At 43.7% G+C, this 72,089-nt stretch overlaps 1 protein-coding gene, 1 long non-coding RNA gene and 1 pseudogene across 2 annotated transcripts; 1 reads left to right on the top strand and 2 right to left on the bottom strand.

Moving 5' to 3' along the window:
• Positions 1-21,605: 21,605 nt before the first annotated feature.
• On the bottom strand, positions 21,606-24,318 carry LOC103650055 (pentatricopeptide repeat-containing protein At2g13600). Its single transcript, XM_008675722.2, has 2 exons — positions 22,239-24,318; positions 21,606-22,082 (listed from the first exon to the last, which is right to left on the bottom strand). Exon 1 carries the CDS (start codon positions 24,254-24,256, stop codon positions 22,562-22,564), a length of 1,695 nt encoding a protein of 564 aa, XP_008673944.1. The 5' UTR covers positions 24,257-24,318; the 3' UTR covers positions 21,606-22,082; positions 22,239-22,561.
• An 11,662-nt stretch (positions 24,319-35,980) lies between these two features.
• LOC103651927 (uncharacterized) lies at positions 35,981-37,044 on the bottom strand (annotated as a pseudogene).
• Positions 37,045-51,254: 14,210 nt separating this feature from the next.
• LOC118476656 (uncharacterized) lies at positions 51,255-52,423 on the top strand. Its single transcript, XR_004857130.1, has 3 exons — positions 51,255-51,479; positions 51,724-51,833; positions 52,323-52,423. It is a non-coding gene; the product is annotated as an uncharacterized lncRNA (long non-coding RNA).
• The last annotated feature ends 19,666 nt before the right edge of the window (positions 52,424-72,089 follow it).

Raw genomic sequence — 72,089 nt, forward strand, 5'->3', positions numbered from 1 at the left:
CCAGCGGCTCGAGCAGCAGTGGTGTAGACAGCCAACCAGCCTCCTGTAACACCCTGAATTTGGGGGTATAAAATTTCTTTTCTAATATCCACCAAATTCAGGTGTTACTCTCCTTTTCTCTTCCCGTTTCGCTCCTTCCTCCTACTTTCAAAGCAATAGAGAGACTGATGTTCGTATCGCGTGTAACCAAAATCTAAGTCGAAATTGTTGTTGCATCATGTTGGAATGCACTTACCCCTATGTGGTGTATTGCCTTGGTATGCATCTACTTTTCTTTTGGTACCTCTTCCTCGCATATAAAGCTGATTTGGAAATAATAGAAAAGAGCAAGAAAAATAAGAAAAAATGGAAAAGAAAGGAAGGAGCCCAAACCCTCTAGCCAGCCCACCCTCCCCCTCTTCCCCTTCCTGGACCCGCGCTCGCGTGGCCCAGCCGTGGCGGCCTCTCTTCCCCCCATCCCACGTGCCCTCACCTTCCCCCTCGGCCTGCCCGCGGCCCTTCGCGCTCGCGCGACCCAGCCGTGGCCTCCCTGGCCAACCTGTGCGGGCGGCCCACCTCCTCGCCAACCCCCATAGCAGTGCGCGCTTCCTCGGCCCAGCTCAGCGCGTCGCGCGCTCGCAGCCCAGGCAGATGCGCCGTGCGCCCAGGCAACCCACTCGCGTAGGTGGGCAGCGCCCAGCGCTCGCTCTTGCTTGGCCCACTAGGCCGCACGCGGCACCCTGACTTGCGCTCAGCTCGCGATGCGCGCCAGCACGCCCTGGCAAGGAGCACCAGCGCCCAGCCGCCGCCAGGCCCTCTGGTCAGGCCTCTTCTTCCTCGTAACCACTTCCTCACGCAACGCACGCCCACGATCTCGCCCTATTCGCTACCGCGTCCTCTTCCTTTCTTTCCCCCATGCATAATCGCCTAAACCGCTCGCGTCCCTGGTGCTCGGCGCGCGACTAGCCGGCGGCTCGCGTCCCCGACGTGCGGCCTGCCTGCGCGGCGGCCCGGCACGGCCAGCCGTCACGGCCCTGGCCGAGTTCCCCCTCTGTGCGCAGCCTGCGCGGCGGCCGGCGTGGCTCGCCTGCGCGGCGGCCCGACGCTCGGCGCGGCATGCGCCCGGCGAGGCCAGTTGTGCCCCCAGCGCGGATGCGTGCGCCCGCCATGGTGCATCACACGCGCTCGTCATCACCGCTGTTCGCCAGAGCAGCGTCTCGCCGCGAGTTTCGTCGTCGCGCTATTGTCGTCGCCGTGCAGCAGGGTCTACGTCGCTCTCGTCGTCGCCGAGGTGAGCTTCATCTACCCCGGTTTACTCTCCGTCTACTTCATGTGCAAGTCGCCGAACCTAGTCCCAAACCGCGTCATCGTAGCTCCGCGCTTGTTGTCGCGCTCGTGTCACGGACGTACCCACATCCGTATGTGCACAACATGTTGTCGGGGTTTAGATGACGTCCGTCTACCCCTAGACGACGTTTGTCTACCCCCCGCGTGTCAGTGGTTTTGTCGTAAGCATGTTTTAATTAATTAACTAATTATTTGTTAGTCTGATGGTTATTAAAATGGTATTTTAATTAAAAACTAACCCATAACTTTAATTTATACTTTTATAAATAAATGTTAGCATGATTAATATCAGCTCAAATGTTTCTGAACTCATACTTGTTTATTATAAACAGGTTATTTGTAAGTGATTATCGTGTGTCGCGCGCTTCGTCACGTTATCCGCGTGTTGTTCGTACGCGTTGTCACACATCGTTCGCGCGTGTCACGCGTGCTGTTCCGCACGTGGTGGCGTGCTGGTTCGCGCGTTGTTCTCGCTGGACGCGCGCTCTATTTTGTGTGTCGTCTGCGCGCTATGTCACGCGTGTCCGTGCGTCGTTCGCACGCTGTCGTGCTGTTACGCGCGTCGTAAATTTGTCTCGCTTAGACTCTCTCATTCTAATTAAATTGCTTACTTAACAGACACTTGTTAGTATAGTGAATTAATCAAACTAAATGGTAGATATTATTTATATTTAATAATGTCGAATTAAATGTGATAGTTAATATTTGTTTAGCCTAAACCCATTAACTTCTCGACCGTAGCTTCGACTATCGCATTTCTTTTTCCTCGCGTGACTGTAGTAACGCGCTCTATTTCGTTTTGTATATTTTATTATGTTTTTATTTGAATGGTGTAATGTTCTTATGCATATACATATGTCTGTTTGTTTGTGCATATTGGTATTCGCTGTGTGACTCGAATAGACTGCGATCTATTTCCAAGCTTCAAGGAATCGACGGTCAAGCTTCGGCGACCAAGTGATCTAGCTCTTCGAGTTCCACGAAGTTGAAGACCCTGAGCATCTGTTTGGTGAAGGCAAGTGTCCTCTGACCTATTATGTCCCATTTACTGTATAATTCATCAACCCGCATACCATGATCAACCTAAGGATTGACTAGCTTTGTATTTACCTTGTCCTTGATTACCTTTTGGGTATTATGGTTAGCTTTATGCTATTGATCAACTCTAATCAATGAACATGATGAGAATTATCAATGATACACTGTTTCCCTTCTTTATTATGATGTTGTACTTGTGGTATTCAAGGGGGCTCGAGCGGTTTCTCGAGTGCCTCTCCGTAAGGACCTATTCGTTGGATGACCGCCCGAGAAAACAGTGCAACCATGAGGGTGGAATGGGATGCCCTTAGCTGACTAATTAGAGGAACTGAGGTGTAGTTCGCTTCGCCGTCGTGCCGTTAATGGGGCTCGGTGTATGCGGCTCGCTCTGCCAAGGTTGGTTCGCCCCTTGGGGAGGAGTGCGGTGCATTTAGGAAAATTAACGGGCGGCTATAGCCTCAGGGAATCTTTGTAAAGGCTTCGTAGTGAATCCCTGGTCATTCACCTTGGGAGCGAATAAGGGTCTTGCAAGCCCGGGCTAGAGAGGGAATCACGACTTCTGGGTAAAGTGCGCAACCTCTGCAGAGTGTTATGAAACTGATATATCAGCCGTGCTCGCGGTTATGAGCGGCCAAGGGAGCTCCATTGATTAGAGATACCTTGATCAGAGATGGTTGGTTTACAGGTGGTGACAAGGATGATGTTTATGACTATGGTAATGGTAAGTGGTATTCTTTCCGTTTGGAAATGGTACTTTTGGGTTGACAACTTGGTTTAATGCTAAAACCTGGCTCTCTACTAGTAATAATTACCTGACCAACTAAAAGCAACTGCTTTACCTTAACCCCACATAAAGCTAGTCCACTTCAGCCAAACGGGACATTTGCTGAGTACGTTGATGTGTACTCACCTAGGGATGGCAATTTTACCCGCGGGTTCGGATATCCGTTGGATATCCGACCCGTCGGGCACGGGTTTGGGCATGAAATTTGACCCACGGGTCTTACCCGTTCCCGACCCGATTTTGTTACGGGTCGGGTACGGATTTGATTTCTTACCCGTGGGTACCCGACGGATATCCGAAAATAGTGATTTTAGATTTTCAACCTACCAGTACGCTAGCTAGCCGTCCATCCTCTATAGCTCATCCTATTGCCATCCCTCCCTGTCTGCTGATGCTTCTGATCTAGTTCTAGTACTTGTGCCAGTACGTTTGATAAATTGCTAGTACGTAGTACCAGTGCTATCTAGTATAAGTACTTGAGCTAGGAGAGTGTTAATACACCAAATGACTGTGCTAGCTACTCTCCGATCTTGACAAGTTGGAAGTTTATTAACAAAAAAACATTAGCAACACATGTCCAGGGCTACATCTGCATGACTGCACTGTGCAACAACATTATGTGCCTCCAGTGATCATGGCGATGTGCGACGCTCAGAACTGCACCAGACTTCATTTAGGGAGAATGCACCAAACTGTTATACCCGATATGTACCCGATATCCACCCGATACCCGATAGGTACGGGCACGGGTACAAAATTTTACCCGTGGGTATAGTCATGGGCGGATATGGATAATCCCCGCGAGTATGGTCGCGGGCGGGTATTTACTTTACCCGATCCGAACCCGACCCGTTGCCATCCCTATACTCACCCTTGCTTTCACAAAACACCAGGTTGCCTTTGGTGCAATCTATGCTCAGGTAAAGAAGAAGGCGTCGAGGCAGATCTCCAGGAGTTCCAGGACTTCGGCGAGTTCGAGGATTAGGCTAGCGACCTCCCCCAGTCAGCTGCCTGTGGTGGGTTGTTTACGTTGGCTACGTTTCAATTCTGTGTACTTTGATTTATATTATGTAAATGGCTCTAGTCTGTAATATTATTACTTACTCTTTATTGTAATTCGAAGCATTGTGCTATGATGAGTCATTTATGTAATCACTGTGTACGTGAATTTCAGATCCTAGCACGTACATGGTTCGCATTCGGTTTACCTTCAAAACCGGGTGTGACATAAGTGGTATCAAAGCCGTGCTGACTGTAGGACCGCTGACCTAGAGTAGCATTGGCCGTTTTAAGGACTTCTTGACTGTTACTTCACCTCATCCTTGATTCTGCTTCAAAATTTCAGTCATATCGACTAATTCTATGTTGTGCTCTTATATGCCCCTTGCCAAAAGTATTTTATTCTAGTTTGGTATATACTTCTCTCAATCTATTAGACCTGATCTCACTCTTGTGCTTGCGACATTTTTGTAGATGCCCCCTGACCATAACCTTTTTGTCTATTGGGATTCTTCCCTCTTCCGCCATTAAATTGCTACCCTTTGACTATCTTTGTTCTCTTAATATTAACATGCTCGTACCCATAGATTCTTCAATACTCTTGTTTCAAATACTTACATCTGAATTTCTACTGCCTACTTAGACATTTCAGTTTATATGTCCGTGAACTTCTTGTCTCTTGAGACCCCTTTCTATTCCGTTGTGAAACTGTTATCGTTTAGCTTTTCCTATTCCCTTGGTCATGGTACGCTCGTACCATTGGAATTTTGCATACTACTATTTTTATATATGCTTACCTTCATATCCCAATGATTGTTCAAAACCTTTCGGTTAATATGCCCTTGATCACCCTTGCTTCTTGATGGTCCATGAGCGACCATTCTATTTCACACATCCTTGATGATCTCACCGTTTCCTCATAACTTCCCTCGATAATAATTTCTGTTACTTCAACCCTTCTGTTGGAACCTTACCTATCTTACCCTTGATTGTTTTCTCCATCTTGTCGTTTCGCGAGTCTTGCCTTAACTATATCCTTTGTCATGCTTTTAATTATTATCATATGCACCCTTGACACCTCTATATCCTACATTGATGTTTGTCTCATACCTACCCTTTAAAATCGCCCCTCTTCCGCCTCATACCTTCCTTCTCTTGGTCGTATCCTCTTCTTTGGCTCGCAAGTTTGTAACCTCATCCTTTGTTGTGATTTTGTTTCTTATTGCCTTTACCCTTCTCATCTCTCAATCTTACCTTGGCGATTACGCTATGTTCGTTATCTAAAACCTCCAATCTCCCACCTTAGTTCAAGCGTGGTCTCTTACTTATCTCACCCGTGGATATATCCTATACTTTACCACTTGCAAGACTTATCTTAACTCTATTCTTGGTTGTACCTAGATTCCTGGTTTTTTATGCACATTTACCTCTTCCTTTATATCCTTGCCTATCATCACCTTTGACCCTTGACCTCTCTCCATATTACCATGATGTTTACCTATTTTTCTTAGCCTCACTTATTCCATTTCAATCAGAGAGTGTTGTTTTCCCTATCCCGCTCTTGTTCGTTTCCTTTCCCTTTGTCGCTTTGCAATCTTGCCTCACCTTAACTTCATCCTTTGTTGAGCTTTTGTTTGATATCATCCTTACCTTTGTAATCTGTAGATCTTGCCTTGATATTTATCTTAGGTCTGCTTGTTGAAATCCCCTCTTTTTGATCTCAATTCGAGAGCTATGTTTTACTTATCTCGCCCTTGGCTATATCCTCTTCTTTACCGCGTAAGCCTTAAGATACCTCCATTCTTTGTTATACTTATACCACGGGCTCTTCTGTGCTTTCGTCTTTTCCCTTATGCCCTTGTCTATTATCGCCTTTGACCCTTGTGATATTGAGGCCTTCCACCTAAATGTTTACTTTGAACTTATCCTTTAAAAGTCTCCCCTTTCTTTCAACCCAGTTTGAGAGCTGTGAGTTACCCATCTCTCCCTTGATTTCTTTTCAATTCTTGTCGCCTTACAAGTCTTGTCTTAATTCCATCCTTTGTTGTGTGTTTTATTTGCTATCACCATTACCTTGTCATCCATCAGTCTTGCCTTGATACTTATCTTTATTCTTATTCTTTTAAAAAAAATCTCTTCTCTTCCACCTCAATTTAAGAGTGGCAGTTTACCTATCTGGCCCTTGGACGTACCCTCTCCTTTTCCATTTGCAGGTCTTGTCTTAACTCCATCCTTTGTGGTATTTATATTCTTGGTTCTTATGCACATTTACCTCCTCTCCTACATCCTTGTCCGTTATCACCTTTAAACCCTCGTGATACCTATGCCCTTGCCCACATGCTTACATTGAACCTACCCCTTTGAAGCCTCCTCTTTTCCATCCCTGTTCAGGGATAATGCCTCATCTATTTCATCATTGACTACTCCCCCTTCTTTTGACACCTTGCCAGTTCTGTCAAAAAATCCTTTGTTGTGTGTTCGACCATTATCACCTTAACCCTTGTCGTCCCTCGATCTTTACCTTGATGCTTGCCCGCATTTTAAAGCCACCTCTCCCATTTCATTCCAAGAGTGATGTCTTACCCATCCCGCTCTTGGTCGTTCCCTTTTCCTCTGCCGCATTATAGTTCTTAGCTTTTGTTTGATATCACTCTTACCTTTGTAATCACTAGATCTTGCCTTGATGCTTACCGTAAGTCTGCTTTTTGGAATCTCCCCTTATCCATCTCAACTCGAGAGTGGTGTTCTACCCATTATGCCCTTGGTCGTATCCTTTTTCTGGTCGCTTACAATGCTTTCTTTAACTCCATCCTTTATTGTGCTTATGCCCCTATCATGCACATCTTGTTCTTCTCCTCTTCTTTCAACAACCTTAGAGAGTAGTTATTCTCTTTTCAAGAAAGACCACCATTTAATTAGAAGGAACGTGTAGCAACAAAATGTTTGTTGTTGTATGCTTGTACTGTTTGTCTTTGTGTGATGACTGATTTGCTTCTTTGTGATGAGTGTTGATGTGTTGTGGCCCTTGGTCCGCAATGACATCTGTTTACTAGGTGAGTGCCATAGAGTTAAGTAGTTGGGTTCTCCCCCTGCTCTCTCTATTTCGTCTATACTTACCTTTTCTCGCTATTCTTTCCTCTTGTACCTGTCCATTTGGCAACCTCCAACTCCTCCAAATCAGTCAAGATCAGAGTCGGCTGCATCTTCACCAAGTGCATATCAATGCTCTTGTTAAGGGGGTTAATCGCTAACCCCAATGAAGACAATGTGATCAACATCAACCAACAAGATCAGAGTGGCGCAGCAAAAGCGTGTGTGGGTCCTAACCCATAGGTCCAGGAGATCCTCAAGAATTTCACCAATCGGTCTCAAGCATCTGAAGGTCAAAGCAACTAGTACGCAAGTTAAGCTTAAAGAATGAAAGGCAACTCAAGAAAGCCATGATCAACCAATGGACCCATCTCATTTTCTTGCTAGCCTCTCCTTGAATCTCGAGGGCGTGATTCTGTTAAGGGGGTTAGATTTGTAACACCCTGAATTAGGATGACGTACCCACATCCGTATGTGCACAACATGTCGTCGGGGTTTAGATGACGTCCGTCTACCCCTAGACGACGTTCGTCTACCCCCCACGTGTCAGTAGTTTTGTCGTAAGCATGTTTTAATTAATTAACTAATTATTTGTTAGTCTGATGGTTATTAAAATGGTATTTTAATTAAAAACTAACCCATAGCTTTAATTTATACTTTTATAAATAAATGTTAGCGTGATTAATATCAGCTCAAATGTTTCTGAACTCATACTTGTTTATTATAAACAGGTTATTTGTTAGCGATTATCGCGTATCGCGCACTTCGTCACGTTATCCGCGTGTTGTTCGTACGCGTCGTCACGCATCATTCGCGTGTGCCACGCGTGCTGTTCCGCACGTGGTGGCGTGCTGGTTCGCGCGTTGTTCTCGCTGGACGCGTGCTCTATTTTGTGTGTCGTCCGCGCGCTATGGCACGCGTGTCCGTGCGTCGTTCGCACGCTGTCGTGCTGTTACGCGCGTCGTAAATTTGTCTCGCTTAGACTCTCTCATTTTAATTAAATTGCTTACTTAACAGACACTTGTTTGTATAGTGGATTAATCGAACTAAATGGTAGATATTATTTATATTTGATAATGTCGAATTAAATGTGATAGTTAATATTTGTTTAGCCTAAAACCGTTAACTTCTCGACCGTAGCTTCGACTATCGCATTTCTTTTTCCTCGCGTGATTGTAGTAACGCGCTCTATTTCGTTTTGTATATTTTATTATGTTTTTATTTGAATGGTGTAATGTTCTTATGCATATACATATGTCTGTTTGTTTGTGCCTATTGGTATTCGCTGTGTGACTCGAATAGACTACGATCTATTTTAGAGCTTCGAGGAATCGACGGTCAAGCTTCGGCGACCAAGTGATCTAGCTCTTCGAGTTCCACGAAGTTGAAGACCCTGAGCATCTGTTTGGTGAAGGCAAGTGTCCTCTAACCTATTATGTCCCATTTACTGTATAATTCATCAACCCGCATACCATGATCAACCTAAGGATTGACTAGTTTTGTATTTACCTTGTCCTTGATTACCTTTTGGGTATTATGGTTAGCTTTATGCTATTGCTCAACTCTAATCAATGAACATGATGAGAATTATCAATGATACGTTGTTTCCCTTCTTTATTATGATGTTGTACTTGTGGTATTCAAGGGGGCTCGAGCGGTTTCTCGAGTGCCTCTCCGTAAGGACCTGTACGTTGGATGACCGCCCAGGAAAACAGTGCAACCATGAGGGTGGAATGGGATGCCCTTAGCTGACTAATTAGAGAAACTGAGGTGTAGTTCGCTTCGCCGTCGTGCCGTTAATGGGGCTCGGTGTATGCGGCTCGCTCTGCCAAGGTTGGTTCGCCCCTTGGGGAGGAGTGCGATGCATTTAGGAAACCTAACGGGCGGCTACAGCCTCAAAGAATCTTTGTAAAGGCTTCATAGTGAATCCCTGGCCATTCACCTTGGGAGTGAATAAGGGTCTTGCAAGCCCGGGCTAGAGAGGGAATCACGACTTGTGAGTAAAGTGCACAACCTCTGCAGAATGTTATGAAACTGATATATCAGCCGTGCTCGTGATTATGAGCGGCCAAGGGAGCTCCATTGATTAGAGATACCTTGATCAGAGATGGTTGGTTTACAGGTGGTGACAAGGATGATGTTTATGACTATGGTAATGGTAAGTGGTATTCTTTCCGTTTGGAAAGGGTACTTTTGGGTTAACAGCTTGGGTTAATGCTAAAACCTGGCTCTCTACTAGTAATAATTACCTGACCAACTAAAAGCAACGGCTTTACCTTAACCCCACATAAAGCTAGTCCACTTCAGCCAAACGGGACATTTGCTGAGTACGTTGATGTGTACTCACCCTTGCTTTCACAAAACACCAGGTTGCCTTTGGTGCAATCTATGCTCAGGTAAAGAAGAAGGCGTCGAGGCGGATCTCCAGGAGTTCCAGGACTTCGGCGAGTTCGAGGATTAGGCTAGCAACCTCCCCCAGTCAGCTGCCTGTGGTGGGTTGTTTACGTTGGTTACGTTTCGATTCTGTGTACTTTGATTTATATTATGTAAATGGCTCTAGTCTGTAATATTATTACTTACTCTTTATTGTAATTCGAAGCATTGTGCTACGATGAGTCATTTATGTAATCACTGTGTACGTGAATTTCTGATCCTGACACGTACGTGGTTCGCATTCGGTTTACCTTCAAAACCGGGTGTGACACCTCCCGGGTCCTGCTTAGGCTCGTACTTGTCGACATTGGAGACTTTGAAGTTAGGGGGCCACTGAATGGCCCTGAGACGTAGAGTGAGTGCCGATACTCCACATGTGTCCTTCTGTCGACGATGATGATGTCGGTCCCGGGGAGGGGAGTTGTCGACATGGTGCCTCGACCGTCCCCGTGTCATGCCGCCGGTTGAAGCTGTTGCCGACTCAACTCTGGTGGCCTGACTTCGTGCAGGGATGCCGTGATCCCGATCATATTCTTCTCGGTGCCGAATCTCGTTCTCGTGTCGTCGTTCACATGAAGCATTGATGGAGCTCCGTGCGTCCCGCCTACTGTTGATGGCGTGTCGTAGATCGCTCGGAGGATGAGCGAGAGGCAGAAGATGATTAGCTGCCCGAGTGAGCAGACGCCGATAGCCCTCGGCGTCCGGAGTCCGGGGGAGGCCATCGGCTATCCGAGCCAACACTCCACCGACCTCGCTCGGTGTGTTCATGGCTCGAGCAAAGTCGGGGTTCAGGTTCCGTTCGAGAAGAGGGTTCTCTCGACGTTGTCTTGCCTCCTGTTCGGCTTGCTCTTGAGCTTGCCGACGATCACGTCGTCGAGAATTCCTTCTTTCCCTGAAGACCCGTTCTTCTGGTGTTTCTCCCACCTCCGAGATCTCATCTCGTGACACAGGCTACCGGGTCCCGCTCTTCGGCTTCATGACGTCGCCGGATATTTCGGCGTCGGTTCCTTCATTGGCGAGATTCCCGCTGAAGAGGTTCCTCTCCCAGCGCGGTTGGTTCATCGTCGGAGACGGGGGACGATTCCACTTTCCCCCCGATGAAGAGGACGTCGGGGTAGAACAGAGCTGTCGTGGAGACAAGCTTCTTTCTGTTCTCCTTTGAGGGCGGAGGTACCAGAAGAGCAGCTTGACGAGCCTTCACCTCGTTTGTTTCCTTTTTCCTTGTGATCCGTGTCCATTTTTCCGTAGATGAGGTGGATAGCGGGGTTCTCCGGGTAGACGGATCCTCTGCTCCTGGCTTGCAGGAGGTAGTCTTCGCTCGGATCGTTGGAGGTTGCGCTTTTTCCTGCTTCGCTCCGACTTTCCCGAAGATTGTCGAGGAAGGTTTTCTCTCCGGTGGATCCGCGATGTGATGTAGAGTTCCTTCTTCGTCTGCCACGGATGAGATGGTTCCGAAGCAGAACACGGATCCAGGGTGGAGGATGATCTTGTGCTAGAAAGTGATGGCCATTGAGCTAGCTTGGATCGGTGACACACCCCATACCTGGCGTGCCAGCTGTCGATGTTTTGGGTTCGACCGCGCACCCAGGGTTGCCCCTCGAGGTGCTTTTTGGAGTAGGACGGTGTTACCGACTGTAGCTCGACGGTTCATGCCAGATGCACAAGAAACAGTAGACAATCTTGTACATGTTCGGGCCGCTTTGAGATGCGTAACACCCTACGTCCTAGTGTGGATCTTTTATGTGGCGGATTACAGGGGATTTCTCTAGTACGAGGGATGCTAGAGAGATGAGCAGATGGCTGATGAGTGAGATATTTTTGAGGGGGTGCCCCCTAGGCCTTATATACTCGACCGTGGGGCGCTACATGCGGATATGATAACAGCGTGTGCCTAAGTAATAGTGAACTGACTGAGCCTATCTTCCTATAATTCTGCCGACTTATCGTCATTCAGTTCCGACGCCTGAGGACGCAGCGCGGGAAAGTCGGGTCACTGCTGTGGATAACGCTTAAATCCATTGGGCCGTCTAGGCTCGAGTTGATCCAATCTTGCATCGATCCACTTCGCCAGACGATCCTCCCCAGGCCCATGAAGGGATGGCCTTGTGAAATAATGGGCCCAAAGCCTTTCGTGAGGTCTTCTAGCCTTCTAGTGGACCCAGGGGATATCTGTCCCCCACACAAACACAAGAGCTCCAAAACTTGTGTTTGGGTACCCAAGGTGCTTGTTTCTAACGTCAAAGGACCCAAGACTGTTTGGGTACCTAATAACAAGGCCTAAAATTATTTTGTAGATTTATGCATTCGGTGGTTCAAGTTGGATAATCGATAGCGGGTGCACAAACCACATGACAGGGGAGAAGAAAATGTTCTCCTCCTATGAGAAAAACGAAGATCCCCAACGAGCTGTCACATTCGAGGATGAAAATCAAGGTTTGGTCAAAGGATTGGGTAAAATTGCTATATCACCTGACCATTCTATTTCCAATGTTTTTCTTGTAGATTCTTTAGATTACAATTTGCTTTCTGTTTCTCAATTGTGTAAAATGGGCTACAACTGTCTTTTTACTAATGTGGGTGTTACTGTCTTTCGAAGAAGTGATGATTCAATAGCATTTAAAGGAGTGTTAGAGGGTCAGCTATATTTAGTTGATTTTAATAATAACAAAGCTGAACTTGACACCTGCTTAATTGCTAAGACTAACATGGGTTGGCTCTGGCATCGCCGACTTTCCCATGTTGGGATGAAGAATCTCCACAAACTTCTAAAGGGAGAACACATTTTAGGACTAACCAATGTTCATTTTGAGAAAGACAGGGTTTGTAGCGCATGTCAAGCAAGAAAGCAAGTTGTAGTCCATCATCCACACAAGAACATCATGATGACTGACAGGCCGCTTGAGCTACTCCACATGGATCTATTCGGCCGATCACTTACATAAGCATTGACGGGAGTAAGTACTATCTTGTTATTGTGGATGATTATTCTCGCTTCACTTGGGTGTTCTTTTTGCAGGAAAAATCACAAACCCAAGAGACCTTAAAAGGATTCTTAAGACGTGCTCAAAACGAGTTCGGGTTAAGGATCAAAAAGATAAGAAGCGATAATGGGACGGAGTTCAAGAATTCTCAAATTGAAGGATTTCTTAAGGAGGAGGGCATCAAGCATGAGTTCTCTTCTCCCTACACACCTCAACATAATGGTGTAGTGCAGAGCAAGAATAGAACCCTACTGGATATGGCAAGGACCATGCTTGATGAGTACAAGACACCAGACCAATTTTGGGCGGAAGCAATCAACACTGCTTGCTACTCCATCAACCGGTTATATCTTCACTGAATCCTCAAGAAGACATCATATGAACTCCTCACTGGTAAAAAGCCCAATGTTTTATATTTTAGAGTCTTTGGGAGTAAATGCTTTATTCTTGTTAAAAGAGGTAGAAAATCTAAATTTGCTCCTAAAGCTGTAGAAGGCTTTTTACTTGGTTATGACTCAAACACAAGGACATATAGAGTTTCAACAATCCACTGGATTGGTTGAGGTTTCTTGTGACATTGTGTTTGATGAGACTAATGGCTCCCAAGTGGAGCAAGTTGATCTTGATGAATTAGATGATGAAGAGGCTCCATGCGTCGCGCTAAGGAACATGTCCATTGGGGATGTGTTTCCTAAGGAATCCGAAGAGCCTCCACAAACACAAGATCAACCGTCATCTTCCATACAAGCATCTCCACCAACTCAAGATGAGGATCAGGCACAAGATGTTGAAGATGAAGATCAAGAGGATGAGCCACCTCAAGAGGAGGACATGGATCAAGGGGGAGATGAAGACAATCAAGACAAGGAAGATGATCAAGAAATAAGAGATCAAAGGCCGCCACACCTAAGAGTCCACCAAGCAATTCAACGAGATCACCCCGTCAACTCCATCCTTGGTGACGTTCATAAGGGGGTAACCACTAGATCTCAAGTTGCTCATTTATGTGAACATTACTATTTTGTGTCCTCTATTGAGCCATACAGGGTGGAGGATGCACTAAGAGATCCGGATTGGGTGCTGGCTATGCAAGAGGAGCTCAACAACTTCACGAGTAATTAAGTATGGCATTTAGTTCCACGTCCTAATCAAAATGTTGTAGGTACCAAATGGGTATTCCGCAACAAGCAAGATGAGCATGGTGTGGTGACAAGAAACAAAGCCCGACTTGTGGCCAAAGGTTATTCACAAGTCGAAGGTTTGGACTTTGATGAAACTTATGCACCCATAGCTAGGCTTGAGTCAATTCATATATTACTTGCCTATGCTACTTACCATGGCTTTAAGCTTTATCAAATGGATGTGAAAAGTGCCTTCCTCAATGGACCTATCAAGGAAGAGGACTATGTTGAGCAACCTCCCAGCTTTGAAGATAGTGAGTACCCTAACCATGTGTATAAACTCTCAAAGGCGCTTTATGGGCTCAAGCAAGCCCCAAGATCATGGTATTAATGCCTACGAGATTTTCTAATCACTAATGGCTTCAAAGTCGGAAAAGCCGATCCTACTCTCTTTACTAAAATTGTTGCAAAAGACTTGTTTGTATGCCAAATTTATGTCGATGATATTATATTTGGGTCTACTAACAAGTCAACTTGTGAAGAGTTTAGTAGGATCATGATTCAAAAATTCGAGATGTCTATGATGGGGGAGTTGAAGTATTTCCTAGGATTTCAAATCAAGCAACTCCAATATGGCCCCTTCATCAGCCAAACAAAGTACATTCAAGACATACTTAAGAAGTTCGGGATGAAGGATGGCAAACCCATCAAGACACCCATGGGAACCAATGGGCATCTCGACCTCGACACGAGAGGTAAATTCGTAGATCAAAAGGTATACCGGTCGATAATAGGATCTTTACTATATTTATGTGCATCTTGACCGGATATTATGCTTTCCGTATGCATGTGTGCAAGATTTCAGGCAAATCCTAAGGAAGTTCACCTTAGGGTCGTGAAGAGAATCATGAGGTATTTGGTTTACACTCCTAAGTTTGGGCTTTGGTACCCCAAGGGATCCACTTTTGATTTAATAGGATATTTCGATGCTGATTGGGCAGGGTGTAAAAATGATAGGAAGAGCACATCAGGGACTTGTCAGTTTCTGGGGAGATCCCTGGTGTCATGGGCTCCAAAGAAACAAAACTTCGTAGCTCTTTCCACCGCCGAAGCCGAGTACATTGTCGCATGTCATTGTTGTGCGCAATTATTTTGGATGAGGCAAACCCTTAGGGACTATGGATACAAATTGAGCAAAGTCCCTCTCCTATGTGATAATGAGAGTGCAATCCGCATGGCGGATAATCCCGTTGACCACAGCCGCACTAAGCACATAGATATTCGGTATCACTTTCTGAGGGATCACCAACAAAAGGGAGATATCGAAATTGCTTATGTGAGCACCCAAAACCAATTAGCTGATATCTTTACCAAGCCACTAGATGAGAAAACCTTTAGCAAACTTAGGAATGAGCTAAATATACTTTATTCTCGAAACTTTGATTGAAACATTGCACACATAGCTCATTTATATACCTTTGATCATGTCTCTTTCATTTGGTACAAATACATATTTCTTATTTTCTTGTGCCAAGACTATGACTAATGTGTTTCCAAGTGTATTTCTATACTAAGTCGTAGATTGAAAGGGAAATGGAGTATTCGACAAAGACAAGGCTTCCACTCCAACTCTAACGGTATCATTTACCCTTTGTCGTTACTCCCACAAATTCTCAATGGTACGACCCTTAACTCATATTTAATTACCATTTGGGAGAAAGTATTAGGCCCCAAAGGGGGAGAAAGAATCAAAAGGGCTCTCAAAGTCTCTGTTTTTGGCGATTCATGCCAAAGGGGAGAAAGTATTAAGCCCAAAGCAAAAGGACTGCACCACCACCATTTCAAAGTTTTTCGAAATGAAATTTTAATTGGTATTTTTCAACTAGGTATCTATTTCAATTGATGTATTCCCAAAATAGTATTTGATATCAATTGTTATCTATGTTTCACTTAATACCATTTCAAAGTTTTTCGAAATGAAGTTTTAATTGGTATTTTTCAACTAGGTATCTATTTCAATTGATGTATTCTCAAAATAGTATTTGATATCAATTGGTATCTATGTTTCACTTAATTTGTGAAAGTAAAATTTCAAATTGATATCTACCTCAAAACCCTCTTGAAAGCTAAGAGGAGAATTTTATTCAGGGGGAGTTTATATTTAGTCAAAGGAAAAGCATTTGAAACAGGGGAAGAAATTTCAAATCTTGAAAATGCTTCTTGCAATCTTATTTCTATACCTTTGACTATTTGCAAAAAGACTTTGAAAAGATTTTCCAAAAGGATTTGCAAAAACAAAACATGTGGTGCAAAAGTGGTCCAAAATGTTAAATAAAAGAAAAAGCAATCCATTCATATCTAGTGAGATTTTCAATTGGTCTAACTCCAAGTAACCTATGCACATTCTAAATGCAAACTAGTTACATTTCTGCACTTTATATTTGCTTTGGTTTATGTTGGGGACTTGTTCTCAAATGCTATGAATTAAGAACAAGGCAACATAAAATGTTAAATATTAATGCCCTTCGTCCGCGGAAGCATTATCTCCCCAAGGATTTAATGAGCTTCGGACGAAGGCCATAAACAAAATATCACGAAGGTCTTACCTTCATGATCAGATTTGGAAAACAATATGAAGTAAAATGTCAAATATAAGGCATTATAGAAAGACATGCCGAAAATGAATAACAATATTGACACATATTTTATTACATGAACCTAAATATTGAAACATAATATTTAAGCATATTTATACCTTCGTTTTAGCAGAAAGCAATAATTCCAGCGTAATGTGCCAGTGATTACAAGATTGCGTGCCTAGTACAGGGGTACTGTTCACCTATTTATAGACATAAAGCGTAGCCTGTGAGGAATTACAATTATGCCCCTCATAAGGGATTACAACGGTGACTCAAACATTTATGGACTAAAAGGTCATTCTACTTTTATGTCGGTTTGTAAATTCCGAAGCTTCATGAAGAGGAACCTTCGGCCATCTCATACGAACAGCTTCAGCCGAAAACTGCTTCTTCCTACAAGACCTTCGGCGACGAAGCATAGTCCCAACAGTTTGTGTTGGCATCAATCACCAAAAAGGGGGAGATTGAAAGGGAAATTGGGTTAACCATTTCCTATAATTAATTTTGGTGGTTGATGATCAACACAAACACATGGTCTAACTAGTTTTTCAAGAATACTTGTATTACATGTGCACAAGGTTCAACACAAACCAAGAAAGAAATGAAGTTAGGGACTCAATTTGAAACGAAGCAAATAACTTGAGTGTGCTGAACATTGGCGCACCAGACAGTGTCCGGTGCACCAGGGCCATACACTACGAACTAGCCACTCTCGGGAATTCCAGGGCGCCCTCCGCTATAATTCACCGGACTGTCCGATGAGCCAACGGAGCAACGGCTATCTGCGCCAACGGTCGACTCTTCAAAGTGCTACAGTGGGCTACAGTGCCACGGCAGAAGTCAGAGCTGCGAAGTCAGAGGGCACCGAACTGTCCGGTGCCGCAAGAGGACAAAGCCTCCAACGGTCGACCAGCCCCGAACCCTAACGGTTGGGTGACGTGGCAGCGCACCAGACAAGGAACAATGCCTATCCGGTGGCGCACCGGACTGTCCGTTGCGCCCATCGCCAGCAGCCTCCCCAACGGCTACCAAAGTGGTTGGGGGCTATAAATACCCCCAACCACCACAACCTTTGGCATCCAATTTTTTTAGAGATCACATTCAATACAAGAGCTAGTGCATTCACTCCAAGACACATTTCCAAAGATCAAACCCTCTCCAAGCCTAGAATTCAACTCAAACATTTAGTGACTTGTGAGAGAGTGTGTTCGTGTTCTTTTGTGCTCTTGTTTCTTGGATTGCCTTTCTTCTTTCTCATTCTTGCTCTCAAGTGACTTGTAATCAATGCAAGAGACACCTAAGTGTGTGGTGGTCCTTGCGGGGTCTTAGTGACCCGATTGATTAAGGAGAAGGCTCACTCGGTCTAAGTAACCGTTTGAGAGAGGGAAAGGGTTGAAATAGACCCGGTCTTTGTGACCTCCTCAACGGGGACTAGGTTCTTTAGAACCGAACCTCGGTAAAACAAATCATCATGTTCACTCGCCTAGATTATTGGTTGATTTGTTTTCCCTCTTTCAGACTTGAATTTAATTCTAACGCTAACCCCCGACCTTGGTGCTTGTTTAAGTTTATAAATTTCAAGTTTCGCCTATTCACCCCCCCCTCTAGGCGACTTTCACTATTACTAGCTAATTTCTCTATTGTTTGGGTACTGCTAGCCGAAGTATCTAACACTTCCTCCATCCATGTAATGCATGAATTCGGATCTGAACTTTTGGCTTTTCTATTATGCTTCTTTACTACATAAACTTGCTTGACCATTCAATTCTTATTTTGAGCTCTAGATCGATTCTTATAAATAAAACGATCTTTGTCATATGACTGTTTCTCTAAATTAGAATTGAAATAAGATGAATATTCTATGTTATGTGGACTAAAATATGAAGAAGAATAAGCATTTGAATCATACCAGCCCCAAGATGGATAAGGATGAAAGTACAAAGGAGCTGAACCGTATTGCATTGGTATTGGTGGCCCCAAAGGAGGATATGTTGTTGATGCATGAAACTCTTCTCCTCGCCAATCCTGATCTCTAGATTTACGATTCGGAGGTGATTTTGATGGCTTCAAATATGATCTAGATGACTTAGCATTGTTAGTTTGATCAACATCCTTTGCCTTGCTTTTCTTGTGATATTTAGCCAGAAGTTGCTCAAAAGTAACATTTGGCTTTTTACCCTTTTGTTTATCACGACCTTCACCTCCAAAACATTTACATTTGGGCATACCTGGTGCACCATGCCCCCTGATGCCTCCGGTCTTATTAGCCTTTCTTCTATCCGGAGCCTTCCGAGTAACCTCCCCACGTGATAGATTTGGCACGCGATGGTCACCAATGATAATATTTTTCCTTTAGCTTCACCGAATATGGCTGAACCAAGACTTTCTTGTCTACCAGTCCTAATGTGCTGACAGGGACATGTTGCCTGTCAATCTTCATTTCTTGATATCTTAATCGGCCTTCATCTACAGCCGATTGTATTTGTCGACGGAAGATATTACAATAATTGGTGTTATGAATAAAGGAACCATGCCATTTACAATATACACACTTTTCAGTTCCCCTATCGAAAGAATTGTGTGCGACAATTTAATGTTTTCATTCTTAAGTAGCTCATCAAATATTTTATCACACTTAGAAATATTAAATGTGAACTTAACTTTCCATTTTTGTGTCGAATGCAGGGGAGAGCGAGCAGCAGATTTGGCCTTAGCAGGCCAAACAAGCTCAGCGACTTGTATTTCTTTCGGTTTTGCAGGGGCTGAAAGGCATTCAGCCTCATGCACGAGTGATGGCATGCTGCGACTATGGTGCGCTACAGATGGGGTGAAGCATGAAGTTGTGTCTGACGCGCAGTGCCTTAGTCTGCGTATGCACACCCGGACAGTCCGATCTTGATGATCAGACGGTCCGCAGAGGGACCGGACGGTCTGGTATTGTATCCGGACCGTCTGGTCGTGCAGGGCTTTGCCTGCGAGACTTGTGGCAGGCTCGGTGTGGCTCAGGACTGCCCAGCGTAAGGTGCCGGACAGTCCGTGATCGTGCGCGGATTGTCCGGCCATGCCTAGAACCGATCCAACATGTAGTGGGGATGGTGACAGCATTTTCCCCAGATATGAGTTCATCGACACACCATAATATGGCTGGGACTGAGAAGCCCCATCTATTGCCGATGTTTTTGACACAGTTATTTTAGTGCCCAATTTATGTGAAAAAAATCAGGTGTATGAGAATACACGCGTCATATTATCTATATCCTCCATTATAATTTTAATCTGATTATCAAAAGAATTTTTAACAGATTGAATATCAGCTAATGACGTGGTGTTACTTATAATGGGGAGCTGATGCAGTAAGGCTATAGTGAATTGTACTTTACTTCCCTCTCCTTGACGACCTTCTGGTGGCGAACTACCTTAAAGTGCGAGAGGTACCACTTTTTCGCCACCTTGATTATCTGAGCCTCTTGTCGTTGGAATTCCTCGCCAAGCCTTTTTATGTGGTCTTCTAATTTCTTATCCTCAACGGCCAACGAGTTAGTCAGCCTTGTGTTAATGCCTAGGACAATGTTGTTGTGGTCTTTGTGATTGGTCATTGCGACCGATCTGATAAGTATGATTTAATAGATCTAATCTAATGGATCGGATTTAACAGATCCGATTTTCTTCCCCAGCGGAGTTGCCAAAAAGTGTGTTGACGTCGATCTGGGCAGCGCCAATCACTAGGGGTGTACCGCCTGGTGGTGCCCTCTGCGGCGGCGCGAACGGTCCGCGGTTCTAGGCCGAACGGTCCGCGACATGGGCAGAGGAGCGACGGCTTCCCTGTGTCGCACCGGACGGTCCGCGCACAGGGTCGTCTTCCTCCTCCTCGCTGGAACCTAGATCTCGCCCCCTTAGGAAGAGATCTTAGGGCGTCCTGAGTCGACAGGTCACTCGTGGCGTCCCCAGACGACATGGAGCCGCCTAGAAATTAAGAGATCAATTCGAGGAAGAGGCCTTGGGTAGACAACTAGATCTTGCCTCCCGAGAGGGGTAAGATCCTAGTGTCATCTTGGGGTCGGCAGGCCACCCAAGACGGATCTAAACGACGTAGAGTTGAATAGGGGTGAAGTTGGATATGTAGAAAGCTATAACTAGAACTACGCTATATCTACTCCTAGGCAGGAATGATAAAAAAAGTAATTGTTCGATTGGAATGTGTTCGGGGGTTCTCAATCGGCCGCACCCTTTATATTTATAGAGGAGGATGTCTGTACCTGTTCCTCAGCAATAGCCAACAACTCCCACGTGATTAGATGGATAACCACGCATGAGATAAAGATAATCACCCAAGTTAATCTAACCGCGAGAGGCGTGGACTGTCTCCGCCACTTTTGCGCTCAACATCACTTTTTCAGGCTCTGGCTCCTGACCTCTAATTGGCTCCTGCTCTTAGGGTGAAACTGCTTTTTGGCACGTTATTTGGGAGGGCTCCGGCAAGGAGCTAGAGCTGAAGCTGCTTGAAAGCCCTGCCAAGCGGGCTCAAAGTGTTATAAGGATTTCAGAAGACTAATCTGTAGTAATATCTTAGTGCAGCGCAGCTAGTGAAAAAGAGAGAGATTTTCCCTTTTTCCTGAAATCACGTAGCACTCATTTTGTATTTATCCTTTAATAAAATGTGCGGAGCAAGATTGTACGGCCATTTTGAGCTTGGGTTTGGGGATAGCTTGATCTATGCATTTTTAACTGTTTGAGACGAAACAAGATATCATACATTCACTACTCTAATACTCCCTCCGTTTCGTTTTAGTTGTCGCTGGATAGTGCAAAATTGAACTATCCAGCGACAACTAAAAAGAAACGGGGTATTTGATAAAATCTATTATACTAAAACTTGAGATGGCAGATATAAATATAGTTGCTCAAAAAAGTAGTGGAAGAACAGACATATATATAGGGTATTTGGCTTGAGGAATAAACAAGTCCATTATCTTCTCACTCCTCACTATTTTTGTTTGGTTTGTGGAATGGAATGAGTTGATCCATCACCACCTCATTCCTCATAGTTAGTTAGTACTAATATGAGGAATGAGGTCATCCCACCAAATTTGAGGAACGAACCCATGATGCACTACCTCGATTTGGATGTAGTGATTCCTTAAACCAAACACACTCATAGTCTCTGTGCTCTTGTATATTCATGTCTCCAAGTCCATTGGCCAAGGCATGGGCCTGCTCCCTGTTTGGTATTAAAATCCAGAACTAGGTAATTTCACCTTAGTAAAAACTAGAAACATGGAGACACAAAGCTTAAATAAACATCTACACACTATGTCACGTTTCATATTCCTTTATCTCTACCACAGATACAACTCTGAGTAGCCACGGATAAAAGAAGAGGAAGCTCAAACAGGAATATTGCCAAGGGATAAACATCTACACACTTAGATACACTTTTTCTACCTCGATCCATGTGTGTTGGAGTGTTGGAGTGGATTGGTTTATAATTTAAACTTGAATTGAGTTTGATACAAGTGCATCGAAACAAGGTCTCATGTGGAAGAAAACAAACTTGGAACCTTAACCTGACCCTGAGGCTCTCATCTGACTGCCAAAAAAATGTGATCCAACATGATGGCACCACAGTAGAAGTTCTTGCAAGAGATGCTGTACTGCTCTATTTCCTCATTTTCTGTATAGTTCAGCATGTAGCAGTGGTTACTACGAGGAATACATGTATATTGACCACCAGTGCTGAAAAGGCGACTAGGCTTCCAAGCAAGTGCTAAGTCTGCCTGGACGCCTAGGAAACAAGGAATCACTGTTTCCCAAGGCGAGCTGGAGATACCTGGAGACGGCTGGACGTGCGTAGGCAACACCTTTGAAACACTATACAACTGTTCTGCATTTTCTGTCTTCTGCTCTCACTAATAAGGAAGTAAACTTCTTCGTATATGGTTCGAATGAACCATACCTTGCAGATTCCACTGCTGGGAGCCTTGGATGCCCATGAACCCTTGAGTATGCAGAAACTCCAGTAGGCCTTATTGCCTTAATTGTGTCTAGATAAAATAGGTAGCGAGCTTTTATGTTTGACAAGTGCAGGTACCATCCTTGAGACAATAGAAACCTCACCTTTGCTGAAGTATTCATAAGGTACAGATTTGGTTCTCAATTGTTGATTAAACTGCATCCCTTTTCCTTCCTTAACTCCTGAAACATCATCCACCTCCGCACCTCCTTTGCCTCCTCCAATCTTCCATGTGACGTATAGATATTAGCAAGCAGGACATAGTTCCCGGTATTACCTGGCTCAATCACAAAAAGCTTCTTGGCAACCTCCTTACCCATCTCAAGGTCCCTGCAGTTCATGCAAGCCCAAAGGAGTGCCCCAAGGACTGATGCATCTTGCTTAGGTCCCATCTGGTGAATGAATCGCTTTGCCTCAGTTAGAAGGCCTGCTCGCCCAAACATGTCAACCATGCACGCATAGTGCTCATTCTGTGGTGTGATCTTATGAACTCGAGTCATCGAATCGAAGTACCTGCGTCCTTGCTCAACAAGTCCGCTGTGGCTACAGGAAGAGAGAACACTCACAAATGTGATGTGGTCAGGAGGAATGCCATTCTCTAGCATATTCTCAAATACATCAATTGCCTGCATGCCATGTCCATGCTGCTGCAGTGCAGTTATCATGGCCGTCCAGGACATTATATGCAGATGATCTTTTGCCCCCACAAATGCTCGGTGTGCATCGTCCAAGCAGCCACATTTGGAATACATGGTGATTAGCGAGCTAGTGACGCCATCACTGTATAAGAACCCTGTCTTCACGACGGAGGCATGCATGCTTGCTCCTATAGCCCATGCCGACATACACGCTGATGCCTGCAACACAGTAGCAAAGGCTACATCATCCGGCAAGGTACCGTTCCTGACCATGGACCGGAACAGCACACAAGCTTCCTTGAACCGATTGTCATGAATGCAGCTACGAATGATGATGTTCCAGGTGACAACATCCCTGCAACCCACAGCATTTAGCAGAGCGGAAGATTCTCGTGAGCATCCACACCTGGTGTACATGTCAAGAAGAGCGTTGCTGACACAAACCGCGCTGAGCTCCAGCCCTACCTTGGTAGCGCACGCGTGTACCTGGCGACCATAGTTCAGGGCCCCTGCCACAGCGCAAGCGCTGAGCACACTCGACACGCTCACCTGATCGAGAGACACCTCCCGCCCCTGCGCGGCCAACTCCCTGAACACCGACAGGGCTTCGAGGCACATCTTGTTCCTGGCGTAACCAACGAGGAGCGCGTTCCACGACGCCGCGCCCCGGTTCAGCATTTCATCGAACACCTTTCTGGACGACTCCATGTCCCCGCCCTTGGCGTACACGTCGACCATCCCGGTGTAGACGAACACATCGCCGGGCGGTACGACCTTGGCCGCGCACGTGTGGACCTGGCGTCCGCAGAGAGGCTGGAGGCCGGCGCATGCGGCGAGCACGGCGGAGATGACATGGGGGCTGGGGCGGAGCTGGCGGCGCGAGCCCGAGAAGAGGGAGAACGCGAGGTCCGGGTACGGCCGCGCGAAGGCGGAGACGAGGACGGCATAGGTGTGCAGGTTGGCGCTGGGTAGATGGGCGCGGAAGGCGCGGAGCGCGTCGGCGAGGCGGCCCGCGGCGGCGTAGAGGGAGACGAGCTGCGTGAGGAGGACCGGGTGCGGGTGAGGACGCGCGCCAGCAGAGATGAGGAGGCGGGCGTGGAGCTGCGCAGCGTGAGCGGGGTGTTGGAGTCGCGCGCGGCGCAGCGTGGAGAGGAGGGCCGTCAGCTCGCGCAAGGTGGTGCCGCCTCCCGTGCTCATGCGGCTCGGCGACGGAGCGGCAGTGTGGTGTGCAGCGAACCGCAATGCTGTAGCCTGTAGGTTTGTCACGGGACCGTTGGTGAGCCTGGAGCCCAGGACATCAGAAGGCGTATCTGGAGGCCCAATACCATCGTCTGTAGGCTGGATTGGATTGGACAGTGTGAGCTGCTTCCTGTCGTCGTGGTCGTCGTCGTCGTCATCATATCTCTACTACTATTATGTTACTAGTGTAGGCGTCCACATTTGAGGACGGTGCACGGTTCTGCCGTCTTCCCTATGCGTTGTGCGCCTGCCATCCCTCCGCGCTCCATCCTGGAATCCAGCGCTCCCTCCGCGCTCCATCCGTCCTCCACGCTCTCTCCATTGAAGGTGACATCCTCCGCCCCAGATCCCGCGTCTGCGACATCCTCCACCCCGGATCGTGGGATCCAGCTCTCTCCGCGTCCGCGCTCTCCATGGACGGCGAAGAGGGTTTTGCTGCTCCGTACACCATGCGCAGCGGCGACGCGACTGCAGCTGGTCGCCGCCCCGGATCGAGGAGGGGGAAGAGCCGGCGGAGGCCCCTATGGTGGCCACGAGGGTGGGAGCGGGAACGCCATGAGGGGCGGTGGTCGTGGCGGTGGGAGGCAGCCTTCCTACGCGGCGTCGGATGGGGCGGATGCGGCGGCGATCCCGGTCGCCTCCAGGAAGATGGTGCAGAGATCCTGGCCGACCGCTTGGAGGGCGAGATCTACGCCACGCTGTACGACTGCGGAATGGACCCCGACATAGCCGTCAAGAGGCTCATCTGCCAGGGTAAGGGCATATAGTCTCACCTCGCTCTAGGCTCTAGCTCTGTCCTCGCGGGCTCCAATTGTTTAGCCATAGGCGCACAAAAGCTCTCGGCCCGTGCCTGATTTCTGTTTCCCAGAGATTGTCGGTCTCAGAATTCCATCCTGGCGAGGATGCTTCGTGATTTCGACGGACTAGCAAGGGTTCTCTTCTGTGAGGTGAGTCCATGCCCTTTTCTTTTCTTGTGCTGTTCTTAGATGCTTGTGTGCCCGAGTTCCGGTGCCTATCCATTAACTTGTTGTTCTGTATTATTTGCTTTGTTGTTTCGTGTTTTCCAATTTAGTTGCTATGAGGCTTGTGTGCGGCTATAGAATATTCTAGATGGAATAGCAGCGGTGCGATTGGAAGAACAGACATTTGGCTTGCACGATTATCAAATGCCACTATAGAATATTTGTAGGTCGAGATGGATCAGCCGTGAATTGCCCACAAATCGCGCACAAATCGCGCCATGTCGCAAGCTCACGCTTCCAATCCATGGCAGCCGTGCCCCGCTCCCCCAGCCGTGCCAGGGAAGGTCCTTCCCAAATAACCTTCGTGCCAGGGAATTCGATCTCCCAAATCACACATCCTGGCGCCAGGGAACTCGATCTCCCAAATCACGCTTCCATCCATGGTAGCCGCGATGGATCCGCCGTGAATCGCCCACAAATCACGCGAGGTCGCAAGCTCACGCTTCCAATCCAGCAGCCGCGCCCCGCTCCCCCAGCAGTGCCAGGGAACTCGGCCTCCCAAATCACGCTTCCATCCATGACAGCTTAGTTCTCCCAAATCCGCCGCGAATCGCCCACAAAGCTTCCATCCATGGCTGTCGCGCCCCGCTCCCCCTTCATGGCAGCCGCGCTCCCTCCGCGCCCTTCCATCCATGGCAGCCTTCCCCCCATTCCCTTTGCTCACAAATCGTCCACCTGGTCTCGCGGCTGCCTTCCCCCATTGCTCCTTTTTTAGATAAAATGATAGTGGGGAGGCATTAGACATTCTCTCTGTGAGTCGCCTCACCTTTTTGCATGTTATTAGAGCCCTGCTATTCAAGATCCTTTTCATCTCAAATTTTGTCACTATCTAAAACTAAAAAAATAAAATAAAAATACTCGCTTAAAGCATTCATAATTTCATATACACAAAGTGAGTCGCCTCACCTGATCCTTGACAAGCTCTTCTCTACTTGAAACATGTTCTGGTTGCGAGCTTGAATAGATCACCAAGGAGCCACTAGATCACTTGGCGTGCAAAAAATAATCAAGGCATTTGACTAAGAGAAACTCATTGTGGATATATTCAAATTTCATTGAACTTGTAGAGAAAAAAGGCTTGTGACTGTACAATAAAATAGGCATCAATTCACATTTAATATAAAATAGTATACTGAAAAATGCAACCAAACAGCTGCAGCACTGTCTATTAGGAAATACAGTGTGAATGTTATGACAAAGACCAGCAACAAACAAATAATCAACAATTAGGTAAATGTATTTGTTGACAGAGGCTCTACATGATGGTAGATAGAAGCATGCATTAGCACGAAAGGAGTGGAGGATATAACCTATGAAGCAAACATGAACCTCATGTAAAATAAAGGAAACTTGTCACTAACAAAATAAGAAGGTTCAGGTTAGCTGGTTACAGATTCACCAAACAAAATACATATACATATATATTCATACACTGCAAGACAACTGTACTGAAGATTAACTGCGATCGGTGAATGATAAGCACTCATTAATGTGCCTTTTCTGGTTGATAATTTGACCTATATCAAACATAAGTGATATTACCACATTGGTTTGCTTATTAAAAGTGCACGGTCCATGTACATCTTCAGTAATCAGCACATTTACCTGTTGGACTTGTTGGTGTAATGTGTCAAACTGATCTACAGTACAACAGACATCGCCAGTGATTGTTGGGCACAAACTTTGGATCCTTGAAGAAAACAATGTGTCTGGCTGGAAAAACAATAAAATACTTGCTAAACAGGCCACATTTGAATAATCATAAATATTTGATCAAACTAAACACTATTGTCCAATCCCCTCTTCCTATTAGCATGCAAAGATTTAATTTGATGCAATGTTTCAATTTGTACTACATTTTTACTAGCTTTGCAGATGCTTCAGACGGTTATGGTCAGTGACTTTTTTCTTTTCAGATTTGTTAGAATACACACAGAAATTTGGATCTGTCTCCTGTAATGTTGTTAGCATTGGTCTTAATTTTATTTGCTGTTGTTAGGAGGGGAGCTGTTTGAGCGGATGCCCACCAGGAACAATGTTTCCTAGATCACGATGTTTGGGCCACTTTTGGAAGAGGTCAGAGATGACATGTTCTTTTGGAAAAATTGTCTGATGATGTAATTGTTGTCTGTTGGCTATTGAGTCTGCCTGACAAACCTACCAATTCAAATTTAGTTATGCTATATGTTCTTTTTGTGAAATTACAAATCCGCATTGTTACAACATATGAAATTCTGATATTTATTAGGTCTCTTCATTCCCTTTTCAGATTTAATTAACCTCTGACTGGATTCGGAGCTATATACTGACAGCCGTATTGATTTGATTTCTCGGTACACAGGGGAACTACAACATTTGGTGTGAGTCGTACTACTTTGGGTTTTGGATCTTCAAGCACACCTTCATTTGGCACATTACAGGAGATAGATCCAAATATGCTGACAGTGAGCTTAATTGATTTTGCGCATTTCAATTTTATAATGTTGTGATTGAATAGAGCAATCAACATCCTTGCATTGGGATAGGATAACAAGAAATATTTGGGAGATCTGCTTTAGGAAATACCTTGTTTTTTAATACAATTACTTTTTGCTCTCTCACAAGTATAGACAAGTGCAGTCTTGAATCCCATCCTAAACTACTTTCAATTCCTTGGAGATTATGCTTCATATATTATAGAATAGCTCTCTGCCAACCATTTAATCACTCTACCTATTTCTTTTACATTCGTATATGCTAAGCTGCATTTCTCTACTCCTAAAAAAGATCTAACTTATTTTGACTATCGATAACCACATCATTTTGCTCCTATTTTTTTGGAAAATTCAGGAGGGAGACGAAGGGCGAGCTTAGTGATCTAGATTCGAATCTGGTGGTGAAGGAGATTGGCAACGCTGGCTGCAGAGCAGATCGTGCCACCAACACAAGAGATCTAGGAGTTCTTCATCATCACCGACGCGGTCCAGGCCAAGCACTTCGCTTCCAGTAAGACTCCTCGCCAAGCTACTGGCATGACTAGAAATTTTTAGTTTTATAGTGTGGTATCGTTAGGCATGTAGAAATTACTATCTTAATTACACGATCTCTAACCGCACACAAGTTTCTTCTCTCCATGTTAATTTCGTGCGAGGACACTGTAAGCCTTTCCTTAATTTCCGAGTGTTTAGATATTTCTGCTTTTCAGGTGATTGCTGGCTCATTTCCATCTTTTCCACCTTCTGTGATATCAATTCCAATCCTTTTGTAGGTAAAAGGCTATGAGGAACTCAAGAAGAAGGTACTCGTGGAAAAAATGAAGGTGTCTGATGGATACTGGATAAACCGTGTGGCCTCGTGGGAGCTTTGAATATCTGCTAGCTCTTGTGGTTTATATGATACTACCATAATCTTATTTCGTTGGATTCATCACCCTGCATCTCAGTATGGATGGGGATCAAACCTATCACATCATGATGGATACTGGATAAACCATTATGGGAGGCAAGTCAGATTATTTCTTTAGTTCAAAGACCATCATGGAAAAAATCAGTTAGTATGACGAGACCCTGTTTTTCTTCTACGAAACAATAGGTTCTGATGCATGTGTGATATTGACTATGCTTTAGATATTAGTATTGTGTTCCTAATATTTTTAAAAGCTACGGTTCTAATAGTTACTGCATTTTTATCTAGGCGGATCTTTCACACAGATCCTTTGTTCTTATTCAGGTTTGTTATTTTTTACCACTATTAATTTACATTGTTATTGTTAACCTGTCTTAGTTAGTTATATGAAAGTATTGCATATACATGAGCTGTCTTGGCTATATGCTTATCTTTTGAATGATATGCAGATTGAACACACACACCATTTAAGAGTAATGTCCAGGAATAGGAGAGACACAAACTATTCTTAGACTCCTTAGTGTCGACCTTCTAATTAGTTGGGTCCTCTAGGAATAGGAGAGACACAAACTATAATATAGAAGCGTGTCACGATGGTCTCTTCTTGTGCGCGTCTACGTCATATCCACGAGCATTCTATGCCATTCGGTATAAAGTACATATATATTTATTATGTTAAACTTTGGCTTGTGGACGAATTACTTACTGTGTTCCAACGACTCGAGTAGTGTTTGTCTGTTGCTCATTTCCACCAAAAATCCTCGCCATACTAAAACCTGATATCTTGCATTGGGACGCAAAAATCCATGATTATTGGCGGGCGCTCTCAGCAGCTGACCAAGCGCAGGCTTCTACCCCGGACGTAGATGAGGAGTGCAAACGGGCGCTCACTCCATTGGGTTTCTCCAACGAAGACGCCGAGAAGATGCTGAAGAAAGCATTTAGCTGGACCCACTCGCCGTACTGGAGCGAGGAGAGGGAGAAGGAGGTTCCGACCGCCGAGGCGGTAGCTGGAGTGCTGGGGTCATGCGATCCATAGCAAGGGACTTTTCTAGGCTCACGAGATGCAGTAGCAACATCCAAATTTAGAACTAGATTCATCCATTATGCTATTTAACTCTGAAAGGCGACAGTACGCCTCTGCTTCAACCTCTTTGATGTTTCCTTTTCATGTTGTCTTACAGGATGACATTTTTTGCTCGATTTGGTCGCTACTTATCTGTAGTGGGACAATGTTCTTTATGCTTAATGACTTTTGCTTACAAAATAGTGTTGGCACCTCCGCACTCCTCTGCAGGTTGCAGCAGCCCCCAACTGACTTTTTTCTATGCTCTGCCAGCGGGAGATATACAGGTATGTTGCTATGTCATAGTTACTATGTAATTTTATAGTTATTACCTGGTTGAGAACCTCATGTGCTGTCCTAAAAGCTCTATCATTAGAGTAATTATTATTGTATAACCTAATAATTTTAGAAAGGAATGTCAATTCTAAATTTGTACGCCTAGATGCATCCCCTTTTAGTTATTTGAACGTTGGCAATGGTAGTATAGTGTACAGAAAAGAGAGCTCAAGCAGGGAACTCTTATTTTGTAGTGAAATCTCTTAAAGAGAAGAAAAAGGTAATTAAGTGATCGTAGAGGGTTGGAAGCCATGTCCACAACTTTTCTTACAACTGAAGTATGAAGCTTAATGGCTGTAAGAATATTGGACTAGCATATCCTTCACTCTTAATGGATGTAAGTCAATTGCTGCTTGAGTATTTAGTATAACTTTTAGTTCTGGTAAGCCTGCTTATGACTGTAATCACTTGCAAGACTCAGTCACTAACAATAATGTGATTAGCTTGCTGCAGGTTGGTGCTGTTTTTGTATGATCTATTGTGTATAATATTGTTCGTGTCGTATCAAACGTTGACGAGGGACACGAGAACCTCAAACAAATTAAACCAAAGTGTTACAGGAGCTGTTACAGAAGAGAACTGCTCCACATCAAATGATTGCACCCATGAATGTGCACTCCCTTTTCTATCGAAGAGATTACTTGCAGCTAAAAATAAGTTTTGTTAGTGCTGAAAGATCTTTCACCCATAATTTACGTTGCTCTATATGTTTGTTCTACAGTTTTGCTTGCTTGTGTCACTATGAAATTTAAAATTCTAGAGGAACCGAAGCTGGGGAGAGCATGGAAGTTTTTATCACCAATGTCTGAAATAGTCGACTTGAAGATCTTTGCATTATGTAATCTTGGTTTGCCTATTCTAGCAACTATGTTTCCTTGACCATGCTAATCTCAGAGCAATTATTTCGGATTAAGCATCACCGTCAGTTGGCATTAGGTTAGTTGAAATTTAGTTCATATAATATTAGGTAATGCATAGTTGAAGAAAAATCTTCCCCTTATAGGAACAGGTGTGGGCTATAATGATTTTTTGTTTATGTTTTCATTTCTTTATATACTTATTTAAGCTCTTTGCATTATGTAGATGGGACTCTGGCAGCACAGTTGGTGAATTTGATGGGCAACGTAAATTATACATCTGATGATGGAATTATACAGGTGCTTGAAGCTGATGATGGAATTATACAGCTTGGATGAATAAACCTTTGTTGTAGTGACATAAGGAGTTTCGAAACTGCAAGGAATTTTAAATTTGAATATTTTTCAGTGAGATGTTGAGGTTGATAATATATGCGTTTTCGTTTTTAATCTTTGTGCACTAATATTTTGTATAAAGTAATTTGTTCACCGTTGCAACGCACGGGCACATACCTAGTATATATATATATATATATATATATATATATATATATATATATATATATATAGATTGTATATTAGCAGCCCTGGGCTTCCTTTAGTTATTGGAAGCCCAGGCCAGACAGTGCAATCCGGTCGAGCCGGACCAGGTCCAGACGTCTATAAAAGAAAATCCGTAGTGCTAGGGATCAGTTTTTACGCCCCATCTTGATTCATTAGCGACGGTTGCCAGGTCGACGGTGGCGGCCCCCGATCCAGAGGGCGAGCGGCGGCGGCAGCGCCCTTATGCGGTGGCGGCGGTTTCCAGGCCGGCGGTGGCGGCCCCCGATCCAGAGGGCGAGCGGCGGCGGCGCCCTTGTGCGGTGGCGGCGATTCCCAGGCCGGTGGCCGCAACTCCATTACCTCGACGTGCGGTGGCGGAGGTTCCTCGATCCGCAGCGAGGCCCTTGTGCAGGCAAGCGGCGGCGTCCCCGAAGCCCCGAGGAGGCGGCACTTCCAAGGCCGGCGAGCAAGCGACGCCCGTCGACGTGCGAGTAGCGACGGCGACGCATGAGGCGCGATGTTCGAGCGAGCGATGTCACGGAAGGGGCGAGATGCGCGCAGCGATGATCGCGCGTGACATCCTCTGATCCGGCGCATTTTTCTTTTCGTTTATTGTGTTTTATGCCTACCACATGTATTATTTACGCTAAATACTGTATGTTTTTATGCTTTAACACAGAGTTCGTATATCAGTTTACTGCATGCACATTTGAAAGACAATTTCTTGATTTATGCTGTTCTTAATTTGCGCGCATGCAATGGAAACTCCCACGATTTTGCCATAATTTTTGGATCTGTATAAAAATAGAAACCGCATGCATGCGGTTGCCATGTTTTTCGGATCTGTCATAAAAATAGGATCGTAATAACAATCTACTAAAGCTATCAACCTCTAATTGACTCGGTATTTACGCTTATAATTGAGGGATTTTATGCTCAAAACTTAAGGTTTTTACGCTCCACCCGGAGATGCGTCCACCAGTGAACAACATGCCAGATTTTTTACGCAGTGTAAGGAATTGCATAAATACCTACACCGTGTAGTATAATTTGTTTCAGTATACATCATAAACTAGTTCTAATGCGTTTAGTTGCATGGCTGTTGGAGGGATCCTATATTTATGAAGGAAATAAAACATTAAATGTGATTTTTTGTTTCTATGCATGCAATTCATTTCATTGCATATTCTTTCCATCATAAATTCGTGTGCATGCAGCCTGTAGCAGATTTTTACGCAGTATACCGAATTGCATAATTATCTACACAGTGTAGCATATTTAGTATCAGTATATAGCATAAAATGGTCATTACGAGTTTTAGTTGCATGTCTGTTTCAGCGATCCTAAATTTATGGAGGTAATAAAGCATTTAAAATAGAAACCGCCACACATATCTTTCCTAAATTTACGCGCATGCAAGGGAACGTGATTGACTCATGCATGCATTTTGCCAGGATCTGTATAACCGCATGCATGCGACTGCCATGTTTTTCGGATATGCCATAAAAATAGGATCGTAATAACAACCTACTAGAGCTATCAACCTCTCACATTGGCTCGGTATACACGCTTATAATTGAGGGATTTTATGCTCAAAACTTAAGGTTATTACGCTCCAACCCGAAGGTGCGTCCACCAGTGAACAACATGCCAGATTTTTTACGCAGTGTAACGAATTGCATAAATACCTACACCATGTAGTATAATTTGTATCAGTATATATCATAAACTAGATTTAATGTGTTTTAGCTGCATGGCTGTTGGAGGGATCTTATATTTATGAAGGAAATAAAACATTAAATACGATTTTTTGTTTCTATGCGTGTAATTCATTTCCTTTCATTGCACATTATTTTTATCATAAATTCGTGTGCATGCAGCTGGTAACAGATTTTTACGCAGTATATCGAATTGCATAATTATTAACACAGTGTAGCATATTTAGTCTCAGTATATATCATAAAATGGTCCTTACGCGTCTAGCTGCATGGCTGTTGCAGCGATCCTAAATTTATGGAGGAAATAAAGGATTTTAAAAACAGAAACTGCCGCACATATCTTTCCTAAATTTATGCGCATGCATTGGATCGTGTTTGACTCATGCATGCATTCCTTTTTTTGCGCTAACAGACGTGGGACAGGTGGCGCACCCGACAGCCTGTTTGGGCGCGCTGGTTGAACCAGTTTGAAGGGGTGGTCGACCTGGGCTTCCTTTAACTATTGGAAGCCCGGGGCTTCCGTTATACCTACCCTATATATATATATATATATATACTACGTATATGTCAGTGCGTTACGATCGGTACACAATCACAAATACAGAATTTTCGAAGGTATCTTCTTCATTCAGTAAACACAACCGCCATTCTCGGATCATGTAGCCATGGCGAAAACACTTTGCTCGCCATTTTTCTATGCGAGCACAAGCCCACAAATAAAAAGGTCGCGTAACATGAGGAAAAAAGATGCAAGAACATGAAATGATCTTATATTTTCAATAGCCCAGACATGTTAACATGAGGAAAAAAGATGTAAGAACATACCTAATGAAAATACTATCCACCATAATCAATGACTGTCATAAAAATAATATATACCAATCTGGCATGTCAGTAGATCAATAGGCAAGTGATGATCAAACAAAGAAATGTCAACCAAACCAAATCAAAGGTTAGGAAAGCCCAAAAATTGAAACACATCCATCGTGAACTCCCCGAGCCGATCCTTGGCCAAGACTGCATGCATCCCCTCCTTCATGAGATCACCGAGCTAATCATCGTAAACTCTCCAAGCCTATCCTTGGCAAAGACTGCATGCATCCCCTCCTTCATGAGCTCCTCGAGCTGATCATCGTGAACTCTCCGAGTCGATCCTTGGCCAAGACTGCATGCATCCCCTCCTTCATGAGCTCCCCGAGCTGATCATCGTGAACTCTCCGAGTCGATCCTTGGCCAAGACTACATGCATCCCCTCCTACATGAGCGCCCCGAGCTGATCCTTGCCCAAGACCACCGGATCCTTCTCCCTCAGCTCATGTTCCTTGATCTGAATAGCTAGATAAAGGCACCACCAGTGTGTGCATGTGTTGGCAGTAAGACTTTTAGATCTATCTGATTCCTTATAAAGCATTTGTAACTGTACCAAAAAGAACAGAAAAAAAGGTAAAGATAATTTGTTACTATTATTTCCAATGTATTTGCCACAACCCAAGTGCCAATAGGTAAAGATAATTTGCATTACAATTATTTCTAATGTAGCTGCAATCATATATATGTAGAAAAGCTTCTACCAGCTCGTCCTGGAGCACCCCTCCATGAGCGTCAACTGGCCATGACTGATAGGTAGCATCCTGCTCGAAAATGGAGCCAAATTATTTAGTTCTGAGCACTCTCATAATCATGTCACTGAAAGTCCATTTCCAGTCGAATATCCTATCCCAATATCACCAAATAAATAAAGGGCAAGAAGCTTGCATAGTGCTTCTTGTACAATTAAAGCGCACAATGCAACACTAAGTGCAAAGGCCAACATACAGTGACTTAAAATAGTTTGATTACAATTCAGTTCTACAGTCAAGCATGGCATCATGAGCTGCTAGATAGCTAGCAGAGTAGAAAGATTGCATGCAGCTGGCATCTAGTTAGTTAAGGTCTAATGATAAGCAGGAATATACAAAATAACTATGCATGCAGCTACGCGAGTAGACTGCATGAAAATATGCATGCACTTGCACATGAAGATCCTTGGAACTTGACACACGACAAGGGGGAACAAGTGGAACAAGGACTCTCTAGTTTTTCCCCCAAAATAGTATCATCCATATTCCATATGATGTAAACGATCATATGAATTTCAAATCAATACTTGTCAAAACTTTAGATACAATTTCTGTAGAAAACCATTTAACAAACCTACCAGTGGCTAATTGATAAATAACAAGTTAGTTTACAAATATGTTTCTTCGCTTTATTATATACTTAAGTTGTGAACCATGCCCAAAACAATTAATAAGTTATGTTCAGAAACAGGGAAGAACACATATAACAATCCCCTTGCATGCTGAGGATGTACCCACGAACAATATGTTTCAGACATTGATTAGCGAAGACGCAGTGTAATCAATGTAGGACAGCAATAAGCAAAAGAAACAACATTTTCAAAAAGAACTGGGGAAATCATAAAATGAGACAATAAACAGAATGAACCAGAAGCAACCTAACTAAGATAGATAAAGTGCAAAACGGCAAAGCAATTACAGATCAGGAATATACACAACAAGAAAGAAGGTGGACCTCACTGGTAACCTCACTGATCAGTTGCTTTGCAGCTTCAATAGAACAAGTGGAACAAGGACAGTGAGATAGTGCATGTGTAATTAATAATTTTAGAGGAAAATGCTGAAATCAAACTGACCTCTGCTTGGCTGATTGTTGTTAACAAGGTAGTTGCCCACGTGACTTGCTGACATGTTTACTTAGATAGTCGGATCAACATTTCCAATATCATGACCAAAAGAAGGCATGTCAACCTCAGATGATGCAAACTTCTAGCCTCTGGCACCATAAATAGAGCTGCACCCATATGCATCTCGATTGTTTAATTCATATGTATTGCCTACTGCAGAAAAAAGGCTCACCAATTGTACCAGTTGAGTTGTTCCTGCCATAGCTACCAGAAGGCAAACCAAAAGTTATTATCTCCAGCTCCACAACCTAGGTTCCCTGACCCAAGGCTTGAAATGTTGTACATTTCATGAGCAGAAGGAAGACCTCCCCAATTATCACTAGGAAGACTGACTTGGCCCCCATTTCTAGGTGAAGAAAAAGCACTCATATTTGTAGGATTGCTCGGGTAGTTTAGACTCCCATTATCCCAAGCATTCCTAGACATGGTAGTCAACATTGATCCCAGAACACGTTAAGACCGAGGTACCTAATAGGACTGCCCAATCTGTCCGAATTTGCATTGAAGTACGAACCCATTTGCCTCCCAATGGAGTTGCTATGAAACCAGAGCTTGCACCAAATGTTCCACTCATCCCACCTTCAAAATTCATGCACATCCATACCCTAGGCCAAAAGAAGAGAACTCATTACGTGCACCTGAAATCAAGCCATACCTTCGATCCACCCTCATGTCGTAATCTCCTATGGTCGGTGGCCTCCATCACTCCCGTCTCCTTTCCTCTCCTCACTGCAACGACCACATACGCACATCACTATGTTAGCCAGCCAGGGAATGCCAAATGAGAAATGAAGCGGCGAGTAATCCACACCTCTTCCTGTGCTCCACACCCTGCTTCCGGATCTCGTCTTGCCGACCACGACCGGATGAGGCACGGGACTCTGTCTCGCACGAAGGGAGTAGGATTGAGAGCATACCAAACCTCCGCCAGAGACAATCAATGGCTTGCTCGTGCTTGCGACGGTGGATTGCTGGGGATTGATCGGGCCCGCGGCGAACGGGTTGCGGAGGGAGGCAGGCGGAGGGAGGCACGTGTGTTTGCGGCAGTCGCGGCGGTCGCAGCGGTTGCGGCATGTGCGGGTGCAAGTACGGCTTGCTCGGGGTCGCGGCCAACGGACTGCATCGATGTTTGCGGCGGGCGGACGCACGGAGGGCGCGCAGTTGTTTAGGCGAATTGCAGCGGCGAGAGGTTCGCGGCGGCGGGAGGTTCGCAGAGGCGGGGTTCACGGCGTACGGTTCGCGGCGGACGGATTGATCGGGCGCGGTTGTTTGGCGGGGGCAGTCTACAGTGTCGTCTTAATAGTTAGTACATATATATATATATATATATTGTATTTATATATTACACTTGGGTGCATTCAATATAGAGAATGCACCCAGGCCAAACCTACGCGCCAGGAGCACCTGGTCCGAGCCAACCGCCCCACCCAGGCCGAACCGACACGCAGGCCCTGACAACTTCAGTCTGCACCAAGACCAGCAGTTGTGATCATTGTTTTGTTTAACAGATTTTTGGACATAGTTATATAGAAGTTGCAATCACAGCAGTTGCAATTACACCAGACCAGCAGTTGCAATCATTGTTTGTTTAACAGATTTTTGGACATAGTTATATAGAAGTTGCAATCACACCAGACCAGCAGTTGCAATTACACTAGACAGCAGTTGCGAGCATTGTTTTGTTTAACAGATTTTTGGACATAGTTATATAGAAGTTGCAATCACACCAGACCAGTAGTTGCAATTATACCAGACAACAGTTGTAATCAATGTTTGTTTAACAGAGTTTTGGACATAGTTATATAAAAGTTGTAATCACATCGGACCAGCAGTTGCAATTACACCAGACAGCAGCTGCAATCATTGTTTGTTTAACAGATTTTTGGACATAGTTATATAGACGTTGCAATCACACCAGACTAGCAGTTGCAATTACACCAGACCAGCAGTTGCAATCATATTTTTTAACAAAATTTCCCAGAGTTATTCAGTACTTGCAATCACATCAGAGCAACTCAGCAGTTGCATCCACACCACACCAGTAGTTGCAATTACAACACACCAGCAGTTGCAATCATTTTGTTTACATCAGTGCTGAAATGGATGCAGCGGGCGAGTGCTGTCGGCCTGAACAATGGCAGCCAAAAAGGAATCTTAGGGGAAAACTCAATGGCAAGAGAAACAGTACAGTCTCAGATGCAAGGTCGTCTTGCTTGCTTTGCTTCGTCCACGAGGGGAAAAAAGGGAGAGATAAAAAATGGAATTCGAGAAGAAACGAGCATCAAAGCATAGCTGGAAAAAAAAGAAAACAAACATAGGAAACAGAGCCGGGGACGTTCGAACAGGGAGTCTTGGGGTCTGTGCATCCACAAACTAAAATACACATGGGTGCATTTTAGTGCTGCCGTATATATATATATATATATATATATATATATATATATATTAGGAGCCCTGGGCTTTCAATAACTAGAGGAAGCCCAGGTCGGACGGTGCAATCCGGTCGAGCCGGACCACATCAGGACGTCTATAAAACAGGATCCGAAGTGCTAGGGTACAGTTTTTTACGCTTCACCCCGATTCATTAGCGACGCCGCGTGCGACGATGGCGGTTGCCCCAGAGCGTGCTCGGCGGTGGACCCCCAGCCGGTGGCCGCAACTCCATGACCTCGACGCGCGGTGGCGGAGGTTCCTCGATCCGGAGTAGTTGCGGCGGTTCCCAGGTCGGTGGCGGCGGCTCCCCGATCCAGAGGGCGAGCAACAGCGAGGCCCTTGTGCGGGCAACCGGCGGCATCCCCGAGGTCCCGAGGAGGCGGCACTTCCAAGGCCGGCGAGCAAGCGACGCCCGTCGACGTGCGAGTAGCGACGGCGACGCATGAGGCGCGATCTTCGAGCGAGCGGCGTCACGGAAGGCCCGAGATGCGCACAGCGATGATCACGCGTGACATCCTCCGATCCGGCGCAGTTTTCTTTTCGATTATTGTGTTTTATGCCTACCACATGTATTATTTACGCCAAAAACTGTATGATTTTATGCTTAAACACGGAGTTCGTATATCAGTTTACTGCATGCACATTGGAAAGGCAATTCCTTGATTTATGTTGTTCATAATTTGCGCGCCTGCAATGGAAACTCTCACGATTTTTGCCATAATTTTTGGATCTGTATAAAAATAGAAACCGCATGCATGCGGCTACCATATTTTCGGATCTGTCATAAAAATAGGATAGTAATAACAACCTACTAGAGCTACCAACCTCTCACATTGACTCGGTGTTTACGCTTATAATTGAGGGATTTTATGCTCAAAACTTAAGGTTTTTATGCTCCATCCGGAGATGCGTCCACCAGTGAACAACATGCCAGATTTTTTATGCAGTGTAACGAATTGCATAAATACCTACACCGTGTAGTATAATTTGTATCAGTATATACCATCAACTAGTTCTAATGCGTTTAGCTGCATGGCTGTTGGAGGGATCCTATATTTATGAAGAAAATAAAAAATTAAATGCGATTTTTTGTTTTTATGCATGCAATTCATTTCCTTTCATTGTATATTCTTTCCATTATAAATTTGTGTGCATGCAGTTGGTAACAGATTTTTACGCAGTATACCGAATTGCATAATTACCTACACAGTGTGGTATATTTAGTATCAGTATATATCATAAAATGGTCATTACGAGTCTAGCTGCATGGCTGTTGCAGCGATCCTATATTTATGGAGGAAATAAAGCATTTAAAATAGAAACTGCCACACATATCTTTCCTAAATTTACTCACATGAAAGGGAACGTGTTTGACTCATGCATGCATTTTGCCATAATTTTTGGATCTGTATAACCGCATGCATGCGGCTGCCACGTTTTTCGGATCTGCCATAAAAATAGGATCATAATAACAACCTACTAGAGCTATCAATCTCTCGCATTGGCTCGGTATTTACGCTTATAATTGAAAGATTTTATGCGCAAAACTTAAGGTTATTACGCTCCAACCCGGAGATGCGTCCACCAGTGAACAACATGCCAGATTTTTTACGCAGTGTAATGAATTGCATAAATAGCTACACCATGTAGTATAATTTGTATCAATATATATCATAAACTAGATCTAATGTGTTTAGCTACATGGCTGTTGGAGGGATCCTATATTTATGAAGGAAATAAAACATGAAATACGATTTTTTGTTTTTATACGTGCAATTCATTTCCTTTCATTGCACATTATTTTTATCATAAATTCGTGTGCATGCAGCTGGTAACAGATTTTTACGCAGTATACTGAATTGTATAATTATCTACACAGGGTAGCATATTTAGTAGCAGTATATATCATAAAATGGTCCTTACGAGTCTAGTTGCATGGCTGTTGCAGTGATCCTAAATTTATGGAGGAAATAAAGCATTTAAAAATAGAAACCGCCACACATATCTTTCCTAAATTTATGCGCATGCAAGGGACGTGTTTGACTTATGCATGCATTCCTTTTTTGCGCGCACAGACGTGGGCGCGGGTGGTGCAACCGACAGTCTGGTCTAGTCGGTGCGCTGGGTTGAACCAGGTTGCAGGGATGATCGACCTGGGCTTCCTTTAACTATTGGAAGCCCAGGGCTCCCGTTATACCTACCATATATATATATATATATATAGAACATAGGAATTGGTCCGCGTTCAAAGTAAGACATCATTCTACATATATCATAGTTGTTGTAATTATTTAGCCACTTCTTGAATTCAAACATTTCTAGGATTATATGTGAACATATCTTGTGCCTCTATAAAATTTTATGAATTTCTAAGGTTATTTATGTATTATTAATTTCTTTCGGCAGAAAATCATCAAAATAAAATTACATTTATAAAATATTTTAGTGTCGGCCAAAAGTTGCAAATAAGTTAACAAGACAAATAAATATTATATAAGAAGATGATGTCAAGTCCCCACATGAAAATGATAAAGTGAAGTATTGATTAAGTTAAAACTTGGATACTTAGAGTAATTTCACCTATAGCCCACGCAATAAGTAGAAGTGAAATGAAACAAACAATGACATCTTGTACATTTTATGGTCCAAACATTTTTAGGATTATATATGGATATATGTTGTGCCTCCGTAAAATTTCATGAATTTCTAAGGCTATTTGTGTATTATTAATTTCTTTCCAATGAAAATCATTAAAATGCAATTAAATTCATAGAATATTCTAGTGTCTAACGAAAATTGCAAATATGTTATCAAGACTAATAAACATTTTACAAGAAGATAACCACAAGTCCCCACATGAAAATGACAAAATGAAGTATTGGCTATGTTGAAATTTGGATTGATTTCGCGTGTAAATTACACAATAAGTGAAAGTGAAATGGAGAAAACACTAGCATCTTGTGAATTTTATGGTTTAAACATTTTTGAAGATTATATATGGACATATGTAATATGTTGTGCCTCCATAAAATTTCATGAATTTTTGAGACTATTTGTTTATTATTAATTTCTTTCTTTAGACAATCATCAAAATACAATTAACTTCTTAAACTATTATAGTGTCGACCAAAAACTGTAAATAAATTACCAAGACTAATAAACATTGTATAAAAAGATAACCTCAAGTCCCCACATGAAAATAATAAAATGAATTACTGATTATTTTGGAACTTGAATACTTTGAGTGATTTGACGTATAACTCAGACAAACAAGTGGAAGTGAATTGGAAGAAATATTGAAATTTTGTAGATTTTATGGTCCAAACATTTTTTAGGATTATATGTGAAATAATGTTGTGTCTCCATAAAATTTCATGAATTTCTGTGGCTATTTTGTATTATTAATTGATTTCTACAGAAATTCATCAAAATACAATTAAACTCATTAAATATTCTAATGTAAACAAAAAAATGCAAATTGGTTACCAAGACTAATAAACATTTTATAAGAAGATAGCCTCAAGCCCTCGCGTGAAAATGATAAACTGAAGTATTGATTATGTTGAAACTTAGATACTTAGAGTGATTCCATGTGTAATTCACGCAACAAGTGGAAGTGAAATAAAAAACATAGGCATCTTATGGATTTTTATAATCCAAACATTTTTTAGGATTATGGACATATGTTATTCCTCCGTAAAATTATATGTATTTCTAAGACTATTTATGCATTATTAATTTTTTCTGTAGAAAATCATCAAAAACAATTAAATTCGTAAAATATTCTAGTGTCGACAAAAAATGCAAATCAGTTACCAAGACTAATAAATATTCTAGAATAAGATAACCTCAAGTCCCACATAAAATGATAAAGTAAAATATTGATTATGCTGAAACTTGGACACTTAGAATGATTTCACTTGTAACTCCCGCAACAAATGGAAGTGAAATGGAAGAAGCGATGGCATCTTGGGAACTTTATAGTCCAAACATTTTGAGGATTATATATAGTCATATCTTACGTCTGCTTAAAATTTTATGAATTTCTAAGGATATTTGTATATTTTTTCTTCACGAAATTATCAAAATGCACGCACCTATCTAAAAAGATATTCAGATATCCAGGAAGATATATCTAGATATCCGAAATCCGACGAATATCAGTCATCCTATATCTATATTCGATATCCAAACTATACTATCCAGATATTCGGATATCCAGGAAGATATATCTAGATACCCGGATATGCTGCGGATATTCGAAAAATGTGTCCTTGCATAAGTGAGAGGTGTTTGCTTGGTCAAGGCTCTTGGTCTCCTCCCATGCCTCTTCTTTATCAAGCCACCGAATGTGAGGTTTGGTAATGACAAACAAATGAAATAGTGTCACAGGCACCTCTGATGATTTTTAGGTGGGGAGTCGCTATCTTTGAATGGCGAATGATACAACTGTTGTATGATTGATGGAAAGTTTATTTCAATAATTCTATGATTGAAAATTTAAGACCAGTTTGGCTGCGACAACTTTTTTTACAATAATCTATGAGCAGAGAAAAGACAGCTATGATAGCCACTCACATGTCATTGTAGAAAAAACATTGGCTAAAAATTTAGTCATTTTCAATAGCACTTGTTGTGATCGGCCGAATTCTGAAAAAACAAGGATAGAGTAACACAATTAAATGGTTTGAGCCTTCTTTTTTTCGAAGGCTACAGAGGAATAGAGGATAGAAGGTATGATGAGTTTCCAAAGATTCTTTATATACATATGATAAATTTATCGTTTAGCTGAAAGTTTGATATCACAGAATTGACCAATGATCCAAAGCTCTCATTTTCTTGTATAAGCAATCAAAGATAGAGTACACATGAACATTAAAGGAGATTCTTAATGCCTAACCTTCGACATTATTATACATTCAAAGGCTCCTCGGAGGCGAAGAAGCAACAAGCGTAACATTTGCGAATAGTCAAAACCTGTAGCGGTCGCTATTAATGTAATTACAGGGCCGAGCCTCCCCACATCTTCATATAAATTACTCATTTACCCTCTTTATTGCATAGTCACTCTTCATATTCGAGGGAGTACAATAATGTCATTTCAATGTTTAGACAAGTTACACACATCTTCTCTTCGTAGAAACTTCTTATGCCTCCTCTCCTTCTAAGTCCTGTTTAGGGTTTAGGGTTTAGTGAATAAGTATAAAAATAATCTTTGTCTTCTTTCTAGATATAACTCTTAGCCACAAGCCTCGCCTTGTATTTCTCAATAGTATCACCAGGTCTAAGCTCTTTCTTGAAGACCCATTTACATTCTATAGGTTTGCACTCATAAGGATGATCAACTACCTTTCAAGTTCTATTATTCATAATTAAGTTCATATCACTCTAAAAAGCTTCCTTTCATACGTCGTCATCAAGAGATGAATATGCCCAATCTCTGGTTTTAGGAGTGTCATCCACAAGGTATATACTATAGTCTCCATCAAAAGACTTTACAATCTTTTGCTTTTTACTCTTTCGAGTAACTATAGTATTATACTTCTCTAGATTTTCCATATGGGTTTCAATATCAGCATATATTACTAGTTCATGCATCTCAGGTAAAGTAGATTCATGACTAGAAGTGTTATGTGTATTGTACTATATGTATTTTTTATAAGAAATCGCTCTAAAAATTAGGGGTGAAAACGGGTCGGTATACCCGTCGGGTACTGGATATGAATAGTGCAAATACTCGTTTTTCGGATACGAATTCGTGTATTTTTATATTCGAGGCGGATATCGAGTAATACCCAGATTCTGCAGCTTCAGATTCCGGTCAGATACGGAGCGAGGACTACCCGGTAAATACCCAGATATTCGGGTCGAATACGGGTACCCGGAATTCAGGTACCTGTTTTTTCTTTTTACGCATAATAATATAGTTATAAAATCATAACTTTTAAATATTAAATCGAATGAAGATAAAGTTTATATGAAAATTGTAGAGCTCGAAGGGATCTATAACTTTGTAGTACATCATTTTTTTTTTGTTTAAACATATCTTTAGGCTAAAATTATTGAAATAATGTCCAAATTTATATCAAATTAATAGACTATCATTTTTATGTGGGGGGCTTAAGGTTATCTCCACGTGGGAACTTAAGGTTATCTTTTTTAGACCATCTATTAGTATTGGTAACTTATTTGCAATTTTGGGTCGACGCTACGTTATTTTTATGGATTTAATTGTATTTTAATGATTTTCTACGACAAGAAATTAATAATATATAAATATCCTAAAAATCATGAAATTTTACGGAGGCACAACATATGTTTATATATAACCATAAAAATGATTGGATCATAAGACTTATAAGATGCCCGCGTTTTTCCATTTCACTTTCACTTATTTATATGAGTTACATGTGAAATCAATGTAAGTATCTAAGTTTCAACATAATGAGTACTTTACTTTATCATTTTCATATGAGGATTTGAGTTATCTTCGTATACAATGTTTATTAGTTTTTGTAACTTATTTGTAATTTTTTAATGAAACTAGAATATTTTATGATGTTTTTAATATCGTGGTGTTGGTTTTACACTGTCCTTGTGATTAGTAACTTTGAACTGCATGTTGCCAATTTTATCGGTTTCCTTTTCTACATTTGATCTATCATATACATGATTATGTATTGCTTAATTTATGTATTTATTGGATAGTTGGACAATTAATATTATCGGGATGAACTACCCGACAATTATCTAATACCTACCCGAATAGTATCCGTTATCCGTTTCTTACCCGCCCAGATTAGTACCCGGTCCCGTCCTGTATCCGTCCCGAATCTTAACTACTCGTAGCCGGTCCCGTATCCGAGAGAAATACATTAGGGTAGGATACAGGATGACCCTATATCTAGCTATATTCGTCCCGTTTTCATCCCTACTAAAAATGTAGCATCTTTAGACTCCATAATTGTAACAACATTCATGTTAGGTACTCCAAAATTTATTATTAAAAATTCTTAATCTATGTTGTTAAAAGCATATACAAGAAATACATAATCAACAATATTTAGTCCAAGCTTTTATTTATTGTTGATTGACAAATTCACTTTGGCCAAACAACCTCATGTTTGTAGGTAAGAGAGATTTAATCTCTTCTCTCATTTCTCGAATGGTATAATTTTTTATTCTTTATGGGTACTTTATTCAACATATGGCGTGTTGTCATAATTTTCTCACAGTATCATTCCTAAGATAGTCCCACTATTACTAACATGCATGGCATTAACCAACTCAGTTAGAGTATGATCTTTCTCTCATCAATCCTATTGGATTGTGGTGAGTATAGTGGCATTCTCTCATGAATAATACCGTGCTCCATACAAAACTTAGAAAACTCAATTGAGAAATATTCTCCCCCATGATCAGACTGCAACCATTTAATTTTCTTCTCAAGTTGATTTTCTACCTCAAATTTATAGATCTTAAAATAATGTACTGCTTCATATTTTAATTCTAACAAGCACACGTATCAGAATCTAATGCAATCATATGAACATCATTAAGTATCTTTTGCCACCTTTGGTCAACTCACCATTATTTCACACAAATTAGAATGGATTAGTTCTAACTATACCAAGTCTCTCATCGTCATAGCCTTGTGTGGCTTGTGAGATCGCTTCAATTGCACACATACATGGCATTTAGAACCTTTGACCAAATCAATTTTTCGGATTAAATTCATATCAACAAAGTGTGCCATACAACTAAAATTTATATGACATAAATGTCAATGGAAAATATTTATCTCATTGACATGGCTCACATGGTTCATAAATTAAAAACAAGCATTTGTTAAAGACAAGCAGGAAAAGCCTTCGCTCTTATAGCCTTTACTAATAAAAATTCAATACTGAGATAATATACATATACTAGAATCAAACATATGTTTGTAGCCATCTCGACACAACAACAAACCACTAATTAAATTCTTTCTTCTCAAGGGGATATGCTACATGTTCTTCAGTTACACAGTCTTTTATGAAGTAAGATTTAGATCGGCTGTACCAACACTATGAACAACCACACACGCTCCATTCCCTATCGATAAGAAAGAACTTCTCTTGATATGGTAAGAAGAAAACAAAGAAATATTAGCACATCCATGAATATTATCCATGTGTCGCCAATCAAGTGGATGACAAACTAAAAGAATAGTAGGTAATCAATTACCACACCCCAAAGTTCCTCCACCAACTTCAACCATATTTGTAGATTTGTTGTTTGGTTTCCACTTGTCTTCCTCATGCTCCCTGGCATTATGCCTAGGCTTGCCAAAAGTGAAATAGTCGCATTTTTCCTTGTTATTCTTATTCTTCTTAAAAGGAGTCATGTTATTTTATTTGAGCTCTTGCTTGAATTTTTTGTGGAACTTTTGAGGATTTTGGCACCACATGGGCACTAGAATTCCCCTCAACAACTTTATTGCCATTACATCTTTATTTTTTGCCTTCTCTTCAACATCTAAAAAGACAATGAGGTCAGTAATGCCAAACTCTTGTCTCTTATGTTTTAGAGAAGTAGCAAAATTTGTATAGATTAGCATTAGTGTGGCCTGCCATAAACTTTTCCGATGGCACACAACCAAAAACCTTGAGTTCTTTCACCAGCATATATATTTCATGAGCTTGTTCTACTATAGAACTACCATCAGTCATTCTGTAGTCATGAAACTGCTCCATGACATAAAATTCACTACACACGTTAGAAACTCCATATTTGGCCTTTAGTGTGTCCCACATTTGTTTGCTAGTTGATATTGTCACACATGCATAAACTATAGAATCTCCTAGCATACTTTGCCCCTTGAACATATTAACAACATGTAAATCCCAAAATTGGTATAAGTGAAAAATAATAAAAGAAATAAATAAACATATTTATGATAGTGTTTTGAGAATTTTTGAAGCCTTTGGAAATTTATTAGGACCCTTCCCTTTTCACAACCAATTAATGGAGTAAAATTTGTCAATTAACCCATAAATAAATAAAGAAATGTGCATCTCATGTTTATGATATTGATGGGATACATTTTATTTTACCTCAAATTATAAATGAAAATATAAAATAGAAAGTGACAAAGGAAATTGTAATAATCTTATTGCTAGAATTAAATAATGGAAGGAGAATAAAGAAATAATATTAAAATTAGTGGGATTAATATTCACATTAGGATGGTATTTAATATTTGGAAATCTGAAACCAGGAATTTAAAAGATAGTTTGAATCTTTATATTTGGAACTTGAAAAGAAACCCGAAAAAGAAAAAAAAAGAAAAGAGAAGGAAGACATGCACATGGGCCAGATCTGTGCATCTCAGCCCATCCCCACTCCCCATCCCGCGCGGCCCAACATCCACTTTCCCCGCGCGTTCAGCCCAACCGCACTGCACTGACGGCTAGGGCCCCTGGGTCATCCGCGTCACCGCCATGCGGGCCCATTGCTAGTGTGCTTGCTCACGCGCCCAGTCGCTGATCGGTGGGATCACGTTGCCAGGATCGTCCCCCACCCTGGAACAACCCTGCGTACTCTGAGGAACGAACCCGCGCGGATCGGGGAAATCTGCCGTTCTCCTCGGCCTTGATCGCGACATCAGCTCTACTAAATCCGGGGACCCTGGGCGCCGCAGCTCCCTCACCCCACACCGCTACTCCCGTGCCGCCATAATCACGTTTCCGGGGTGGAAATCACCCCGCCGCTGGTGAACAATAATCACGCCACGCCCGCATCTCATCGTTGAGCTCTAGGTGATCGGCCTCGGAACATCGCGGGAGCATCTGCAGGGCGTGTGTGACTTGTGCGAGCAACACTAGAAGCATGTGACTGGTCGGCCTCACCAGAATTCCACGCTGGAGTTCGTCACCTGCCGCCCCGCGTGGTCAAGCTCTGTCGCGCCACGATAACCAGTAGGAAACCCCTCAGCCGGTTCGTCTAGCTCTCTCTTTGTGTAGCTGCGTTCGGTTGCTAGTTTAGGGGCTCGGGTAGGGGTCTGATCGGGGCTCGCTCGTGTGCCTCGCCGTTGGTGGCGGCGGCGCCGCCGCGTCTCTGCTCGGGGGGAGGGGAGATGAAGTCGCCTGGCCACTGATCCGGTCATGAACGGCTCGGATTGGACCGTGCATACCCGTTCGGCTAGGTGGCTACGTGACTACTAATCGGTGGATGGTAGGGCAAGATTTGTGTTCATTTAAACCTAATCTGCGCCGCAGATCGTTAGATCAACGACCACAATGGCATACCGGTTTGGATTGTGATCCCGACCGTCCGATCCAAATTAGGCGCGTAAGATTTGATCTCATTGTTTTAAATCTGGGCCACTGATCTCACAATCAACGACTGATAGCGCATACCGGTTCACTTGGATTATTGGTCTAATCTGTGCCGATGATTTAGATCTGAGCGGCCCATATTAGATCATACCCCTTCGCCGCGCACCTCTTTATATAAAAGCCCTTGAAGAACTCAAATACTAACCCACCGTCCTCGGCTATAATGGAATCCTTACATCCAGGTCCCAGAATTTTGTAAAATAGCCCCTGACTTTATAAAGGAATTCTAGAAATTGATTTATAATATAAAAATAAATACAAAGGGTTAGAAAATTCATATCTTCTGCATTTTAATTCTGATTTAACCCGTTCAAGTTGCGTTAGCTTCGTAATAAAATTGTCTACGCAGTGGCAATATTATTTGTACCATAAAGCATATTGTTGGGGACTTGTTCTCAAATGCTATGAGTTAAGAACAAGGCAACACAGAGAATGTTAAACGATAAAGTCTTTCGTCCTTTGAGGCATTATTTCCCTTAGGATATAACGATCTCCGGACGAAGGTCATGAAGGACGAACCTTCATCATCACAGTATACATTAATGAAAGACGAAGCATATGAAACATAAAAGATAGCACGAATAATCATATAACATCATTCATTTAACTTTATTATATCATCATAGAGAAATAGAGACAATATCGAATTATAAATGTACCTTCGGCTTGGAAGGAGATGAAAATACAAGTGTGACGCAAAAGCAAATGCCAAGTCAACGTGAACAGTACGGGGGTACTGTTCACCTATTTATAGGCACGGGGTACAACCCATACAAAATTACATACATGCCCTTTACATTTGGTGATAATTCTATAGCACTCTATCGAGGTCTAAATGGCCTTTTCATCTTTAAGTCGGTTCCCTTTTCTGCGAACATGCCGAAGCTTTCCTGCTTCACAGCTTCGACGCTGTGTCAACCTTTGTAGCTTTTCCCTTTCTGATACGAGTCCTAAGATACCTGCTCACACATTTTAAGCCGCTTCTCCCTTGAAGACCTTCGGCGACGAAGCATAGACCCAATAGTAGCCCCTTTCGCGGTGCTAGATCGTTTTTCGTAACGAGCTTGATCCGTGAAAAAAGTCTCTTAAGCTTCGGGGAGCCGAAGGTCCAAAAAACACCTTCCCTGAGCTCGTTGCCGAGAAACGATTTAATTTCCCAGCACGCAGCGGTCCCACCTTGCAGAGTTTACTGTTTGTCCCTGCGGTCCACCGCGCAGCGAGCGCAAGCGGGTGTGCGCCTGGTGTAAAAACTCTGGCGCTTCGCCTTCTTACCTGCAGCACTATATAAACAGACGAGTAGGTGTGAAGTTACCACAGCATTCATTGCTATTTGCACTGTTTTCCTGCCAAAATTTTTAACCATCGCCGAAGCTTGTCTGTTAGAAACGAACAAAGCTCCAGTTTGAAACCTGCTTCGGAGGAAGAAAATTTTAAAGTTTCACAAGTTCATAATTGAATGGCCAGAGTCCGCTCTACCGCCAGGGTTGAGCGCGAGGGGGAGGAAACTGAAGCTTCGGAGACTCTTCCCATCTCCGAAGCCATGCAACGATCGGGTCTAGTGACTTCAGAAAAGATCCCTCATGATGATGCAAAACAAGCAGAACAAGCAATCGCTGAAGCAGAGGAAGAAGATATTGAGGAAACTGATTCCGAAGATGATTACCGCATTGCCATGCCAAGCAAGCCGAGCCACTTGGACTTCGGGAAATCTACTGTTTCGAAGGCTGATTTGTCCAAGATGGTAAAAGCGGGCTTTTTTACTGAAAATCAGAAGAAGTTGTTGCGCTTCGGTGGAGAAGAGACTACCCCGAAGCCAGAGAAGGATGAGATTGTTATTTTTAAAAGTTTTCTAAAGGCTGGATTAAGGTTCCCCCTACATGGGATTATTGGAGAGGTACTGAAGAGGTTCGGTATCTATTTTCATCAGCTGACCCCTAACGCTATCGTTAGGCTTATTGTTTATATCTGGGCACTCCGAAGCCAAGCAATGGAACCATTTGCAGACAGCTTCTGCCGGGTTCACGAGCTACATTATCAAACAAAGGCTAGAAAAGATGGATTACACGATAATTTTGGTTGCTATAACTTTGCCTATCGGAAAACTACAAAGTTCCCTGTAATTACACTACAAGAAACGCATAAATTTTCGTGGGCCGTGTTATTTTCGTCGGCCGGCCCACGAAAATACGGTTGTTATTTTCGTCGGCCTCGTGACCGACGAAAATGTGGCGTATTTTCGTGGGCCGGGGTATATTTTCGTGGGCAGGCCCACGAAAATACGGAAGTTATTTTCGTGGGCCTCTGGACCGACGAAAATGTGGCGTATTTTCGTCGGCCTCACTGAGGCCGACGAAAATAGTGGCCCTAAATCGTCCATCTCGGCCTGCCGCACTCGCTCGTTCGTCCCAATCCCGCAGCGCCGCACTCAGCCCGACCTTCTCGCTCGTGTCTGGCGCACTCAGCCACAGCTAGCCTACCACCCGACCACAGCCGCCGGCCTGCTCCCAACCCCAAGTCCAGGATCCATCTCCGGATCCATCTCGGCCTCATCGCGTGTAGGCTCTCCCCCTCCTCCGCACTCCGTCCGTCTCTCATCACCATTCCGCCGCCGCCCCACCTCTCGCCGCCGCCTCCGAACCCGCCACGGCGCGGCGGAGATCCAACCGGACGGATCTGGATCGACCTACTCCGACACCGGTAAGGAAGCCACCGCTTGCTAGTCCGATGCATTGTCCATTCTACTCTCTGCGCAATCCTGCCCTGCCCTGCGCTCAACCGAAAATCTCTGTTTCCGCAGTGGATATCATGCATGTGATATATATGGATTCTTCAGCTCAGTCCATCCAGTTCACTTCTTTGTTTTCCTTTCGCTACTAGTTTTCGTATTTCTCTCCGGTTAATTACAAGGCCCGACTGTTAACTTCTGGGCCTCCTTCTTCAGCTTTGGGAAGATAGATAGATAACAAGGCTGCTGTGCTTGCTGTCTGTTGGGAAGTGGAGGAAGCTCAATAAGTTGATATCCGCCTCGAGCTCGAGGGAACCGGTGGGCAGGTACCTTTAAGATCTGACCCAGTTCTTGTCTCCGCTATTCTAAATTCTCACAGGTTGGTTGCGCAACGGCCCAAGAAATGAGCCTAAACCAAAAGCAAAAGAAAACAACCAGACCTGTGCAGCTTTTGTTTAGCCTGCGATGTGTGATGTGTCCAGTTGAGCTCGAGTCTCGAGAGCATGCATGTGTTATCCTTTGTTTTTCTCTTTTATTCTGCCATCAACTTCTCACATTTTGCCGGCCGTTACGTCGCGTAGATGGGTTCATACTCCAGTATAAAACATAAACAAACGTCTGCAAAGCTGCAGATTTTGCGTTCCTATCCTAGCACATAGGATAGGACATAGCCGCTGCATGTTGCGAAGGATATGAGCACGCCAGGTCCAGCCATTGATTTCCTGCTTCCTTTTTCGGTTGTAGAGTCAGTGGGCGCAGCGCATTGCCTTGCCTCATGATTCTCCGTTTGGTAAACTCATATTATGACCATGAAGGATGTGGCCTACATTGCTGGATCTGCTGCTACATTGGTGGTGCCACTGATCTGGTACCTTGGTGATGAAAAAAATCTATGCTGGTAGTAGCTAGGTAGGGTATTTGGGAGTATTTGGGAGTACTTTTACGCTCAGTGCTTCCAAATTCAGTTACAGAAATGCCTAGCAGCTGATCTTTGGGGGCATTTTTCTCCACTTTTTATGTGGGAACAAGCCAAAGTCACTTAAAGAAACTTGTTCACCATCATATAGGCTTCAAGTCAAAGTCACTTAAAGTCACTTTTTATGTGGGAACAAGCCAAAGTCACTTTTTATGTTGAAAGTCATTAATTTATATTAGTCATCTTGTCGTGTTGTGATTAGTTTAACTGTTGTTTGCTTTAATTCAAATTCATATTTGTCTCCGAGTTATTTTTTAATGTTTAGAGTTTAGTTTTAATCATTAACCGTAGCGAACCGTATGTGTCACCCGTTCGGGAACAGCGAACGTCACATTGGCTTGTGAGGTTTGCCGTTCCGGAATTGTCCACGTATTTTGGACAGCCTGAGAGTGTAGGCCGATGCTTGTGATTTGTGACATGTGCCTTACGATTGACGGGGAATTTCGGTTGTGTAACCCAGTTGTTCTCCAACACACCATGTTCAGGCGTGTGCTTGGAGAGCAGCGGGGTTATGCTGCCGAAATTTCACGGCAATCGTAGGCTACACGTCACAAATCACAAGCATCGGCCTACACTCTTGGGTGGGTTTAGGGCCTTTACCTAATAGGGAGTTCACCTAAGCCACGGACGATCGTTGATGTTATTTATCTTTTGTTTAATTAGCCTTTGAAATGGACGGTGATCGGAGGGTGATGTATGACGGGTGGAGAAAGGATGGGGCACATTCGAATGAATGGATGGTTGTAACAAAGGTTTTTCTTGAGCACGCTTTCAAAGATGCAACTGGTCGTCTAGTGAAGTGTCCTTGCAATCGCTGCGAGAACAAGTGGCCTCAGAAGAAGGAAGAAATGGAGAAACACCTTTGCAAAAGTGGGTTTATGCCGAACTACCTTGTATGGTACTGTCATGGAGAGTCTATTAGACACGTTGACGCGGAGGTGGAACTTGATGATGATCATGATAGGATGGACGACATGTTGCATGATCTTGGTAGGGACGTTGAAATGAATGCTGAGGAGCCGGGGCAGCTTCCACGCGATGCTCAGGAATTCTTCCGGCTACTCGCCGCGGGAGAAGAGAGACTGCACGAGCACACTCAGATGTCAGTTCTTGGGACTCTCACAAGACTAATGGCGATAAAGTCGAAGCACAACATTTCAAACAGTGCTTACAATGACATCGTCCAACTGATGGGCGAGGTTCTCCCGGAGAATCATAAGTTGCCAAAGAATATGTACTTCGCAAAGAAGATGTTGGCTGGTCTTGGGATGACATATGAGAAGATCGACGTGTGTCCCAACAGTTGCATGCTATTCTTTAAGGAGGATGACAAGCTGGACCGTTGTAAGCATTGCGAAGCTTCTAGATATGTCGAGGTGACAAATGATGAGGGTGAATTGGTTGTTACGAAGGTCGCAGCTAAGCAACTTCGTCGGTTGCCCATCATTCCTCGGCTTTCAAGGTTGTTCCTCAACAAGGAAATAGCTCAGCATATGACGTGGCCAAAGAATGGTGTACGTCTCGTCACTGATCCAGACATAATGGTCCATCCGTCGGACGGTGATGCGTGGAAGGCATTTGACGAGTTTGATCCTGAATTTGCAAACGACCCTAGGAGTGTACGGCTTGGTCTATCGACGGACGGATTCACACCTTTCAATACCAGTGCAAGCCCTTACTCGTGTTGGCCTGTCTTCATTGTGCCATATAATCTTCCTCCTGAGTTGGTCAATAAAGAAGAGTTCATGTTCCTTGCACTAGTCATCCCAGGCCCCGAGCATCCAGGGCCAAAGCTGAATATGTTTGTTCGCCCTTTAATTGAAGAGCTGAAACAATTGTGGAGAGGTGTGAAGGCTTATGACAGCCATACTGAAAAGGAGTTTACCATGCGCGCTGCTTATTTATGGTCAGTGCATGATCTGCTAGCGTATGGAGATTGGTCTGGATGGTGTGTTCATGGTCGGTTGTGCTGTCCCATATGTATGAATGATACGGATGCATTCAGATTGAAGCATGGTGGGAAAGTGTCATTCTTTGATGCTCATCGACGTTGGACTCCATTCAAGCATGATTTCAGGAATTCGCTTACTGCATTCAGAAGTGGAGCCAAAATCAGAAATGGGCCACCAAAGAGGCAAACTGCACCGCAGATAATGGCATGGCATGCTTGTCTGAAGCAAGGAGAAAATGATAGGTTTCAAGGCTACGGGGAGGACCACAACTGGACCCATATTTCATCAATATGGGAGCTTCCGTATGCAAAAGCCTTGATCATGCCGCACAACATAGACTTGATGCACTAAGAGCGTAACGTTGCTGAAAGCATCATAAGCACATGTTTCGATGTGACTGATAAAACGAAAGATAATATGAAGGCAAGAAAAGACATGGCTGAAATTTGTAAGAGACCGATGCTCGAGTTGAAAGTAAGCGATAAAGGGCATGAGAGTAGGCCGCGAGCTGATTACTGCCTCAAGCCAGATGAAAGGAAAGAAATATTTAAGTGGTTGAAGAATCTGAAATTTCCAGATCGATATGCGGCAAATCTGAAACGGACAGTCAATCTGAAGACCGGTAAATTGATCGGTTTGAAAAGCCATGACTACCATATTATTATGGAGAGGCTGATGCCCGTGATGTTTCGAGGCTATTTTAAGGATGAGCTTTGGAGCATATTTGCAGAGCTGAGTTACTTCTATAGGGAAGTATGCGCAAAGACGGTATCGAAGAGGTTGATGCAGAAATTTGAGAAAGAAATTCCAATTCTTATTTGTAAATTTGAAAAGGTTTTCCCGCCAGGATTCTTCAATGTGATGCAACATCTAATTGTGCATTTGCCTTGGGAAGCTTTGGTAGGCGGACCAGTGCAATTCAGGTGGATGTATCCTATAGAAAGGGCGTTGAAAAAGCTCAGGGCGTCTGTTCGCAACAAGGCTAGAGTCGAAGGGTGTATTGCGGAGGCTTTTGCCCTTAAGGAGATATCTCAATTCTCAACCAGGTATTTCGCTCGAGCCAACAATGTGTTTGCTCCTTCAGTGCGACTTCATGTCGAAAATGAATCGCCCCAAAGCACCCTTCAAATTTTTGCGAATCCGGGTAAAGCAGTTGGAAAAGGGAGTGTACGTCACATTGAAGGATCAGATTTGAACACGCTAATGCTATATATGTATAGCAATATTGACAGCACACAGGAGGCGTTCGAGTAAGTTTTCCTCATAGTTACTTCCATTTTCTCATCTCATAATTTCTATAGTGTGTAATGTCCATGTTTCTAATATGTCCAGCATGTTTGATGAAGAATGTTGGAAATCTACTAGTAAACCTACGGCCATCCAATTAGAAAATCTTCGACGTGATGGGTTGAAAGGTGGACCAAACTTCGTGCAGTGGTTTCGTAATTATGTTAGTAATTGTCATTCTGTCATTGTCCATACTTAATCTTTGAATTTTGGACTTGGAAGATATAATGCATATACTAATTCCTTGTATAGGTTTCCAAAAACTCTGTGCACCCAGACTTGCAGCAAATGGCACATACCTCTGTGTCCGTCCGGAACTATACTCGCTATGATGTAAATGGATATCGCTTCCGAACCACGAAATTGGAGAAGAGTCGACCATTGGCAGCCACCACCAATAGTGGTGTGTTGGCAAGTTCATATGTTGACGATGACAAAGTAGTGGACTATTACGGTGTTCTTCAAAACATTGTAGAGTTGATTTTCGATGGCCCCAAAGAACTTAAAGTCGTGTTTTTCGAGTGCGACTGGTTTGATGCTCATAGTGGGACTCGTGTCGACAAGTATGGTAATGTCGAGGTGAAGCATAGCTCTAGGATTCCGAGCAGTATGAGCGATGTTGTCCTTGCAAATCAGGCAAAACAGGTGTACTACCTGCCATATCCTCACCCAAGCCTTAGGGCTTGGTGGGTTGCAATCAAAGTCAACCCACAAGTCGTCGCTCCAGAGAGTGCTGACTACGTGAATACGAGCAGGGACAACGATGACGCTGTTTTTCAACCAGAAGCGGCGTCGAATCAAGACATAGCTCACCGATTCCATGTGACCAATGGAGAAGGCCTTGAAAATCTCTGTTGCAATTCAAGCGACTTAATTGAAGAACCTAGGTCAAAGCGCAAACGACCTGTCGTCGTTAGAAGATCAGTAAGGATCCAACGAAATCAAGAGCGTATGAATAAACAACGAGCCGAAGAAGCATCATCGGATGCGGATGACTTTTGATTAGTATGTTTCTTTTAGTTAATCAATTAAGCTATGTATACAGTAATTTTCATATTATTTGTTTCATATACTGTGGTTTGACATTAATTTATCTACAGTTGAACATGTTCAAGCATAGGAGATCGAGGAGGAGTGGGGGCAGCGCGGCCAGCGAGGACAGCTCGGGCAGTGGGCTTTTTCAGGGCACCTCACAGAGCCGACAGAGGCAGCAGCAACTTCTCGACTGTCTAGACGAAGTGCAGGGTGAGGAGGGTGAGCAGGAGACTCCTCAGCAGGATGCTCATGTGCAGGGTGAGGAGGGTGAGCAGGATGAGGAGGGTGAGCAGGATGAGGAGGTTGACCCTATGGGGGCAGGCAGCACGGGCGACGCGTCAGATGGTTCTACGTCCTTCAGGTATTATTATGCATATTAGTTTAATTGATATTAATTTTTTATCATTTCATCATATTGAATTTACTTGTATACTTAGGTATAAGAAGAGCAATGCGCTTGGTCCGAGACCTGCCGAGAGGAGGCTCATCCGGCCGCATGGAGAATGGTGGGGCTTATTTCTGTTGTGTTAATTTTTTAATGTGAACGTGATTGCACTGGTTTACTTTTTTTATTAATGTTTGTAGGTCATGGGAAGACTTGACTTGGGACGGTACAGGCAGACGTCCCAAGGTGAACGCGGTGTTGGGTAGCCTCTGTCGCTTCTACTACCCTGGCATGGTGGAGCTCAATGGCGAGAGGTTCGCGGCTATGCAGTGGGCTGACTGGGGTCTAAAGGACTATGTCCAGCCAGGGGAGTCAGGGGAAAGCAGTAGCGGAGGGGGAAGTTCGGAAAAAAAAACGAAGGACTTGTCAGGTGGCTGTGTGGGACGAGTTCTGGGTGAGTTTACTTTCGTATATAAGCAATTCACTGAATTATTGCTTCTCCTAATCTTACTTTAACTTAACTTCTCCATTGATATGTAGGGGAGGTTCGAATTGCCGGATGACATCGAGGACGATCAGGCTCAGTGGGCACGTGTGAAGAGGCACTTTCGGAAGTGCGCTGATAAGGTCATCAAGGATGCCATGTACAATGCTCGCATCGCGGCCGTCAACTACTACTACAAGAAGATAAAGGGGCAGAAAATGAGCAAAGCATTAGGGGCCAATGAGATCTACCTCACAGAGGAGCAGTACCTGGAGAGCGTTGTGGATTGGCTGGCGAAGGACATGGAAGCCTGGAGGTGGTTGGCAAAGAGATGGGCGTCGCCTGAGTGGATTGCAGAGTCCAACAAGCACCGTGTCAACCGTGGCACTGAAGGACCGGGGCATAGGTACGGCGCCGATGGACACCTTGGTACCGCACGCCGCATGGTAAGTATATAAATCAAACTTGTATATTACATCTATGAAAATTCTATGGTTTAACTCTTCTTTTTCATGCAGGAAGCTGAAAGTGGAGTTGCTCCAAGTTTTATGGAGGTTTACGTCCGTGGTCACCGTGGCCCTGATCCGGCTAACCCTGATGTGCTATGCAGCGAGGCGGCAAGGGAGAAAATGGTAAACAAGTTTGTATTTACGAATTAAATTGCATATTTTGTGTCTAACTCCAACTCTAACTTTCTTTGCAGAATGCATATGGGGAGGAAATGACTCAACGCCATGGGCCTGACTTCGACTGGATGCATTCAGACTTAGATGTCTCGGCGTTGTACCACAGTGGTGGGGGTAGAAAGCATGGCAGGTGAGGTGTTTGTGTTTGATTCGACGATTTCATTAACAAGAATGTGTCCACTTAATGGCTCAACTATGTGTATCATGCAGGTTTGCCTTTGGCACCGGCGTTGTGGATTATAACAGGACAATAGGTCAAGGGAAGGCATCGTCTTCGGGAGGGAGTTCTCGCTCCTCCAGGTCTGCTCGAGAGGCTCAGCTGGAGGAGGAGACTCGGGCAGCACAGGAGCAGGCTCGAGCAGCACAGGAGCAGGCTCGAGCAGCGCAGGAGCAGGTTGGGCAGCTGACGCAATATATGGCTTCTTATTTTCAGGTAATTCGTTTATCTCATCACGTGTTGTCATTGAATTCAAAGTATAATGTTGCGATTCTAACGTTGCATCCATTTGCAGGAAATGACTACTAAACTCGGCCCTGATATGAACTTGCCCGCTTTTCGCCCTCCCCAGGTAACACTATCTGAACACTTCAATTCCATAGCAACTCTTTTTTATTATCAAAAATGGCTCGCAGGCACAAGGATGGGGACAGTGGCCAGGACAAGCTCCAGCGTCGCAGCCACCCGGGACCGGTGTTGGGTGGACGCAGGCACCTCCAGGCACTTGGACGCCTCCACCACCCCAAGGATCGCAGCCAGTCCGGGGATGGGTGCCACCGGTCTTCCAGCCACCGGCGGGCTCTCAGCCATTTCAAGCGTGGATGGCACCGCCACCGACGGGGTGGGTGCCACCACCTCTGGGGTGGCCAGCACAACAGTACCCGTGGATGCATGCAGGATCACAGGTGACGTTCCATGTTTAATTTTATGCAAATCGTGACCAAACATTAGGGATAGCAATACACAACCTTATTTGAATGCTTGATGAATTGCAGGGTTCAGTGTCAAATGCTCAGGGATCGGAGGGTGCTGCCAACGTCCAAGGCTTCCTCGTCCATGGTTCTGGAGGGAGTGGCCACCTTCCTGGTGGCGGAGGAGGGAGTGGCCAAAACTCCCACAGCCCGCAGGAGTGAGTTTGATTATAGACTATGTATGGACTATGTATACACTTTATTATAGATGTGATTATGGTATTGAAACTGTATGAACTGTATGAACTATGTATGGACTATGTTTGAAACAATTATGGTATTGCTTGTGAATGTGGTTTGTGAAATCTGTATTGCTTGTGAAATCTGTATATGTCATTGTGGATTATGTGTATTTTGCTGTGAATTAAAAGGTGCAGAAAAATCTGTTTTGGGGGGGTATCATTAATTTTCGTCGGCCTGTTCGGAGGCCGACGAAAATACAACAGCTATTTTCGTCGGCCGAAGAGGCCCATGAAAATAGCTGCTGTAGCTGCTGTATTTTCGTCGGCCACAGAGGCCCACGAAAATGGCTGTTGTATTTTCGTCGGCCCAAGAGGCCCACGTAAATAGCCTGTGTATTTTCGTCGGCCTTGGACAAACCGACGAAAATATGTTATTTTCGTCGGTGCCGACGAAAATAGTTGCTTATTTTCGTCTAACATATTTTCGGCGGCTATTTTCGTCGGTATGCCGACGAAAATAATCTATTTTCGTCGGTTTAAGCTTTTTTTCGTGGGTTTTTGGCCCATGAAAATTTAGGCGTTTCCTGTAGTGTTAGCTACCGAAGCAAGTGGGCAGCAGGCTGGAAATCAGAGTGGTTCTATGTTAAGGTTGATGACGACAAGGAAAAGCTTGTACAAAGCCCGCTGGAATTAATCTTCGGAGAAACCCGACCTCGCTGCAATATGACACCCGAAGGTCCAACACAACAAGCAATGAGTGAATTCAGAATTATTGCAGAGCATATCAGCACAAGGGACCTGGTTCAAGAGTTTTTAGCATTCAAAGTTTTTCCCAGTTTGAGAGAATGGGAAATGCCGAAGCTACAGGGGGAAAAGAAAGAAGGTGAACTCGTACGTTTACCTTACTATTTCAAGTTTAAAAAGTACTTTAAAGCACCTTGCCAAGAGTGGCTAGATACGATTGAAGCAATGTGTAATGAAATACTTGGCAATTATTCCAAAAAAGAAGATCAATTGATGACCGCAGCCTTCGGCACTCGTCCGAAACGAAGGCTAAATCGAGTGTTGGACGCCTTGGGTTTCGAATACCCAGACTACGAAAATCTGAACAAAGGTGCCGGAGGCCAAAAAAGGAAAAGGGTAACTGAAGCCTTAGATGAAGGTGAAAAAGAGCCAGTAACGAAGAAAATTCCGAAGAAAAGGAAAGCTTCTTCTCCGAAGCAACAAATATCCGAAGCAGAAGAAACTCCCGCATCACCTTCTGCTGCTGTTGTTGAGGAAATTCTGAAGGTAATGACTGAATCCTTACCTGCGAAGCTAAGTCCACTAGGTCCTCAACTGACAAAGTTTTTTCAGAAGGACAAGGAGCCCGAGAAATCGAAGAAAACAATCAAGGCAAGGAAACAAAGAATCATTACCGTGACAGAGGTAATTGACAAAACGCCGCCAAGAGCTTCGGCCCAAAAAACACGAGCAGCTTTAGAGGGGGCAGATATTGAAATTGCACCTTCGGAGGCCGCAGCCGCCGAAGTTACCTCAGCTGAAGATTTGAATTTAGAGAGCACAATTGAACATATTGACCAAATGCTGCTAGACATGGCTGCAGAAGAAGCTGCCACTGCTGCCGAAGAGACTGTGACCGCAGCGTCAAAGAAAGGAAAAGAAATTGCTGATGAAGCTTCAGAAAACGAAGCCTTCGCGTTCCAAAACTTAGTTGGAGAACATCTAACAAAAGCTGAAATAGAAGAGCTTAAAGAGTATGCCCAATCCTGTGGATACAAACCTGGGGCACTCCTCTTCGGAGGCGTTGATGACGAGAAATTAGAGTGTATTCGGGACCAAACAGGGGCCAAAGTTATCAGTACTCTGTCCAAGAGTATTGGATTCCCGAAGCTAGAAACAGACATCAGCCGCTACCGACGACAACATGTCGTTGGTAGTTTATTTTACTCCAACTTCAAGGTGAATGACTTGTCCCTTAACCTTTATTGCTTCTAATAAAAACATGTCTGACGAAGGTTGTGTTTGTGTAGAGTATGTTATTGAGCAAAGCCTTGCAAATGCAGCAAGATCTTGAAGATAAAAAGCATGAAATTATAATCGGAAATTTGGAAAACAAAATAAAGGAGCAATCAGATGCTTTTGAGAAAAAGAACTTTGAGCTCCAGGCAGCCGAAGGCTTACTGGCGGAAGCTGAAGCAAAAATATCAGAACTGAACTCGAAGCTTCTCCGCCAGTCTGAGCAGTTCGAACGAGAAAAACAAGATCTCAATGCAAAACTTGAAGCCGAAGCTCAGCAAAATTCGGATTTGAGAAAACTACTGACAAATCTTCAAGAAAAATGCCTGGAATTTAGCAACAAGTGCATTCAACGACTAAGAAAGATTTTTTACTCGGTTGGAGCTAGCAGCGAAAAATTTACCCCCTCAGCTGAAGATCTACCAAAAACCTTCGAACACATTGAGGGGGAGATTGACGAGCTCGACGAAGTCATAGCTGGGCATGGTGACTTCTGTGCCTGGGTGGCTTCTCGAGGGACTGCTGCAGCCTTCATGAAGGCTGGCTGTGATCATGGGAAAATTGTCAATAGGCCAAATTTTACTTTGTCACCATCAATCCTGGATGACATCCCTGATCTCGCCCGAAGCATCTCGAATCGATTTGTAAAAATGATATGGACAAAAGGTGGTCGAGAGAAAGCTGGAGACGAAGCTCGTAGCCACCTTGATCCAGTAAGAAATCATACCTTGTGCTTACCTTTTCCTGTAAACTTGATTCTGACTTCAAACGACCTTATTCATGTAGGATGACGAAGCCGAAGCTGATGATCAAAAATAACGCCGAAGCCGAAGCTCCTTGGAGATTTAGATAGTAGACTGCAGACAGTACTTGAAAAACTTTTGAGATAACTTTTGTAAATGTAAACAAAAACTTGTTTTTAATGTATGCTGTTCATACCTTGTAATATATCCTTAACCTTTCACTGATGTATGAGAAATGCTTTGATGTGGACGAAATTTCCTTTTTTGAGCCGAAGGCGAAAAAACACCTTCCCTTCTTTTCGTACGCAACGAAGCATAGAAAACAACATTTTCCTTTTTTCCGAAGCTCTCCTTCATAGAAAACAACATTTTCCTTTTCTCCGAAGCTCTCCTTCATAGAAAACAACATTTTCCTTTTCTCCGAAGCTCTCCTTCATAGAAAACAACATTTTCCTTTTCTCCGAAGCTCTCCTTCATAGAAATTTTTCCCTTTCTTTTTTCTCTTCTTGCCGAAGCAACCATTTTATGCGATGAAGATGATTATCCTACATATGCCTAGATGAATGTTTATGAATGCAAATGCTATGATGTAATGTGATGTGCAAATGAATGGCCAAACACGTATCCGAAGCCATATTCATAGCCATTATTTTCTTAAAAACAATCACACCTCAGCTCTGCATTCCCTTAGGAACGACTTTGGAGCTTCTTCGCCTTTACTTTTGGCGGAATCAGCGTTGACTTTTCGCTGTAAGCTCTGCATTCCCTTAGGAACGTCTTTGGAGCTTCTTCGCCTTTACTTTTGGCGGAATCAGCGTTGACTTTTCGCTGTAAGCTCTGCATTCCCTTAGGAACGTCTTTGGAGCTTCTTTTTTTCTTTTTGGCACTCGATGGTGCATTCTCAGCTTTTACATTTACATTCTTTGGGGGATTTTGCTCTTATAGAACTAAAAAAGAAAATTACACGTGATGGCCCCATTAAAAACCTTTCTCCCCCTTCGGAAAGGAAAAGGGTGCCATGAAAGAAGAACTAAAAAATAAAAAATATGAAAAATTACATCGAATTATACATAATATCGCCGAAGCTCATCCGCATTCCAAGATCTAGGAATGTCATTGCCGTCCATATCTTTCAATCTGTATGAACCGGGTCTTGACGAAGATGCTACTAAGAAAGGCCCGTCCCATTTCAACTGCAATTTGCCCACTGTTTCCGAGTTGGCCACCCTCCGAAGCACCAAGTGCCCTGGCCCAATATTTTTTAGCCGAACCTTTCTATCCCGCCATTTAACTGTTTCAGCTTGATATTTATTGATATTCTCCACGGCTTGCAGTCTGATCCCTTCTAAAGCATCTTTTTCTATAGAATAAGCAGCTTCGGAATCTGATTCTGCCGAAGCTACTATCCTTATTGATCCGGTTTTAGCTTCCTCTGGAGTTATTGCTTCGTCACCGAATAACAACTTGAATGGAGTGAAGCCTGTAGACCTTGATGTTGTCGTGTTGTGGCTCCACACCACTTTGATTAACTGATCTGGCCATTTTCCTCTGGGTTGATTGAAGATTAACTTCATTATTCCTGTCATTATAATGCCGTTGGCTCTTTCAACGAGTCCATTTGACTCCGGGTGCCTAACTGATGCAAAATGGATCTTCGTACCAATTTGGTCACAGAAATCCCTGAAAGCTTCGGAGTCAAACTGTGTTCCATTGTCCACAGTGATAGCCTTTGGCACCCCGAAACGACAAACAATATTTTGCCAGAAAAACTTTTGGACGGTAGCCGAAGTTATTGTGGCTAAAGGCTTCGCCTCAATCCATTTAGAAAAATATTCCACAGCTACTACAACATACCTCAGTTTCCCTTGGGCCGGTGGTAACGGACCTAACAAGTCAAGGCCCCACCTTTGCAATGGCCAAGTGGGTTGTATGAGCTGTGTTAAGGACGAAGGTTGTTTTTGATCTCTTGCACATTTCTGACAACCTTCGCACTTTTGAACCAATTCTGCTGCATCCGAAGCTGCCTTCGGCCAGTAAAACCCTTGACGGAAAACTTTTCCAAGTAACGGCCTAGATCCGATGTGAGATCCACACAGGCCTGCATGTATTTCTTTCATTAACTCTATACCTTCGGTTCTGGATAAACATTTGAGCAGCGGAGCACAAACTCCATGTTTGTACAACTCCCCTTCTATCATGACATATGGACGAGCTCTTGCCTCTATCCTCTTGTTATAAGCTTCGTCATCTGAAAGAAATTTACCCTGAAGGTAAGAGATGATCTCGGTTCTCCAATCTTCGCTAAAAACAGGAGATATATTAAGAACTGCTCTTTCAAGAAGTTCCACCGAAGGTGCTTTTATTGTTTCGAAGAACACATCCGAAGGTAAAGGCAGCCCCTGTGCTGCTGACTTAGCTAGCAGATCAGCATGCTCATTTTGTCCTCGAGGGATATTCTTGACAGAAAACCCTTCGAAGGAAGCTTCGACTCTTCGAACCATATCCAGATATTTTTCAAGCTTCGGATCCTTAGCCTTACAACTTTTGTCAATATGACCCGAAACAACCTGGGAATCAGTTTTAAGTATGGCCCTTCTGATTCCCATTGCTTTTAACTTCCGAAGACCTAGAACCAATGCTTCGTACTCAGCAATGTTATTTGTGCAATTAAAATCAAGCTTTGCCGCATAACAAATTTTGACTTTGGAAGGTGAAACCAACACAGCAGCCGCTCCTGCTCCGAAGGTTCCCCAAGATCCATCACAAAACACTGTCCAGGCTTCGTTGTCTTTATTCGTTTCCTCCTCCTGAGTCCCTGGCGTCCAATCAGCAATAAAATCTGCCAGCGCCTGTGACTGAATCGAAGATCTATGAACATATTCAATACAAAATTCATTGAGCTCTGCAGCCCATTTTCCAATCCTTCCAGTAGCTTCTCGATTCCTCATAATATCCTTCAGAGGTTGTGATGAAGGAACAATTATGTTGTAAGCTTGGAAATAGTGCCGAAGCTTCCTGGAGGCCATCAAGACAGCATACAATACCTTCTCCAGCTCTGTATAATTTTTCTTTGACAAACTAAGAACCTCGGATACAAAATATATTGGGGCCTGCCTCTTGACTTGACCATCAAGCTTCTCCTGGACAAGCGCTGCACTTACCGCTGAGTGCGAAGCTGCCACATATAATAACAAAGGAGCCCCTGGCATTGGTGGAGTCAATGTTGTTAGATCTATTAAATACTGTTTTAGCTCTTCAAAGGCCTTCTGTTGGATTGGTCCCCATTGAAAGACTTCGGCTGACTTCAGTACTTCGAAGAATGGTAAGTTTCTCTCTGCTGATCTGGATATGAATCTATTGAGAGATGCCAATCTTCCTATCAATCTTTGAGCCCCCTTCTTTGTAGTTGGTGGCTCCATCCGAAGTATAGCTTCAATTTTACTTGGATTAGCTTCAATCCCCTTTGTTGAAACCAAGCATCCAAGAAATTTCCCCTTCTTCACTCCGAAGACGCATTTTTCTGGATTTAACTTTAAGCCAGCTTGCCTGAAACTGGCGAAGGTCTCCTGCAGATCAGCAATATGATTCTCCTGCTTCGTGCTTTTGACAATGATGTCATCAACATAAGTTAGCACGTTTCTGCCTATTTGAGATTGGAGAACCTTCGCAGTCATTCGGCTGAAACTTCCTCCAGCGTTTTTGAGCCCCTCAGGCATCCGAAGATAGCAATATGTGCCACTTGGAGTTATGAAGCTAGTCTTCGGCTCATCTTCCTGCTTCATCCAAATTTGGTGATAGCCTGAATAACAGTCTAACAGACTCATGAGCTCTGAAGAAGCTGCTGCATCAACTAAAGAATCTATCCTTGGTAGTGGGAATTCATCCTTCGGGCAAGCTTTGTTAAGATCTGTAAAATCGATGCACATTCGCCACTTGCCATTGGCCTTTTTTACCATAACAGTGTTAGCCAGCCATTCTGGGTACTTCACTTCTCTGATAACTCCTGCACTGAGGAGTCTTTTGACTTCGTTGCGAGCACCTTCGGCCTTATCATCTGACATTTTCCGAGGCCTTTGCTTTCTAGGTCTGAAGGATGGATCGACATTGAGTGAGTGCTCGATAACATCTCTATTAACTCCGCAGAGATCATTGGCTGACCATGCAAAAACATCCTTGTTATTGAACAAAAACCTTATCAAGGTTTTCTCCTGCTCTTCGGATAACTGAGAGCCTAACAGCACCTTCTGCTCTGCTATGTCCTCACATAAGAGCATAGGCTTCGGCTGGTCTGCTGAAGCTGCTTTCTCCCTTCTGAATTTGTACTGTTCACAAGCTTCAGCTCCATCGATGTTATGGATTGCTTTTGAGTCAGTCCAATTACCTTCGGCCCTTCTTGCAGCTTCCTGACTTCCATGGATAGCGATGGGTCCCTGATCCGAAGGTATCTTCATGCAAAGATAGGCAGGATGAAGGATTGCTTCGAAGGCATTGAGAGTACCACGACCAATAATTGCATTGTAAGGGTATTCCATGTCGACAATGTCAAACACAACTTGCTCAGTTCTAGTGTTGTTGATGAACCCGAAGGTCACTGACATGGTGATCTTGCCCAATGCTACAATCTGTCTTCCTCCGAAGCCACAGAGAGGATGTGTAGCATCATGAATCTTATCTTCTGGCTCTTGCATTTGTCTGAAGGCCTTAGCAAATATGATGTCAGCTGCACTGCCTGTGTCAACCAAGACATTGTGGACCAGAAATCCTTTGATAACACAAGAGATAACCATGGCATCGTTGTGTGGGTAATCTTTGAGCTGAAGGTCCTCTTGGGAGAAGGTAATAGGAATGTGAGACCATCTTGACTTGATGAAGGGTCCTTGCACCCCAACATGCTGTACCCTTCTCTGTGCTTCCTTCTTCTGTTTCTTGTTAGCTGGCTCTGAGGACGAGCCACCTGTGATCGGGAGCACCAGCTTCGGGTCCGAAGCAGCTCCAGCTTGGTCGTTGAACGAAGCCATCAGCTCAAAAAGTGGAAGTGAGTTCACCGGAGGTGGGCGCCAATGTTGGGGACTTGTTCTCAAATGCTATGAGTTAAGAACAAGGCAACACAGAGAATGTTAAACGATAAAGTCTTTCGTCCTTTGAGGCATTATTTCCCTTAGGATATAACGATCTCCGGACGAAGGTCATGAAGGACGAACCTTCATCATCACAGTATACATTAATGAAAGACGAAGCATATGAAACATAAAAGATAGCACGAATAATCATATAACATCATTCATTTAACTTTATTATATCATCATAGAGAAATAGAGACAATATCGAATTATAAATGTACCTTCGGCTTGGAAGGAGATGAAAATACAAGTGTGACGCAAAAGCAAATGCCAAGTCAACGTGAACAGTACGGGGGTACTGTTCACCTATTTATAGGCACGGGGTACAACCCATACAAAATTACATACATGCCCTTTACATTTGGTGATAATTCTATAGCACTCTATCGAGGTCTAAATGGCCTTTTCATCTTTAAGTCGGTTCCCTTTTCTGCGAACATGCCGAAGCTTTCCTGCTTCACAGCTTCGGCGCTGTGTCAACCTTTGTAGCTTTTCCCTTTCTGATACGAGTCCGAAGATACCTGCTCACACATTTTAAGCCGCTTCTCCCTTGAAGACCTTCGGCGACGAAGCATAGACCCAACACATATTTTTATAAATAGATATTGGTTTAGCCTATTGTTGGGGGCCTTCGTCCTCCGAAGGTCCTCAAAAACATGATTTGACAATGTTTTCCAAGTGGATTATGTGAACAGGTACCTTCGGACTCAGAATTACGAACATGAAGTGCGGTCAGGACGAAGCCTGAACCAGACGAAGGACGGGCTGATTACCAAGCTCCACGAAGGATGGTGCACAGCCGAAGCTGTGCGCAGGGAAGCTTCGTCGCGATAGCAGAGAGGGGAACCGACTTAAAGATGAAAAGACTACGTGGGCCTTGTCAGATTTCCATAAGTCATTGACAAATGTAATGGACATAAATGTAATTTTACGTGGGCTGCGTCCCGCGTCTATAAATAGATGAACAGTACTCCCGTACTGTTCACGCTGACTTGGCATTTGCTTTTGCGTCACGCTTGTACTTTTTACCTTCTCTCAGGACCGAAGGTACATCTGTAATTTGAAATCATTTCTATTTTTCCATGTTAATAAAATAGAAATGATTCTATGATGATGCTTATATTATATTTCATGCTTTATATGAATCCTTCGTCATTACTTGTTATGTTTACGAAGGTATGTCTCTTATGACCTTCGTCCGAAACTCATTATTTCCCGAAGGGACATAATGCTTCGAAGGACGAAGGACTTTAACACTTAACACTTTTTATGTTGCCTTGTTCTTAACTCTTAGCATTTGAGAACAAGTCCCCAACATTGGCGCCCACCTCCGGTGAACTCACTTCCACTTCGAGTTTTTTGAACACCTTCGGAAGCTATAGACCCTCGCTATGGCGCCGAAGAAAGCTTCAGCGACTGGGGCTGCAGCACTGCAACCGCTGGACCCCAACCAGGAAACCGTCTCTCTCCGGGAGGCCCGAAACCAGAAGAGGAAGGCTGTCAGCCCGACGATTCAGGAGGATGAACTAGACCAAGAGATCAGGGACATGGAGATGCTACATCAACAGGTGCAGAGGAAGAAGGAGAAGATGGCCAGGCTAGCTGAGCTGCAGAGGCAGATAGACGAAGCTTCTGAAGAAGTCCGTCATCTTACCCACGATGAGCAGAACCGAAGGCCTCAACAAAAAGACCTTCATCAGGAGGGCTTCTTCAATGAAGATGACTGGTATGACAATTTTCATCATGGAAATTTTGTTTTCGACGATGCTTCTCCTCTGTCCGCTGAGCTGCAGGCTACACCTTGACCTCCGTCCTATAAGCCACCCCAGCTTCCCATGTTCGATGGCCATTCGGACCCGAAGCAGTTTTTGATGAGTTACGAAGCAACAGTGTCTTCGTATGGTGGCAATGCTGCAGTAATGGCAAAGTCTTTCGTTATGGCCGTCAGGAGTGTTGCTCAGACCTGGTATTCCTCCCTTCGGCCAGGAACGATCACTTCATGGCAGAAGCTGAAGGATATGTTATTGACCAGCTTTCAAGGATTTCAGACGAAGCCGGTCACTGCTCAAGCCTTGTTCCAGTGCACTCAGGATCATGAAGAATACCTTCAGGCGTATGTCAGAAGGTTCTTGCGTTTGAGGGCGCAGGCACCAACGGTGCCTAATGAAATTGTCATCGAAGCCATGATCAAGGGGCTTCGTCCTGGACCTGCTGCTCAATACTTTGCTAGGAAGCCTCCTCAGACCCTGGAGAAGCTGCTCCAAAAGATGGACGAGTACATTCGTGCTGACAATGACTTTCGCCAAAGAAGGGAGGAGGCCTTCAGATTTTCTGAAATGACCAGGGGCTTCGGAGGAAGATCCTATCCGAGGCATGTCAGGTCCATCCACAACTCCACTCAGAATGATGATAAGGGGAGTCAGCAAAACAGACCGCAGTGCTCCTCACAGGCTTCGGGGCAACAACAAACTTTCTTCCGGCCACCAGCTCCAAGAGGCAGAGGCGCCAGGGGCTTCGGCGGAAGATTCGGAGATCAACCAAGGAAACTGTTTTGCTTGTTCTGTGGAGAAAGCAAGGGCCATACCACCAGGACGTGCCATATTACAATCCAGAAGCAAAAGGAAATAGCCGAAGCTGCATCTCAACAAGCTCAGCCGAAGCAGGTCATGCATACTGCTTCGTATCATCCACCTTACATCCCACAATACATAGACAACCACCCTGCAGCTTCTGTAGCTTCGGCAAGTCAACCTCAAGCTTCCTGGCAGCAGCCTCCGCCTCCACCTCCACTGCAACAGGGTCAACAGCCAGAAGGGAGTCAATATGCCCCACACCAAAGGGACTTCAGAGAACAATCCGAAGCTCGCACAGTCAACAGCACTGTGCCAGAGTCGAAGCACATTTATTGACACATATCCTACCTTTGATAGCAGTCTTTTCTATTCAGTTTTATTTTCTGTGAAACAAAGAACATTGTTAGTTTTCATGTAATAATTTCGTTGTTTCCCACGAGGAAAACCCATTTTCTTCACAGGCTTTACCCCATTCAAGTTATTATTCAGAGACGAAGCAATAACCCCGGAAGAAGCCAAAGCTGGATCAATAAGAGTAGTAGCTTCGGCAGAATCAGGTCCCGAAGATGCTTGCCTTGTGGAAAAGGATGCTTTAGAAGGGATCAGGCTTCAGGCCGTGGAGAATATCAATAAATATCAGGCTGAAACAGTTAAATGGCGAGATAGAAAAGTCCGGTTAAAAAATATTGAGCCGGGACACTTGGTGCTTCGGAGAGTGGCTAACCCAGATACAGTGGGTAAGCTACAGTTGAAATGGGAAGGACCATTCTTAGTAGTATCTTCGTCAAGGCCTGGATCGTACAGATTAAAGGACATGGATGGCAACGAAATTCCAAGGTCTTGGAATGCGGATGAGCTTCGGCGATACTATGTATAACATGATGTAATTTTTTATGTTTTTTCTTTTCTTTTTCATGGCACCCTTTTCCTTTCCCAAGGGGGAGAAAGGTTTTTAATGGGGCCATCATGTGTAATTTCCTTTTTTAGTCTTATAAGAGCAAAATCCCCCAAAAAATGTAAATGTAACAGCTGAGAACGCACCATCGAGTGCAGGAACTGAAAAAGAAAAAAGAGAAGAAGCTCCAAAGACGTTCCTAAGGGAATGCAGAGCTTATACCGCCTAAGTAAAAGGCGAAGAAACTCCAAAGACGTTCCTAAGGGAATGCAGAGTTTATACCGTCTAAGTAAAAGACGAAGAAGCTCCAAAGACGTTCCTAAGGGAATGCAGAGCTTATACCGCCTAAGTAAAAGGCGAAGAAACTCCAAAGACGTTCCTAAGGGAATGCAGAGTTTATACCGTCTAAGTAAAAGACGAGGAAGCTCCAAAGTCGTTCCTAAGGGAATGCAGAGCTGATGTGTGGTTGATTCCAAGGAAATAATGGTTGAGTGTGGCTTCGGTTATATGTTTTGGACATTCATTCGCACATCACATTACATCATAGCATTTGCATTCATAAGCATTCATTCATGGCATCTGTGTTACTAAGTGGTTGCTTCGGCAAAAAGGAGAAGTATTCTTTTATGTTTTGGAGTGTACAAAAAAAGAAAAGCTTCGGCAGAAAGAAGAAGTAGTCTTTTATGTTTTGTACAAAAAAGCAAAGCTTCCGCAGAAAGAAGAAGCAGTCTTTAATGCTTCGTTGTGTACGAAAAGAAGGGAAGGTGTTTTTCGCCTTCGGCTCAAAATATTGATTTCGTCCACATCAAAGCGTCTTAATAAAAGGGTAAGGATATATTACAAGGTATGTACAAAGTTCCTTGAGAACGGTTTAATTGTATTTACAACAAGTTGTTACAAATTTTCTAGCCTACTACTACTAATCTTCTTCAGGCTCCCGCTTCGGCGGCATATTCTTTAATCACCTTCAGCTTCGTCATCCTACATGAATCCAGGTATCCAGAGTAAAAATCAAGTATGAAGGAGAAGGTAAGTACAAAGTAGGATTTCTTACTGGTTCAAGATGACTTCGAGCTTCGTCTCCAGCCTTCTCCCGCCCGCCTTTTGTCCATATCATTTTTATAAATCTATTTGAGATACTTCGGGCGAGGTCAGGTATATCGTCCAGGATTGATGGAGACAGGGTGAAGTTGGGCCTGTTGACGATCTTTCCATGCTCGCAGCCAGCCTTCAGGAATGCTGCAGCAGTACCCCGAGAAGCTACCCAGGCACAGAA

Source organism: Zea mays, chromosome 3, assembly GCF_902167145.1.
Source record: "Zea mays cultivar B73 chromosome 3, Zm-B73-REFERENCE-NAM-5.0, whole genome shotgun sequence".
Classification (NCBI taxonomy): domain Eukaryota; kingdom Viridiplantae; phylum Streptophyta; class Magnoliopsida; order Poales; family Poaceae; genus Zea; species Zea mays.

Bases quoted from the DNA above. Each gene is read 5' to 3' on its own strand.
- LOC103650055 (XM_008675722.2), bottom strand. From the start codon at position 24,256: ATGAGCACGGGAGGCGGCACCACCTTGCGCGAGCTGACGGCCCTCCTC.